Here is a 72,089-nt window from a genome sequence, read left to right as displayed (position 1 = left end):
TGAATGCTGTTTTCTCGATGTCCTCCTTAGTCATTTTAATCTGATGAAAACCATTTGTTAAATCAAGTGTTGTAAAATATTTCGACATTCCTAATTGGTCTAAAATCTCGTTGATATTTGGTATTGGATATGTATCCGCCACCGTCATTTCATTTAATTTCCTAAAGTCGACTACCATTCGCCACTTAGCTTTTCCAGAAGCATCTTTCTTTTTCGGAACCATCCACACAGGAGAATTCCACGACGATTTAGAATTCCGTATAACATCGTTTTCTAACAATTTCTTCACTTGATTCTTCACTTCCTCTTCATGTACCTTTGGATATCTATATGTTTTCGTATAAATAGGTTTTACTCCTTCTTGTGTTCTTATATCACAAGTTAATGTTTCCGTGAAACTCAATTTTTCTCCTTCTAAAATGAACAAATCACTATATTCTGAAATCAATTTCCTAATTGATTCATTCTCCTCATCATTCATATGATCTACTCTTAAACTCTTTTGTATACATTCACACCTATTTCTTATTTGAAAGACTCTCTCTTTCATTAATTTTTCTTTTTTAGGATCCTTCCTACAATTATCATCAATATTATAATCCCTAAGGTCTTCTACCTTCAACAGAAAATCAATTACAACTTTTTCCTCACATTTATTTATAATACTTACTAAGCATTTTCCATTTCTCATTGTACTAATACAATGAGGAATGACAATTTTTTCTTCTTCATAATGCGGAACATACACATCTAATCCATTCTTTTTATCTTTCTTAACCTTAATAGAACGAAAGACTTCCATTCTTGGAGGAACAAATTCTTCAAATTTATTACATTGGAGACTATGTACATTTTTATCAACATAAAATAAATCCTGGTCATAATCTAGCTTGCACTTAAAGTGGCCTAAAAAATCAGCTCCGATTATGCCATCATATCCATAAACCAGATCATTTGGTATCACGTGAAAATTCCATCTGTAATTATGCGTTTTACCTTTTAAATTCTTAATTCCTATTCTAATAGATGCATTTCCTATTGTTTTTTCAGATTTTTTGCCTATACCAACTAATTCTATCTTATTAATATTATTCATTTCTTCTATATATATGCATTTAGATTTAATTAAACTAATACTAGCCCCAGTATCTATAAGGAATTTATAAAAGCATTTCTTATGATCTATTATTATGTAAGGACTTTCTTTACTCACATTTAAGGAAAACGTTGCCTTACTTACGTTTTCTACTTTCGAAAATTTTTGTTTCCTTCCGGAGAAACATTCTTTTGTACTGCCTTTGAGTAACATTTATTTGCAAAATGTCCTATTTTGCCACATTTATAGCACTTCATAATTTTTTCTCCAGTGCTATTAGTTTGTTCCTTTTTCATGGTACATTTTGAAGCAATGTGCCCTAATTTTCCGCAATTGTAGCACTTTATTTGTGTTACTTTAACACTAAAATTTCGTCTCACACTTTGTCTATAATTTATTCTAGATTCTTCATCCTGGGCAAATCTTCCAGCCTCTGACAACGATTGTGGACGACAATTGTTCACATATTGGCCAATTTCTCCATCTAAGCCATTTATAAATGCATTTAAAACGATCTTAGTTTCAATATAATTATAAACAGCTTCTCTAACACTATCGTCCTGAGTTTCTATTTTTGCATCAGCTCCCAATTTCCTAGACATGGTTTCCATAAATAATTGGAACTGCCTAACTGTTCGTCCCCCTTGTCTAGTAGATATCAGTTCTCTATATAAAGCTAGTGTACTATCACTGTCTTTATAGTTCTGTTTGAGTTGAGTCTTAAGTTCATTCCAATTGCTTATAACTTTATTTTCTAATATTAATCTTGCGTTTCCTGATATCTGTGACTTTATGTATTTAAATAGGAAATCTTTTTGATGCGGCTTTGCTACGCCTATAGCATCATCGCAAGCGGAGACAAATGTGTAAAGCTCAGTTTTATCGCTTTTAAACTCGGGTATTAATTTTATTAATGTATTAATGTCTACCATCTCTCCTAATCCACTCGAATTGCTAGAATTACCAGAATTACCTGAACTTCCTACATTAACATTAGGCCTTTTCGGTGGCTCGCAAGTACGGCAAAAAATGCAAATGTCAAATGTTTTGTTTTGACAAACAGCAAATCTTGTATATGTGCATATAAATCAAATATATTTTTATAAAAATATTATAAAATTAAAATGAACACGGAATTAAAAGGAATGGTAAGAATATTGGAAATTTAAAAATAAAACACTAAGATAAGTAAATTTTTGTAGGTACTGTCGATGTTGGGAGAAGAAAGCAACGTTTTGCAGCGGCCGAGGGATGCAAGTTGTTTCACGGATTTTTTAAATGTTATGAATGCACTCTAGAAAACACTTCGTTTCCTTTGTGGTCCATAGTTTGCGTGTATTTCTATAAAAAATTTTTTTAGAAAAACTTCAAAAATTATGTTTGTTTTATTAATTTTACGTATGTAAACTACAAATTAAATAAAATAAAATAAATGTTACTTGGTAATAAGTAACATATTCGTTGGAATTTTCAATGAAGGTTCACAATAGTTCGCTTATTGCGTTGGTAACATTTTTTTTTTTACTGGCCGATGTGATTGGCCAGCATAACTATGCTGGCCGAGGTAGAGAAAATAGTGTTGTTGTTTTGCATACATTGCGGCCAGTATAGGCCTGCATAGGCCAACAACTTGCTGTTTTTTGCCGTACTTGCGAGCCACCGAAAAGGCCTATTGTCATTTGTTGCCATTATGAATTTTATACAACGTAAAATATTACACGAAATTATTGACAAAAACTGTTATTAAATTCTATAAACTCCAATATATATATGTATATATATATTTTCTTTTAACAATATTAATTTATATTGATTTCTATAAACAGCAAAATTTAATTTAGTTTCACTTATATGTGTTTTTTTTTTTTATAATTCATAAATCAAATACTGTTACTTATAAAAATAGTAATAATTATCATTAGATAATTTTAGATAATTAAATTTGACATTTAGTACAATAATAACAAAATTTAATATTAAAATTTTGGTACATTACCAGCTAAGTGAAACCCATAACATCAGAATCATCTTCATTTTCGAATTTGCTCACCAGATTTGCTTCTTAATTGCAGAACATCAGATTTCTTCCCGATTTTTTGTATTTCACCACCTTCTCCTTTTTACGTTGAATGTATTTTTGAACTGCTTTTCTGTTATATATATTTTCACTATTGTCTTGTCTTTTACACGATAATTAATTTTGTATATTCTACTTTTTCAGTATATCATAACACATTCAACTCAGCTATTTTTGTTCCGCACCTGAACTTTCTGATCTCACTTTATTTCTTGATTGGCAAATAAATATTTCAAAAGTTAATTTTCTGTTAAATTTTTTAATAGTGCACAGTTTTATTAAAACTTATTGTTTGTTTTTTATTTTTACTGTCAATAATAATTATCCTTGTTGATAATATAATTTCACAACATATATTTTTTTTTTATTCGTTTCAGTTACTCGAAACACTCCTTTTAACATTTACTCATACCGTATACTAATTTTAGTAAATTAAAACACTTTTTAATTAATTTTTTATTTTCAACCGAAAATTCTATCTTTACCGCTGCCACCAATTTATTTTTGTTATGAACTTAAACAACGACCAAGGTCGTCAGCCGTCAGATACACAGGGGGATAAACACGTACTTTGTGTATGTGCCGTAACTGCTGTATACTGTCGGTAGTGTGATTACATCCTCTACGCGGGGGCGGCTAGAAACAGGCTCATAGTATGGTCATGTCTCTACTATGAGTGCTGGCTAATTGTAATCGGGCGGACGCATGTAAAAGCGTCTTAAATCAAAGCTCAAATCCAAGGTGGAACAGCATATGCCGAGGGATGAATGGCCATGGATAGTTGGTCTTTAATATGCGAACTCTGGATACCTGTCGACCTCCAGTTTTAATTTAGACTTCTCACGATAAACGGGCTATGTCGTGTGTGACCTTCCCATCCCGAATTTAAACAATTTTTGTATGGACAAATTAAACATTTCAAATGAGCTTGATGTCACTCTAACGGCATCATCTTCAAATAATTCCTCTCCGGAATTATCTGTAGCTAAGTGTGTGCCGGCCATTGGGCTGGAAGCCTCCACCCATTTCGACAGCGCTACTGTGTGCGTCAAAATGGATCCGGACGGGCCACCGTCTACTTCTCCGCTTGCGGAAACGGTGTACGCACCAGCAGTTACTTCGTCGCGATCTCAGGTAAGGCGGCAGGAAATTATTGAGGTCTTGTCCTCAAATTCCGAAACCGTTGAATCTGATGATTCCGACACCGGCAGTGTGGTATCACAAAAATCCGGTCTAACTGTCGTTGGATCCAAAGTTGGCAACCTCACTTTGGAATCTCCAAAATTTACTCACCTTAAAAGAAGTGAGAGAAGAAGGTTTAAGGCGGCAATGTCTTCAGGCCATAGCAGGGCAGTGGCTCTTAAAATTGCTATGCAACATCCACCTGCAAATAAGCGGGTCAGATCAGAGGAGCAATCCCCCGGTTTGTTTCCCGCCAAAAAACATAAAGTGGCTCACGTGGGGCTCACCAAGCCATCGTACAGCCTAGCTGTTAAAGGCGTACGCTTAGGCTTCACGTCGGCCGATCCGGCTGGCAATTCGCTCTCTACAGAGCAAATCACGCTTCTCCAAGAAGCCATTATTGATGTTGCTATTGAGCAACACAACGACGAAATACAGCCGGAGTTCGAAGGGTGTTTACCTAGAACGGGGTGGCTGCTTATCGTCTGCAGTGATGCAAAAACTGCGGAGTGGGTCAAGAAATTTTCAGGCCACATAGGGGCCAAAAGCGGACTCGCTTTAAACGTGGTAGAGGAAAAAGATTTCCCACGAACTCATGTAGTTCCTGGCTATTTTCCTCAGAGTTTGACACTGTCAAACGAAAAAGTTCTGGCTACCATTGGTACCCAGAACAAATTCTCCACCACGCGGTGGAAGGTGATACGCAGGCTGACGCAGGATCAGATGCTTCACCTAGTCTTCGTCATTGATGACGAATCTATGAGGAAGTTATCCGAACTTAAAGGTAGGATTGCATACCGGTTCGGACACTTGAGATTGATGCTAAAGGGAACCACCCCCGCTCATTCTCACCTCATAGATAATACTCCAAAGGTGGTTCAGGATGATAATATAATCCAATCATCCTCGGCTCCGGCAGCATCCATTACGGATGATTGCCCAACAGTGACTGTTCCTGAGGAAGAGGAACTAGACACACGTCCCTCCACAAGCAAGGCTGTGTGCTCTGCCAGTGGGCGTGCTGTTCAGATTCCCACCTCGGTAACAAAGTCCACAATGCCCTCCACGGGCACGGCAACTGTAGCAGGTAAACCACGGACCGCTACCAATAAAACACCCTTAATCGGTAAAATTTTACCGAAGCAATCAAAGGGTGATAGAAATAAAGGTTCTCGACGAGACAAGCGTGAAAGTCTCGTCCGTAAGTCTCTTCACGAGACATAATGAGCGCTCTTGAAGTGCTCCAGGCAAATCTGCACCATGCTAAGGGAGCATCGGCCACCTTGTGCAGAATTGCCCAAATCAATAACATCGCTCTAGGACTTATCCAAGAGCCGTGGGTGTTTGATGGCCAAATACGGGGTCTCAACACAAAATCAGGTAAGCTGGTTTATGACCGTTCGATAGCAGTGCCACGTGCAGCTATCCTAATCGGTGGAGATGTAAAATATCTTCCGTTAACAAACTTTATTTCTAGAGACCTAGCAGCGGTTCTAGTCGAAGTCCCAACACTAGGAGGGGCCACAGATATAGTCATGGCCTCTGCCTACTTCCCAGGTGATGAAGTAACCATTCCACCATCGGAAGTCCAGCAGCTGATCAACTTCTGCAAGTCCACTGGGCGACAGCTAATCTTGGGCTGTGACGCTAATGCCCACCACACAGTGTGGGGGAGCAGCAATGATAATAAAAGGGGTGAGTACCTATTAGATTATATTATGTCGGTAGGATTAAGTATAGCTAACAAAGGTAGTAAACCCACTTTTATTAATGCAATTAGAGAAGAGGTATTAGATCTCACTCTTTGCACTAGGGGTATTGAGGAATCTATATGGAATTGGCGAGTGTCGGACGAAGTGTCCCTCTCAGACCATCAACATATTAGGTTTGAAATTCCCAGTATATCCGAGCAGCAAGATAAAGTGTACCGGCCGAGGAAAACCAATTGGCTTAGGTACAGGGACTTGGTGGGTTCCGAAAATTTTTCTCTAGCTAGGCCACTAAGAACTCGTGAAGAGATAGAGTTGGCTGCAAACCATTTAGGTGAGGTTTTACTGACCTCCTTTCACAACAGCACGGTTGCAGGTAATGCTTCAATTAGAGGTAAGGTTCCTTGGTGGAACTCGCAACTAGCTAATAAGCGTAAACTAGTAAGAAGCTTATTCAATAGAGCAAAACGCTCTGGTAGTTGGGAACAGTATAGAACTGCACTCACCGACTACAACAATTCAATCAGACAGTCCAAACGGGCCAGCTGGCGTAGCCATTGTGATAGTATTGATAGGTTGCCTGAGGCTGCTAGACTACACAAGGCTTTAAATAAGGTCAAAACAAATGAAGTAGGACTTTTAAAAAAACCCGACGGATCATTCACTACTGGTCGTGAAGATACCCTCGAGTTTCTCTTGCAAACACACTTCCCTGGTTCCGTATCCGGACCACCCACATCACATTCATATAGGGAAGTTACTGCTCCTACAGGTCAGGAATACGCTCTATCTGGTGTTATTTTTGACAGGGACAAGGTGAAATGGGCGATCAACTCATTTCAACCATTTAAGGCGCCTGGAGGCGATGGTATCTACCCTGCTCTATTGCAGAATTGCATAGATATCATCATAGACCCATTACTAAAACTCTTTAGGGCTTGTTTTACTATGGGTTATATCCCTCATTCCTGGAGAGGAGTGAACGTGATCTTCATTCCCAAACTTGGGAACAAACCTATGGACCAACCTAAGTCCTACAGACCCATTAGTCTTACGTCTTTCTTATTGAAAACCGTCGAAAGGCTGATTGATCTGTACATACGGAATAAATTGGAACAAACTGTCCCACTCCACTCCACCCAATATGCCTACTCAAAAGGCAAATCTACAGAGGTCGCGCTGTATCATTTAGTCAGCAAAATCGAAAGCACGTTTCAATCTAAAGAAATCGCCTTATGTGCATTTCTGGACGTAGAGGGAGCTTTCGATAACACATCTTACGAATCCATATCTGGAGCACTGGCCCGTAAAGATATAGACTCATGTACAATAACGTGGATAGATAGAATGTTGCGTGATAGGAACATATCCTCCAAGTTAGGTAGCACTATCGTCAGCATTAATGCTGTACGGGGCTGCCCCCAGGGTGGGGTTCTCTCACCATTGTTATGGACGCTGGTAGTCGATGACTTACTAGTTAAACTGGAGCAATCTGGATATCATGCCATAGGTTATGCAGATGACCTGGCAATCATTGTTACAGGTAAATTTGACACCACAATTACAGACGTAATGCAAGCGGCATTACACAAAGTCTCGAACTGGTGTATCAAAGAAGGCCTAAGTATTAACCCAAAAAAAGCGGTAATTGTGCCTTTTTCCAGAAGGTACAAAGTAAATATTGGGTCCCTATCTATTAAGGATACGGCTATCGAATGCTCCGATGAAGTCAAATATTTGGGGGTCACCCTAGATAAGCGTCTTAACTGGAACACCCACCTGAATAATATAATTGGCAAAGCCACCCGGGTCATGTGGACATGTAGGACCTCATATGGTAGAACCTGGGGCATAAGTCCTAGAATTATATCATGGTTATACCGCACAATGGTCAGACCCATTGTAACCTACGCAGCTCTTGTTTGGTGGAATAAAGCGCAACAAAATGCTGCAATAGTCAAATGCAATAAACTGCAAAGACTCGTATGTATCGCTATGACGGGAACTATTCGAACATGTCCCACATCAGCACTGGAGTCCATAGTAGGTCTCACCCCTCTGCATCTCTTTATTAAAAAGACAGCAGCTATGAGTGCAGCTAGGCTACACCCTGTCATCGACATGCACGGAAGTCTCGTCAGTCAAAACTCTATCTGCAGACTAGTTCCTGGCATAGAGATCTGCGATAGGACAGATCGCATGAACATGGAACTTCGCTTCGGTAGGAAGTTCGAAGTCCTCATACCCGATCGACTGGACTGGGTAAATGGCACTCCTGGATTTGAACCAAAAGTGATATCATGGTATACTGATGGCTCAAAAACCAAAGAAGGAGTTGGTGCTGGAATATTTGGTCCTAACACCAGAATCTCGCTCGCGCTGGGTATATGGCCCACTGTCTTCCAAGCAGAGGTTCACACCATCGAGGTCTGCGCTCGTATCAACATTAATAAGGGGTTGAAAGGCCCCCGAATCTGTATTTATTCAGATAGTCAAGCAGCAATTAAAGCGTTATGCTCCTGGAAGTTTTTCTCAAAGCTTCTAGCAGACTGCTATGACACACTGCAGCAGCTGGCAAGCAATAACAAAGTGACACTGTGCTGGGTGCCTGGTCACACAGGAATCCATGGCAATGAGTCTGCCGATAGTCTTGCACGGGCAGGATCCGCCACTCTAATATGTGGCCCAGAACCTTTCTGTGGATTAAGTTGGTCTACAACTAGGTCTCTAATCAATGATTGGATTTCAACCGAGAGAAGTCGCTACTGGCGCGACAGTCGAGGTAACCGTCAGGCTAAAGAGCTGGTTCTCCCTTATAGCTACAATAAGATATCCACTTTCAGCAGAACAGAGTTGAGGATGCTAGTGGGATATCTAACGGGTCACCATAGGCTACGTTACCATCTCAACAAAATGGGCCTATCTGAAGAGATAGATTGTAGACTCTGCTTAGAGGCAGAGGAGACAACCAGCCACATCTTATGTGACTGCCCAGCTCTGATCTGGGTCAGGAGGAGATCACTGGGTCGGGAATTGCTTTCACCTTCCGACATTAGGAAGTCCTCAACAACCGACATTTTGACCTTCATTCGAAAGGCGGAATGTCTATTGTTCAGTTAGGGTCTGTTGTAGCACAAAAGATCAATCATGGTCGCAGTGCTCTGCTCAAATGGGAGCTAGTACCCTGTTATTTCTATTCTATTCTATTCTAAACAACGACCAAGATGTTAGTTGGCTTGACTCGAACTGAACTAATAGAATCAAACAAAAGCTAACCAAACCAAATCAATTATGCTGAGATTTGCATTCTTAAGAAAAGTGCGGTGGTGTTTGTCGTATGTAAGTTGATTCCTATAGGAGGAACCATAAGCGCAACATTGTTCATAAGAAAAACAAAGTATACTGTGTGCAGCTTGACTACAGTGATCATGGCTGAATCAGCATAAACAGTAAGTAAGCTTCAATGCACTTGAAATAAAGTAAACAGGAAGCGTTACTTTGTGTGTAGGATAAATTCCTAAAAAAAACTGTGATATTGCGCTTTGTCTTTTATTTGTCTTGATACAAAATAAGACAAAACTTAATTTGATAAATATGTGGAATAAATCCACATAACAAGCCGGATGCCTCAAACAATAACCGAGTTTTGTGTAAATCACAATTACGGTTCTTTTCTTTTGGGAGATTCTGCATACCTGCGGTTCTGCATGTAATGCATTCGTAGGCAAGGATTGTCATAGAAGACACTTTTGATCGTATGATAACAAGGTTTCGTCGACTGTTTTATTTTATGGAATAACAAAGAACACCTTAAATAACAAATTTAAATTGTGCGCATTCATATTGCATAATAAATGCTGCACACAGAATGATTTTTAAAATATATAAACTTCTGTAATAGTTGTTTGTAGCTCTTTTTTTCAAATTTGCTTCTTTTAAAGAAAATAAATGCCTACAACTCTTTCAATTATTTTACAATTTTTTCCGTGATCTTTGCTCGTCCGACGCTCACCAAAATTCTTAAATTATAAGAAGTCTGCAAATTCCTATATACATAAGGAGACATGTGTGTAGACTTAACAAATAATTGAAAACTTTTAATTAATTTTTGCATACATGTCTCAGACCGATATTTGGTATGCAAACTTGAATATAGACGGTGCGATTTAGAAGCACACATTCCTTGTCTGTAAACATGTAGCACCGTCTATATTCTGTTTTATGCTCTTAGTTTGTACTTTACTTGTGTTTTACTTTAGTTTTATTAAGAGTAGCTCGTGGAACGGACCTATAATGTTGCTTGAATGTAAAGAATTTAAATATTTATTATATAATTAATATAATTATATTATTAATTATTGAATTTTTTGTCAAAATATATGAGGTTTATTAAAGGTCATGTTTTTCACAACTTCACAGTGACTTAGGAGACATCAAAAATATATAAAACACAGCGTTTGAGACTTGCACTTTATTTTGTAGTTTGTGTGTATGTGTGAACTAATGTTCTTTGAGCCAGTTTCAAGTAAACAAAATATGACTGCAGAATGGTCAGAAGATAAATCGCTGCATGTATATGATGAGATAAAATTTCTGCTCAAGACTTTGGTCATAGCGAAGTTTATTAGGTCTAGTATTTTATTGTTATCTGCAGGCCAATATCTACCAATTAAATTAAAGGAAAACTTCACTTTTCTTGGACACTATTTTATTAGATTAGAGTCACTGTCTTAATTGTTTTTATTAATTTTATGATCACTTAACTCGTTTTATCAATAAAAAAACATTAATAGTTAAGAGTGATTTATTTTACGCGCACTTTTATTTTGCTCGCGAACTATTGACTTAGCTTTGAAAGCGTAAAATCTTTAATCGTGTCTTCTAATTAAACCTATTAACATATTAACTTCCCCACCCCTTCTTAGGAAATCCTCCTGGATTTGAATATAAAAAAAAAATTCATTAGTACAATTAATATGATATACAGTCAAACCTTTCTATAGCGAACCTCCCTATAACGAATTCCTCTCTATAACGAAATTTTGTTGAAGACACAGCGATTTTCATATATTTGAACCTCTCTACAGCGAATTCCTCTCTATAACGAAGTTTTTTTCAGGTTCGCAAACAAATTTTTGCATACGTAAAAACCTCTCTATAACGAATTTTTTTAAATACAAGTTAAACACTTAACTAATACGTTCTAACTTATGAGAAACTTCTTTGTATGCAAGCTATTAACTTGTTAGAAAATTTGGAAAAGTTCCTTAATAAGGAAAAAGAAAAAATGTCTAAACAAACTAAAATTATAGGCTTAGCCATATGCAATTAATATTTTTATTGTTATGTATATATATATGAATAAACATAAAATTAAAACGTAAATATTTCTCAATCAAATGCAAAAAAAAATTAAAAAAAAAAAATTTGTTCAACCTCTCTATAACCTCTCAATGTCCAATCCAAGGAAGAAGTACTGAAGTCAAATGCGTATTATGCGAAGGAAACCATCCTGCAAATTATAAGGGTTGTTCGATTTATAAGCAGCTACAAACCGCGAAATTTCCAACTCTAAAACCTAAACCAACAACAAATACAAACAAAGAAACTGACGAAGAAAAAGACAAAGTTTCTATCCCAAGGGATCCCAAAAGAAGTTATGCCAGCGTGCTAGTGGAACAATCACCTAAATCTCTTACTATTCCTAAATCTCCAGATACCATGAGCGAAGTTCTAATAGTAGTTATGAATGTTCTTGTCACGCTGACGACTAAATTATGTCCGACAGTGAATTAAATATAGTACTCTGGAATGCGAATGGACTATCAAAACACTGTTTAGAGCTACAAGAATTTTTAAAAGATCAAAAAGTAGACATCATGTTAATATCTGAAACACGTTTTACTTCAAAACATTATTTTAAAGTACCAGGCTATGACTTTTACCACACTATGCATCCCGATGGCACAGCTCATGGGAGAAGTGGCATTTTAGTTAAAACAAATATATTACACTTTGAAATGCAACAATACCGCACTGAAGAGATTCAAGCAACCAGCATATCAACAAAAGATTGGTGTGGCTCAATCACAATAACATCAGTATACTGTCCACCAAAACACGCAACTAAGACGGCAACATATAAAAAATTCTTTAGAACCTTAGGTAACAGATTTATTGCGGGGGGAGATTTTAATGCTAAACACGTTGAATGGGGCTCTCGGCTTTCAACACCCAAAGGACGGCAGATGCTTGCGGCTATAAGAAGCGAAAACCTTTCAACTATCTCGTCTGGAGAACCAACTTATTGGCCCACGGATCCCAAAAAAATGCCAGACTTGTTAGACTTTTGTGTTACTAAAGGAGTGCGACAAAACGACACGTTCTGTAAATCTAGCTTTGATCTTTCATCAGATCACTCGCCAGTATTATTACGGATAAAATCGAATATACAACTTAAAGTTCAAAAATGTTATCTGCACAACAAATTAACCAACTGGGATGCCTTTAGGCATACACTTAAGGCATTACTTGATGAAAAAATGGCGCTTAAAACAGACGAAGACATTGCGCTTGCAACCGAACATCTTATAAGTAGTATTCAGCAATCAGCCTGGAGATCCACGCCTTCAAACATGCAACAATTCGCCACACCATTATGTAGTACGACTCAAGAACTTATAAGAGCCAAAAGAGCAGCGAGAAGGCGCTGGCAACAAACCAAATCTCCGAAAGATAAAAAACTTTTTAATATGCTGATCAAAAATCTAAAAGAACATCTGAAAACAACCAGAAATTTGGAAATACAAAGAATCTCCAAAGACTAGACGCAACTACTTCCACCAACTACTCTCTCTGGCGACCAATCAAGAAACAGACATCAACGCACAATGCACCAGTAAAAAACGAACTTGAGCAATGGGCCCGAACAGATACAGAAAAATGCAAAGTATTTACGGACCACCTGTCTTCAGTTTTTATTCCAAACATTAATGAAGCCCCAAATAGTATAACTGAAGAGATTAGAGAGGTATTACAGTAAACGCACCAACTGGACCTTCCAATACAAAAATTCTCCATTTTCGACATAAAATTCGAAATCAAAAAACTAAAAATAAATAAAGCACCCGGCTATGACCTAATTACTTCAAAAATATTAAAGGAGTTACCGGATGAAGCAATAGTACTGCTGCGAAACATTTTTAACTCTATTGTCACAAAAGGCTTTATCCCTCCCCAATTCAAGGTGACTCAAATTACCATGATACTCAAACCTGGGAAAACGGCAAAAGATGTTAAGTCATATAGACCAATTAGTCTTCTACCGGTTATGTCAAAGTTGTTGGAAAATTTATTTCTTACCAGATTAATGCCCATTGTCAATAGAAGGAGACTAATTTCGGAATATCAATTTGGTTTTAGAAAAAAGCACAGTACAATAGAGCAAGTACACAGAGTGGTTAATGTTACACATACAGCATTTGATAAAAGGAAGTACTGCACAGCAGCATTTCTGGACATATCCTAGGCATTTGATAAAGTTTGGCATAACGGCCTATTGTTTAAGCTTAAAAAGATGCTCCCAACTAATTACTATATTTTCTTAAAATCTTACATCGAATCACGATATTTCTTTGTAAAACATGGGGATGAAATATCAACTTTGCAGCCAATTCAGGCTGGAGTGCCACAAGGCGGTGTCTTGGGACCTGTGTTATACTTACTCTTCACTAACGACTTGCCTACCACCGTTGGTACTGAGATTGGAACTTTTGCCGATGATACTGTGGTAATTGTTACAGACGAAAATCACCAGTTAGCATCCAACAAACTCCAGCGAGCGCTAGATAACATTTCCCAGTGGCTTAAAACCTGGAGAATAAAAGCAAATGAGACTAAGTCTTCACAAATAACCTTTACAATGAGAAGGAAAAATTGCCCACCGGTACGCCTTAACGATATTTTAATCCCTCAATCTACCCAAGTGAAATATTTAGGAATACACTTTGACACAAAACTAACTTGGAAGCACCATATTTTTACCAAAAGAAAAGCACTTGGCATCAGACTGCGGGAGCTCTACTGGATACTGAACAAAAGTTCAAAGCTTTCCGTGGAAAATAAACTTCTTATCTACAAAGCGATACTCAAACCAATCTGGACATATGGCATTGAACTCTGGGGAACTGCTGCATCTTCAAATATTGAGATTATCCAACGTTTTCAATCAAAAACCCTTAGATTAATCTTAGATGCTCCTAGATATATAACAAATGAATGTATAAATCGCGATCTCAACGTTCCGGTAGTTAAGGATGTCATAAAAAGCCAAGCCAGTAAACACAAAAAACGTATATTACATCATCCCAACCACTTTATGAGCAGAATTATAGCAGAAGGAAGAACGTTCACACGCCTCCGCAAACAAACGCCATTGGAACTTTAATGTGTCCGACTTCAACAGACGGATGTGCTACTGAGCTCAGTCCATTCAAGTTCAAACTGGACTTTTAAGTATTTAGTCACTTAGTCACTTTTAAATATTGTTTATTGTCTACTCTGAATTGGCAGATCGCAATATAAGAAAATAAAATTAAACAAAAAAAAAAAAAACCTCTCTATAACGAAGACCTTTCTATAACGAAGTTTTTTGTAGGCACCAACGACTTCATTATAGAGAGGTTTGACTTTAATTAATTTTAAATAATATAATATAATACATTTTCAACATATATAATACAATTTCAATTAATATAAAATAATACAACTTCAATTAATGTAATATTATACAGTTTTAACTTATATTATATTGTATTATAATATACAATATTTTAATATTAATATAATATTGGTTAATTGTGTTATATTAATACAATTTCAACTAATAATATATAATAAAATTTCAATTTATATATTGCTGCGTACGTTTCAAAATTCGACGTAATGGTTCGCGATTGTTGATTATAATAACACTTTTGTTATGCCTAATACTAAATTACTATTATAAAAATTAATGGCTTCTATTTTCCAATATAAAATTTGTATATGTATGAATAAAAAAGTTATGTTTATTCATGTCGTATAAGTTCAAATTTTGTAATATAATTTACCCAATTTACAAATATGTTTACTTTAACAACCTATTTAACCCATGGAATACATTATCAACATGAAATTAAGCAGCATTTCAAAACATTTGTTTTCAATTTCAAGCTAAAATAAATCTTTATTGCATTTAACATATTATACGAAAACCTCCTAAACTATTTTCCGCACAAAAAAAAATTCAAACAGCTAAGAAATAAATAAGAAAATAAATAGCATAAATAATTGCGTAACACACACAATTATAAACAAAACAACATTTCCCATAATTATACGTTAATATTAATTAAACCCATTTAACTTAATAATAATTATATTATATGTAATGTATACTTAAATTTATTTATGAGTATTTATATATATTTGCCTTAATTAAAACTTGTACAATAAGTAGTTGAAAAAATGTTATACAATAGCCCTGAAAGAGCATAAAATAGAATAAAAGTAGCACAAGTGTGGTGTAATCACACTTATTTAATACGTGTGACAAAAATGTTATAAAAAATGAGTTTTCTTAAGCAATTTCTATTAGTTTTGATCGAGGTAGGCAGAGTTTCCATTCTTTAAAAGATATTCTCTGACTTCGAGTGACCATGGAAATAAAACATATTTAATATCATAGAAACATATTCATATATATTTTATTTAAAATTATTTATTTCATTAAAGAATTCACAACTGCATTTACATTAATAGCTTTAAGATCTGTATAAGTTTGTCCAGTTCCTACAAAAACGATAGGTTGGCCCGTAATATATGTCATAGATATAGCGGCGCCAACCTTATCATCAATTGTATCGAATTTTGTTAAGACTATACCATCAATAATATGTGGATTATCATTAGAAGAATAATCAGCGAGTGATTGATTGAATTTTACTAGTTGGTCTACAGCTTCATTTCCTACTAAAGCTTCACCAACAAACAAGACTAAATCAGGATCATTAACTGTGATAAGCTTTGAAAGAGAACGCATAAGCGGTTCATTGTCCTGCATACGTCCAGCAGTATCTACAAGGACTATATCCACATTAGTGTCAGAAGCATATTTAATTGCTTCCATTGCAATACCAGCTGCATCTTTTCCGTAACCTTTTTCGTAAAGCTGAACCATAGTACGATTGTTATGATTTTGAGGTGGATGTAATGCATTCAAATGACGTGTATGAGTCCTCAATTGTTCAACTGCTCCAGCACGAAATGTGTCGCAAGCAGCTATCAAAACACTAAAATCATTTTCGACAAGCCAAAAACATATTTTTGCTAAATTTGTAGATTTACCCACACCATTAACACCACAAAATATTATTGTGTACGGTTTATTATTTTTTTTAGCTTCTAAAGCATCGCGTATAACATCGATTCTACGCTTCGGTGATAAAATTCGTAGAAGAGATACGGTTAAAGCACTTTTTATCACTGTAGCAATTGAATCAAATGTACCTATGCTTTTTCCTTCTAAACTTTCTGCAACAGAATCGCATAACTTAAAAGCAATATCCGTAGCAACATTCTTCGCAATTAAATGGTCACGCATTTTATCTAAAATTTCTTGCAAATCAAGTTTGGTCAATGTTTTTGCACCAACAACTCCTTTAAAATAAGATAAAATTCCAGAGATTTTTCGATTTTCTTTGTTTATGTTATGATTATCTACTTCATTATCATTTTCCTTGTCATCAGCAACAACTTCAATATCAGGAATGCTGCCTTGCATTGTGCCAACAATCTAAAGGGAACAAATTTTTTATTCATTGTAATATATTAATATTGGAAATTTACGTACGTAAGATTCTATTTTTTGTAAATTCACATTTTCTTCTTGGTTTTTAGAACGATCCAAAGTAACAGCATCTTTTGTGCTGCCTTCTAATTCCCATATTCTTGGTTTTTTGCCCGCCTTATCAGAAATGACACTCCGTTTTTGCTCTGTTGTACACTTCTTTCCAAGTAATTTTTCCTTCATTTTTTTACGGTTTTCCATCATTATTTTTTCATTTGATAATTCTCCTGTTCGTTCAACATTATGTTCAAGTATACTTTGTATGTTAACTTGTTTTGGCTTACTACTCCTTTCGCTTTCCTCAAACATAGATGCAACAGTTTTCTTTGATTTTAATGATTCGTTAAAACTACGCATTTGTTTAGGTGCAGATTTAGATTTATTTTTTTCAGCGCTTAATAACATGGAAAGAAATTCTTTATCGAAGTCAAAATCCAGTCGAAAACGCAGCACAGGTGACAACAATTTCTCTTCAAATTTGCATTTAAACGCAGTTTGCATATCACATAATATTTTATCTGCATAAGGTAAATTTACAACTTTCTGATATATTATTAAAGATATTAATTCCAATTCATTGTCCAATTTATATTGTACAGCTAAATCGCTGCGTTCAAAATATTTAGAATCACTACTTCTTCCCTATAAATCATAAACGTTATTTTTATATGTATGTACTCATATTAAGTATATAATTCTTACTTCCAAAATAACGATACGTATTAAGTCGTTAACACATTCTGAATAATTTTGACCAGAAAAGTTTTTGCACCACAAAACAATTCCTCCCTTCGTAAATATGACAACAAAATCCAACATTTTAACCTTAGATTAAATTCTTGACAATGTACACGTAGCCAACAAATAAGTTATGAATATAGCAAAACGTCAATGCATACAGTAGAGCATTTACATCAAATATGTTTACAACCGCCTTATATTAAAAATGTTCCTAATATAATATAACTAAATATGGCATATAATTTAATTGTTGGAGCTTGTGGCATATCAGTTCTATTTTTTTAGTAAGTTTGTTATTAATTAGTTAATTTCATTATTTAATTTCTGTCTGAGGGGATATATAAATCATATAATTTGTCATTTTAGTCAATTTCATTATTCAGTTTTTGGCTGAGGGGATATACAAATCATAAAAACAATTTTAAGAGCATTTACGTGTAAAAATTAAAATTAATCTGAAGATGTATTCAATTAGTCAGCTGTTTAACAGTAAGCAAATATTTTAAATCTATACAATAAATAACAAAATATTACAAATGGGTTTGTTTACACAACAAAGTTATAGCACGTTGACACTCTCTCATTTAGGCGATTTGCTCATTGTAGCCATTAATGGGGATGATTTACCATACTAAAAGCTTTCATATAAATTACCTTATTATTAATAAATCAGCTTATTTAGGCCGTATGCGAATTCGAGTAAATTGATGGTAAATAGATCGGTATGGCAGCGAATGTTGGTATTTACCAGAATTTCGAGCAGAGTAAAGTATATAAAAATTATATAAATTAGGCGCTGCCATTGTGAAAATTTTATGAGATATTTAATAAATAAATAAATAAATTTGAAAGCTTTAGCCAAAAATAATAAATAAATGCAATAAATAAGTAAATAAATATTTACCTACGAAGTTTTAATTTATAACATTGACAGTTGTTGTCAATGCTGTATCATATGTTTTTTGATATTAAAAAAGCGAGCGAATTTTAAATTCAACATAGATAAGCAAGAAAAATTAAAGAAACTCACTTTAAATTGGTTAAAAAGACGCCATTTGTTCATTTTAAAACTAAAATTGTTATTATTGTGTGTGTAATAAAAAATCATGAAGCTATAAATATACGTCTTACTATGAAAACTAAATTCATAACTAAAAGAATATTGCATAAAGAGGTTTTCGAACAGAAGTGAAACAACAACAAAAATTTATTTTTTAAATTATTTTAATTAATGGAATTTTGGCTGACCATACAGCTGTTTCGAGTATTGCCAAATACCCTTCATCAGTGGTCTTGGAAATAATTCTTATATTTAATTATTCGCAAATAATTATTTTTGAGACTGCAAGTACCAGGAATCGAACTCGGGTCCTGCCAAATATGAAGCTCAGAATCAGCGCACCTTAACCAACTGATCCAAAGCCGTACTTGACTTTTTATGTTCGCATATTTTTGCTGGAGTTTTGTTACTTTTGCTATGAAAGTTTTATTAACAATTTTACTTGCTGTATTTATATATTAGAACGAAATCATAAACCAGCTGTAGAATAATTGAATTAATTAATTAATTATATTTTTTATTTTTAATTGTTAAATTTCAAAACTATTCTATTCGTAGAGGCATTATTTGTTGCATGATTTGTTCTTCCTTATGTATAGAACCTAATCTAGGAACGTAATGCTGAGAAAAGAATATTGTTCACAAATCGGTAGGTGTATTCACTCTCTCTTGTAAACTCATTGCAAGGAGCACGAATTGCAAGAATGCTATACAAAAACTGCAAGACCGCGAGAACACCTCTCTTGCAGAATTGTATCATCAAAATGAATCAGCTGTTTTTGCAGCCGTATCACATTGAGCAAAGAAAAATAAAAGTATAACAATGCCGCGAACTGAAATACAAAAATGTATAGATTTTTTATTGAAAATAGTGCTTTTAATATTCTGATTGAAGTTATTAACATGTTGTTAATGTAGTTTAATTAAATGAAGACCTTTTGTTTTCTTTAGTAAACCATCACGAAAATCACCAACCAGTACCAAAATCTATTCAATGGAGATCTACCATTCTTCAAGAATTTGATGAAGGCCGTTTTCGTCAAATGCTTAGAGTAAATTGGAACGAATTTTCCTTAATACTCTCACTAATAAACACTAGCAAGAAGTTCACTAATTCACATTCAATTCAATACTTCCCGCTCGATTTTAAACTTGCTATTGTTTTATATCGTTTGGGTTCATCAAGCGAAAATGCGGCTATTCGTAAAGTCACTACATTATTTGGTGTTAGAGATGGGGAAACAATTTATAAGATAATCCGAAGAGTCTTTCGCTCCATATTGGAACTGCAAACCAAATTTATAACGTGCCCAGATGTAGCTGAACGACAAGATAAAGTGGAGAAAACCTATCATGAGCTTCCACATTGCATTGGATATATTGACGGTACTGAAATAAAACTTGCCGAAGCACCAGTGGTTAACCATACATCCTATTTTTCAAAAAATAGAGTGTATTCAATAAAAGCACAAGTCGTATGTGACTATCAGCTGAAGATTCGACATGTCGCAGTTGGTCACTATGGAAGTGCACATGATGCTCACATGTTTCGTACAAGCGCTCTCTGCATCCAAGAAAATTCTTTATTTTCTTCAGAACAATGGTTAGCAGGCGATTCTGCTTATCCATTACTTAAAACTCTTATAGCTCCGTTTCGGTCAAACTCCCAACAGCTTGACTACTCCAAACGTAAAACTTTTAACTTACGCCATAGCAGATTTCGTGTAAGGATTGAACATTGTTTTGAACTTCTGAAGGAACGCTTCGGTAGTCTTAAGGAGTTAAGAATTCGTATTCAGAATGACACGAGTCATAATTTTTGTTCAAATTAGTTCCTTGTTTATTGCATATTGCACAACATTTTGCGACCTTCATGTGATGATACGGAACACGTGGATTACGTACATGACAACGACGAAGAATCTGATGAGCTTATGCAGAATGAAGCTAGTCAGAGAACCAATGAAGGAGCTTCGAAGTGCTCCAATAATTACGAATAATCAATAATTTACGAATACAAATACTAATCAACATATTAATACATAGTATTGTATTAATGTATTAATATGTTGATTAGTATTTGAATATAAAGTTTAGTTTCCTGAAGAAGTCTAAAGACGAAATATCGAAAAAAAAAATAAAAATTATTGCAAAAATGAATTGTGATTTCTTTTTTCTTAATTTTTATTTATATTTTTAACAACAATATAAAAAACAAAAGATTTGACCAATTAGCCTGCAAAAAACACTTTATTAAAATGTTTGGTCACAAATAAATTACATTTAAAAATTCGGAACGCGCGCCGGTGAACACTCAAATATGGTGTCTTATAAAGAACTTAAAGCAAAATACAACAAAAATACTAACTAAATGCTGAGGAAATACATAAAACTGAGTAGAAAAATACAATACTAAGATGTGATATTACATTTCTAACTAATTGTCGATATTTTGGTATAATTTCAAATTTTATTAAAGATTCTAATAAACATATTTCTCAGATTTATACAAATAAAATGTTTATAGCTAAAATAACCACGACGTTAAGGAAACATATTGACATATTTCATAATAAATTATTTAATTTGATCATTTCACAAAAACACATACTGTTAAATAATATTAAAAGAGATTTAGATGATATTAAAAGTATAATTGAAACTGATTTGACTAAAATGGATGCTGATTTCTTTTACCAGTGAAGAAATTTTAAACACAAAACTGAGAGAAAATAAAATTAAAGTTTTAGATAATAAACTCCAAACATTAAAACAAAATTTATTAAAATCATTTAACATGAATCAAAAAGACGACTGGTTTATAAACAAACATTGAGTTCCCACAAGAAATACAATGGCTCATTTCTTTTGGTCCCAAATTCGATTTACCATTCTCCAAAAAAAGTTTTTCTCTTTTTCAATAAATACATAACAGAAGTAGAGAACTGCATCAAAACTTTGCAAAACAAAGATAAGAAAGATATTGCCAGAACAAAATTTATTAACATGGTAAAAAATAACAAACGTTAATTAAAGCATAATGCAAAACAGAAATTTTTTTTCAGCACAGTAGAACAAACTCAAAAATTAAATAATAAGATAATAATTAATAAGATATTAATAGTAAAACCAGAGTTATAATAAAAGATCCTATGTTACAGTGTCATTACAAACTAAAAAAAAACATAAGTAACTAAATTATATGATGACCACATTATGGATAAAAAGGAGAAAGAAAATTTAACAGCCAATATTGCTAATCCTCCTAGAATATATGGCTTACCGAAGATCCATAAGAAGAATATGCCTCTTAGCCCCATTTGTTCTTGCATTAATTCACCAGCGTATAAATTATTTCAATATATAGCGTCCATTCTCAGGAATTCAACAAAAAACTTTAACTATAATGTAAAAGATGCAATAGAATTTAAAAATAAAATTATAAATTCCTACACATATGATGATGAAAAAATGATCTCTTTTGACGTTTCTTCTTTATTTTCTAGTATACCTCTTGACTTGGCTTTAAAAATTATAGAGAAAAAATGAAACAAAATAAAGACCTTTACATAAATTAAAAATCCTTATATTTTGTCTTAAAGATAATAATTATTTTGTCTTAAAGATAATAATAAATAAACTATGGTATACACACAAGGAAAAGGGATGCCGATGGGTTCATCAGTTTCACCCATCATAGCAGATATTATTATTACTTTTATTTATTTTTATTTTTATTTTATGAAGTGTTATGAAAGACACCCTTTCAATGCTCTATCTTACATGCTAACTTACAAACTAACAAATAAAATTGAATATATTATTTAATTTATTGCTTCGAAATTAACATATTTAATAAATTAAAATAAAGTCTTTAGTGTATAAAACTAGTTACATTTTAAATTATATTATAAATTCCGTTTTTTAAATATTTTATTTGTAAAGAATATTCCTAATATAATATAACTAAATATGGCATATAATTTAATTGTTGGACCTTGTGGCATATCAGTTATATTTTTTTAGTAAGTTTGTTATTAATTAGTTAATTTCATTATTTAATAACAATGAAAATTATAAAAGATAAATAGAAAGCAATTATAAATGAAATCAAAATGAAAGACAAAAAGAACAGTCACAAAAAAATAAAATAATAAAAAGCCAAAAATAATATTTATGATAAGTAGAAAATTAATCAAACAATATTAAAACAATATTAATTAATATAAGATTGTAATAATAAGCTAAGACAGTTCCTGAGAAATTAACTTCTTGAAGCACACTAAGTTGTTTGCGTTTCTGGTATCGCTAGATAACGAGTTCCAGAGTCTTACCGCATTTATGAAAAAGAAACTAGTCGCAGAAAAGTGGTTGAACCTTAGGATTAAATATTGAATAGATCTGTTTGTACACTAAGTTGTTTGCGTTTCTGGTATTGCTAGATAACGAGTTCCAGAATCTTACCGCATTTATGAAAAAGAAACTAGTCGCAGAAAAGTGGTTGAACCTTAGGAATAAATATTGAATAGATCTGTTTGAATGCAATTTACATAGATTATTAAAAAGGTACTCAGGGATTTGTTAGAATCCCTAGAATGTTATTCCTGTACCCAGTTAAATGATCAAAACGCCTGAGTCCATAGACATACCTTGTCAGGCAGTTCATTAAAGCTCTTACTTTGTATAGGGATTCTGAGTTAAGTTTGCTGTAGACCAGACTAGAATACATAACTATAGGCATTATTAACTGCTTTACTAATGTGCAACGAAGATTCATTGAAGTATATTTAGCTGGAGTATATTGTATACATCTAAGTGATACAATTGATTTCCAAAAGACTAGATTTATGTGGTCACGAGCATTCAAGCTAGACTTTAAGTAAAAACCTAAGCATTTTAGTGATAATTTATAATCAATTGTAGTACTGCCGATTAAAATTAAAGGCAATGTCTCCACTATATTTTTATTCTCACAATAGCCAGAATAATTGTTTTTTCTGTATTAAGCAGCATGTTATTTACTATTGCCCATGCATGAATTCTATTTAAGTCATCAGTAAGCCTACAAGCATTGTCACCTTAAAAACCAACTGTACTAGAAATATACATTTGAATATCATCTGCATATGCATGTAATTTGGAATATTTCTTCTTCTTCTTTATTTGCCAATTCGATTTCGAATATTGGTGATCATGTAACATAACATAATACTATATTAATTATAACATAATAATAATAATATCATAATAACATAACATAACATAATACTATATTGTTTGATTAGTTTTTAATAAACACAATTACAAATTTTTAACTATTTCTGCGTATTGCTCTCTGCATCTCGTTATATTTATAAGGCTGCCAACCTCTCGTATTTGAGTCCATTGACGAATGTTTCGCAGCCAAGAAAATTGTTTTCTACCAATACCGCGTTTGCCTTCGATTTTTCCTTAAATAATCATTTGGAGTAACTCATATTTTGAATTTCGCATAATATGTCCCAAGTAAACTGTTTTTCTTCTTTTTATAATTGTTAACAGTTCGCGATCACACCTCATTCTTCGTAACACTTCATTATTTGTAACATGATCTGTTCATGGAATTTTGAGAATTCTCCGATAAATCCATAACTCAAATGCTTCGAGTTTGTTAATATCAACAATTTTCAAAGTCCAGGTTTCCATGGCGTATAGAAGTATAGACCAGACATAGCATTTTACAAAACGGATTTTAGTTTTAATATTGAGATCATGACTATTAAGTACTTTTTTGTATCTAAGAAAAGTATTTCGTGCTATTTCTATTCGGCATTTGATCTCTTTGGAACAATTCCAATTTTCATTTACATAGCATCCAAGATATTTAAAATGCTGTACTTTTTCTATACCAATATTATTAACCATTAAATTTGTGTTGCTATACATATTCTTTCGGCTTACAATCATATATTTTGTTTTATTTTTATTTATTTTTAGTCCATATTGTTCGCTAGTGGTGTTAACCCTGTTTACTAGCTCTTGTTGGCCACTTAAACTGTCGGCAATAAGAATGGTGTCATCCGCGTATCTGATGTTATTAATGAAAACGCCGTTTACCTTCACACCTTGTTGAATATCGCTAATAGATTCTTCAAATATTTTTTCTGAATACAAATTGAATAACAGTGGCGACAATATGCAAGCCTGTCTAACGCCTCTTGAAATGGATATCCCTTCTGTTATATCACCATCGATGTTTACATGCGCAGTTTGTTGCCAGTACAAATGTTTAATGCATCGGATTTCCTTGTCATCAATATCAATGTTTTGAAGAATTTCTATAAGTTTATCATGTTTCACGTTGTCGAACGCTTTCTCGTAATCGATAAAACAGAGAAAAACGTCATTGTGAACGTCTTTACAATTTTGAACTAAAACTTGAATACATAATGGTGCTTCCCGATTCCAAGTCCTTCCTTAAAACCAAATTGTGATTCTCCCATTACTTCTTCGCATTTTTTGTGTATTCTGCCGTGTATAACTTTTAGAAAAATTTTTAAAGCATGTGACATAAGGCTGATAAGTCTGTATTCACTACATTTTTTTGCATTTTTCTTCTTAGGCAGTGTTATGAAGGTAGATTTTACCCAGTCCTCGGGATATTGTCCAGTATTGTATACATGATTAAACAATTTTACTAATAGATTAGTATTTTCTTCATCAATTAGTTTCAAAATTTCAGATGGAATCTCGTCTGGGCCATTTGCCTTATTGTTTTTCATCGATTTTATGGCTTTTCTGACTTCGTCTTTAATTATGTACATTCCAGTTGGCATACTTGTAATTTATTAGCATACTTGGCATACTTAGAATATTTACATATGGTGAAAACATCATTTATATATATTGAGAAAAGCAGTGGGCCGAGGATTGACCCCTGAGGAACACCAGTGGGCAATGATTTAAAATCCGAATTTTTATCAGCAGAGAAAACAGTCTGCAATCTTCCTGTTAGATAACTATATATAAATTTAGAGGCAGAGAACGATAATTAAAAATAATCAATTAATTTCTTACATAGTATGGAGTGATCAACACGATCAAATGCTTTAGAGAAGTCTAAAAGACATAAAAATGTAATCATGTCATTATCATACCTAGGTCGAATATCTTTTAAAACTTTGAGCATGGCAGTAGAGCAACTATAATACTTTCTAAAGCCTGACTGTGATGGAGAGAGAAGTTTGAAACGCTCAAGGTGAATATTAATTTGATTAGCCATTATAAGCTCACAAACTTTGGACAGTGATGAAAGAATACTAATAGATCTGTAATCACAAGTGGACGAAACGTTAGACTTCTTCGGAGTTGTGTTATTACTATTTACATTTATACTCGAAATGAAGTAATCATTTAGTTCATTTGAATTTAGTTCACAATATGTTGTAATATCTTGCTTTAATCCCAAATGTTTAATATTCCTCCCGATATTCTTGGTTGGCTGTGTAGTGTCAAGCTTAAAATTATAAAACGCCAATTTTGCAATGCTTACTGCTTTCGCGGCTAAATTTCTAGCTAATTTAAACCGTATCCAGTTATAAGACGATTGAAACTTTTTCCACACTGCATGCTTTTTGTTTCTGTAATTAGTCTTTCTTCTAATCTGAAGGGTTAGCCAAGGACAGGAAGAACTTTTAATAGTAATCGTCCGCAAATCAATAAAAAAATTTACAAAATACATTACTAAATTTATCTAACTTACACTGTAACGCACACTGTTACAGTATTTAGTTGGATCAGTTTCGTTGATGATACTTAGGCCTATCATGGCTAATAAATCTTTTAGTTTTAGTAATTTACTACAATTCACTAAAAAGTCATAATTAAAATCATATATATGTACAACTGAGAGAAGCGAGTCAAATAATGGATCGCATGAGAATTGGTTATGTGGATTGTAGACACAGGAAACTAAAATTTTATTACTGCGACTTATGATAGATACACAAATAAATTCAATATCAGATTCATCCGAAGTACATATTAACTGACTATTTAAATAAGATTTGCAATATATTGCAACTCCACCACCTTTTCTGTTTTTCCTATCGTGGCGATATTAAACATAACCTTTTATACAAAAATATGAACTACTGATATCATTATCTAACCATGTTTCAGAAACGCAAATAATGTCAACATTGGAGTCTTCAAACACTGATTTTACATGATCAAGTTTAAGACCATTTAGGCTTCTAGCCTAAATTGTTCTAGCATTAAAATGAACAATATTGAAATTACTATTTTGGGCACACAGAACGTTTATTAAGGTTTTATGATCATTCATGATTGATAATTAATTTTATCTGCCTCAAATTCAAGTCTTCGCTGTAACGTTTTACAGTTCATATTCCTGCAATCATGATCCGTAGAGATATCCTAGAGATTAAGAGTTTTTATCATCTTCACGCAGTTTATACATTTTATAATGCTGTTAACACATTCTTTATGACAGTGCCCAATTCACTGCATTTTGCACAGGGCACTCCGTTTTCTTTACAGACATTTGCTTTATAGTCCCAACACTTAAAACACCTCATTACGTTAAAATTCTCATAAGCAATGCATCTATCCTAACCAACATTAATTCTACGCTCATTCATTATTTGAGCAAATGCAAATGTTTGTTAAATGTTAGTTATATTGGCAATGCATACAATTAATATAATAATAAGTGGTTCTATATTTAAATGCCCAGTGTATATAAAAATACGCTAATTGTTTCCAAACGCATTGCATTGTTTACAAACAAATTCATAATTCCACACAAGGAATTTGACACCACACATATCGGCGGCACTTTGCCTTCGAGTTAACCATATGACCGCATATACAACAACATCAACAGTAAGCGTACCCGATACAAGTGGAATCGAAGACGCTTACTTAGCAATATATTATTAAATAGTAAAGTAATTACGCTGCGCCGTTTTGTACTTAAATAAAAATGCATATAAAATATTAAAATAAATAATACCAAAATATAAATATAAATATAAAATATTTAGTAAATAAGAAAGTACATACGCTGCGTCGTTATGTACCTAGGTTAAGTCGAAAGCAAAGATTCAAATAAAAATCAGAACAAGAAATGCACTCATAAGAAGCGCACCAAGTTCTCAACTAAAAACCTTCTTTTTATTTTTGAAGTAAAAATATATATTAAAAGAAGGAACGCCAAATCATATCGGTGATTTAATATCCTTCAAAATTTAACGTTTTTACAGTACTAACTAATTCACATTAATTCAAATCGAAAGCAATAATAAGCAAAACAAAAAAATCTGTGAAGAGCTAAAGGAAATCCAAAGTAACGCTTTACAGCCGCACAGTTCAAAGCAAGCTTCATATACCGAAGCACTAAAAGCAAATAAACCCAAAAGAGTAGAAAAAGTGCCAGAATTCAGAAAAGAAGTGCCTCTCGTGATCAAACCTAAATCCAAACAAAATATTGCAAAAACAAAGCAAGACCTAAACAATAAGATAAACCCGGAAAATTTGAAAATCGCTAATATCTACGAAAGAAACAACGGCACCATTGTTATAGAGGCAGAAAGTGATTCCGAGCGTGAAAAAATAAAATGTGCTGTAGAAGGCGCTATGAGCGAGAATTATGAAGTAAAAGTCCCAAACTCTATTAAGCCACGATTTACTATCTCTAGAATCAGTTTTAAATATAACGAACAGGAAGTTATCGAAAAATTGCGAAAACAAAATCAGTGGCTCTCTGATTGTGAACTAAAACTAGCAAAAATGTACGAAATAAAACGAGATAATAAAGTATTTTACAACGCAATATTTCAAACGGACTCGAATACTTTTACAAAAGCTATGGAAGCAGAAAAGCTAAACATTGGCTGGGAAAAGTGTAAAATTTACGATGGAACGGATTTAATGATATGTTACACGAATGTTGACGAATGTTGCCGTAAATGCCATCAAAGACATCGGACTCGCGATTGCAATGAGGAGCCGGTTAATAAATACTTAAATTGTATACATGCAAATGAGAAGCTAGGCTTTGGCCTTGACGAAAAACATGCAGTGCTTGACAAAAACTGTCCCGTGTATCTCAAAATACTTGAATAGAAGAAAAAGAAAATCGGATACTAGCAGAGAACAAACAAATCGTGCAGTCCTCTCCCTGGGCCAAAAGGGTTGAGCGCTGGGTTCACAACCCGCCTCGTCAAAAATATTGTGATTCATCATCAACCAAACAAAAAACATAAAACAAGTCAAAAAAAAACGAAAGCGTGATATAATTCTGGGAACATGGAACGTACGTACGCTGCTGAGAGCAGGAGCACTACAAGAAACAATTAAACAAATGGAAAAGTACAACGTTGATGTGCTAGCGGTTCAAGAAGTACTGTAACGACACGGATTCGTCGTTTTAATTCTGCTGAGGTATTACTCAGTCGCGGTCCGGGTCGTTGCAATAAATTTGTTTTATTGACAAGTTCGAAGCTGGTAAACCAATGAGTGGAAAGTAAAAGACCGTTTGTTTTTATTATTTCAAATTTATTTAAAGTTTTCTTAAATAACTTATTCTAGTCTTGATTCTACTCAGTAAGTTTTATCCAAAGACGTCAGAACATCAAAGGGTTTTTTCCAAATCTACGTAATTAGTTTCTAGCCAAAGACGTCAAAACATCAAAGGCGTTTATAAAATCTATTCAATAATTTTTACCCAAAGACGTCAGAACATCAAAGGGTTTTTTCCCAAATCTACGCAATTAGTTTCTAGCCAAAGACGTCAAAACATCAAAGGCGTTATACAATCTACTTAATACCTTCTACTGATTTATTAAGCCTTAGCGTCGAAACACCATGGGCTTCTAAAAAAAGACTTAGCGCTGGAGTAGAGTACTACTCACTTCGGTGTGCCGGTGCTAAGTGATCTTTCATATAAAATCTCCGCTATTTATATACGACACTTTGCTTTGCTTAATTGCACGCACAACCGCACAAGTATAATTCGCTGTCAGCTTTGTTATGCTTGTCGTGTGTGCGTATGTTCGCGGTTGGCTTTGTTTTGCTTGTCGTGTGTGCGTGTGTTCGCGGTTGGCTTTGTTTTGCGTGTCGTTTGTGCGTATGTTCGCGGTTGGCTTTGTTTATTTGTTTAAATATATAAATCGAGTTTTATCCAGACGATTTTTAGTAAAAAATAATAAGTTTTATGTAGGGCGGAATTTGTACAAAATTCCGTCCTTACAGTACGATGGCAAGGATGTGGTGAAATTGAATGCAACGGTACAAAATTCCGTTTTAGTGGTAACGTTGAAAGGTCTGGTAGGTCTGGGACTGGATTTCTGCTTAACAAACGAGTGGAAAAATCGTTTTTGGGCTTCAGACCAATAAATGACAGAATATGTGTAATCTCCCTTAAAGGAATGTTTAGCAAATTTACGCTGATAAATACCTATGCTCCAACAGAAGACGCAGATGATATCGCTAAAGAGACCTTTTATACAGACTTAGACGAGACATTGAGCGAAACTCCATCACATGATACAAAAATATTACTTGGAGACTTCAATGCAAAAATTGGAAGAGAATAATATAATCCTAATGTAGCTGGCTTACACTCACTACACACCGTGTCATCAGACAATGGTAAACGGTTATGTCAGCTCGCAACTGGCTCCGGTATGTACATTAGCAGCACGCATTTTCCACACAAAAATATACACAAAGGCACATGGCAGCTACCAGGTTCAACAACAGCCAACCAAATAGATCATGTTCTTATTGATCATATTAAGAAATCGTTTATCCTTGATGTTCGTAGCTGCAGAAGTGCAAATGTCAATAGCGACCATTTTCTGGTAAAAGCCACAGTAAGACAAAGTCTAAAGGGCGTGCGTAAAAATTACGGATCTAGAAGGAAAAAATGGGACGTTGACAAGTTACATGACAGCGAAACGGTCCAACAATATGAGCAGAGAGAAAACGAATCACTTAGACATATCACGAACTATACCAATATAAACGAGCACTGGAAAGTTTTTGTAAATTCAATCACAAAAGCAGCAGAAGAAACCGTTGGTGTGAAAAGAAATCGTAGACGCAACAATTGGTTTGATAACGACTGCAGTCGCAGTGGAAGCTAAGATTGTAGCCAGAGAACAAATGTTAAATGACAACAGCATTACTAACCAAAGCAACTACAAAAACAAACGAAAAATAGCAAATATAATATGCAAAAGAAAAAAAAAAGAAGCCGAAGAAGAAAAGAAGAAGAAGAGAAATCCTAGACATCAATAGAGATTTTGCAGATCGAAACGCTAAAGGTTTCTTCCACAACATCAAGCATCAAACAAAGGGTTTTCAAGCGCGAATCAACATGTGTAAGGACAAAGATGGGGAACTACTAGTAGAAAAAGAGGGCATTATCAAAAGATGGCAGGAACATTTTCAAGAACTTTTCAACATTGGTTCGGAAAGTAATAACCTATCCTTAACAGACTTAGCTACAAGTCAGAACAAGAACCTGAACCCACTCTTGAGAAATTTACAGAAGCCATAAAGCAAATGAAAAACGGAAAACCACCCGGTGAAGATAGTATATCAGCAGAGCTCATTAAACATTGCGGAGAAAGCGCAAAAATAGAGCTGTTTACATTAATCAAGCGTGTCTGGGCTGAAGAAAGGCTGCCGGAAGCGTGGCTCACTGGCGTAGTAGTACCACTGCACAAGAAAGGTGACAAACTAGATTGTAATAACTACCGAGGCATAACGTTGTTAAGCACATGTTACAAAATTTTTACATGCATTTTAAACAAGCGACTAAAGAATGCAGCGGAGGAAATCTTAGGTGAATACCAAGGGGGCTTTAGACCGAATCGTTCAACGACCGATCAAATATTCCTGCTTAAACAGAACCTGGAAATGAGTTATGAGTTCAATGCATTAGTGCATATCCTTTTCATCGACTTCAAACAAGCATTTGACAGCATCGATAGAAAAATGATACAGGAAGCTCTACAGTCACTCGGGATCAATCAGAAGCTCATAAAACTAATAATGATTACACTGTGCAATACGACTGGAAAAGTGATAGTGCAAGACAGTCTAACAGATGCCTTTGAAATTAAAAGTGGAGTGAAGCAAGGTGACTCGCTTTCAACTACCATTTTCAACCTAGTCCTTCACGATGCTATTAAGTCACTGGTGGCAACAGGGAACATATTCAACAAAACATCACTGACCATTGCCCACGCAGATGACATAGCCATCTTAAGCAGATCACTTCACTATATGAAAGAAAAGTTCGTCGACTTACAACTCAGAGCTAAGATAGTTGGGCTAAACATTAATGAGAACAAAACAAAATATATGAGGGTTGGAAGAAACATGCACAGCCGAATGTTAGAGCCCTTTCAAGTTAGTGAGTTTACGTTTGAAGAAGTTGAAAGCGCCAAATACTTGGGTGTCCTTATTAATAAAAACAATGAAATCAGTGTTAGTATACAAGACAGAATTGTAGCAGCAAACAGAAGTTATTACGGACACGCAAAAATCTTCAAATCTAATTCGTGACCAGAAGTGCCAAAATACACGCTTACAAGGCAATCGTCCGCCCGGTATTATGCTATGGGGCCGAAACGTGGACTCTAACGACAGCAGATGAAAACCAAATTAGAAGATTCGAAAGAAAGGTGCCTAGAAAGATTTATGGTCCCATCCGCCTGAATCAAGAAGAATTTCGTCGGCGTACGAATGCTGAACTACTACAACTTTGCGATGGTGAAGATGTGGTGAAGTTCGCAAAGTCGCAACGCTTGAGATGGTTAGGACACATTATGCCGGACGATAGACCACAAAAGCGAATACTCCATTTCACACCGTATAATGACTGCAGCAGAGGTAGACCACGTATATGGAGATCTAAAACATCATGCAAAGCAGAATGGAGAAAGCTGCTTGATGCAGCTAAAGCTCACCCCGCGCTGTAACGCTGATGATGATGATGATGATTTATGTATTTATTTAGGTAATAATGAAATATGAATAATCAAACTTGTTGATATAAAAATGAGTTGAATCTTGTAAACACCTTATTATGTTATTATGAATAAAATTATGAATTAAAAAGACAGTATAAAGGAATTTATATATCTGTATATACTCAATTATATTATAAATTTTTTTTATTATTATCTCTATGCCATATTGTAAAATTCAAGAATTTTGTATTTACTTTTAATATATAGCAAATATAAAAAAAAAATATATATATATCTACTTTTTTTTATTTATGTATTTTTTTTTTGGGTTAATTTTTTAGGAAACTCCTAAGTTCAACATGAGATCTTACTGTTCTTAATTAAAGGGGTGGTACTAAGTTTGTGACCATACTCATCTCCTACGGCAGAGCTTCGCTGTAACTAAATTGTATTCACTTCTTTTCTCGTAATTTTATTCTTTTTTACTCTTTAATATTTTACCCTAACAAAGAAAAAAAAATGAAACGCTTCACTGATGGTAACCAAGCATTACCGGAAGTGTTACCAGCGTTTCCCACATTCGTGGAAACCATGGCCGTCCAGGCTGGTGCTGCTACGAACATCGACTGGGGAATGGAAGAGTCGATACTAAATGAAATGAAGGCAGAAGGGTTGCCCCGAGGTCAAACTTGTAACTTAGGTTTGAGCGAGGTATACACAGAACTTCCTAAAGCTGCCGCAGTGATCGTAAGCATCAGGGAGAAGACTCTTCCCATACTATACGATGAAGATTTCTTTAAGTTTAGAAAACCCAAATGAACAATAGTGGTTTTATTTAATAATTTTTTTTTTTTTGAAATATTGAAGAAGTTTAGATGTAATGAATTGGATAGATAATAGTTTGTTCGTGTGTAAGCATTGAATTAACAATGAAGTTAAATAGTTAAGTGAATATAAATGAAGTAGTAATGAATAGTTGATAGTTTTGTTTAGTTAGGATAAGAACTAAGAACATGGCACGATTTTTTTTTTCTTTGTTGTTGTCTACACCGTAGCCTCAGTTGCTAAGAACCCCACCCCAACACTGGCGAGCATACCGGGCTAGCCACCGTGCCATAAGTGACTTCTGAGGGCGTTAATTCTAACCACAGGTGGACACAACAAAATCAATAAGGTTCTTTGAAGAAAATAACTTCATTAGTGGGTTCCCACTCTTTATCTAACCAGAGATAGCTGGGAGCTTGGATCTGTGACCGGTAACTGTACAGTTACTATCTTCGCAGATGGTTCAAAGATAGAAGGCGGTACGGGAGCAGGTATCTTCTCGAAAGATATGCAGGTATGACAGTGCTACCGAATCCCTGCTACTTACAGCGTCTTTTACGGCGAGATATATGCTATCGAAAATGAGGTTAACATTAGACAACAAAGTACAATTCGTCCTTCGAATATCACGATTTTTGTAGATAGGCCGCACTGAAAGCAATTGAATCTAAATCATCAAATATCATATGGTCTCTCTTTGCTGGACATAGTACATTTCGACATAGCAATATTGAAGGGAATGAATTAGCAGATGAGATGGCCGGAAGAGGTGCTGAACTGCATACAGGAGAGGCCGACCTCTAAATACGGTGACTATCAATTTATAAACTAACCGCGAAGACTGTAAGGTCGCTAGAATCTTATGACCTAAGTTGCTCCAACAAGTGGATTATGCAGAAGTTACCAAGATGAAGAGGAGATAAAATCTATCAATCACTTCCTATGTCTCTGTTCAGGACTTCAAACAAGGCTACTTTAATGTCTTGGGGATCCTTATTTTACTGGCTTGCAAGAGATAACGAAAGCAACCTTATCGGATCTCCTCAACTTCATCTGGAAAACCAAATGGTTTAACAAGGTTAACAAAGGTTAGCAACTGGCATCGCCTGGTAAAATTTTTTGAGAGCATCCCAATGGGTAATATATGTCTCCGAGTATAAGTGCTGACAACTGTCAGCACGTGCCTTCCGAACATAACCTAACCTAGTGTGGGTTAAAATTTTCACACATATGCTCCATCGAGAATCTAAACTAGGAGTGATAAATTCAATCGTTCTGTCTGCGTTATCCCAATTTTGTTGATTAAAGATTCAGCTTCCATTTTGGGACAAATTTCTTCATCAAATTTATTCCAATTAAAATCAATGGAATTTTTAGCCGCTCTTGCTTCGTTTGCTAAATGGATATTAACTTCAGTCATACTCCCTGTACGATCATTTTCTCTTTGCTTACGAAAAAATTCTTGTTTTGACTACATTTTCAATTCTACTGAAATATCTATATAAATTATTAGGTAGAAATGTATTATTTTTATTTTTTATTTATGTTTCTTCCGTTTTTTGTAAACATTTGCGATTGCATTGTGCATGCCAGCTAAAAGGTATGAAATAAAAAACAGAACACAGTCGCTCAACTAATTATTGTGTTTTGCGCACAATTTTTAACCGGTTTTGCGCCATTAATATCTTATAAAAAATATATTTTAATTATCTATCTATAATGAGTATATATTAATAACTGAAAAAATAAGTAATAAAGATAAAAATGACCTTGAATTGAAAAATTTCTGTTTTTTGTACTGAAAACTCAACTTTGCTCGAGTGGCGCAACGTCATTTTTAATCCTTTTTCTCCAAAACTTTGGAAATATCATATTTTGGGTCTATGGCATATTTCTAGGGGGTGTACTCATTAAAAATCGCATTTTTCTGAGCCACCCTAATGTTACACTTTGTTATAGATGAGTGATGGGCTAAATAGTCAGGTTTTTTGTTTTGGCTTTTTTAGTTTTTTTTTTATTGTTATGTTTATTTCATCGATGTTTCGGTTATTTAAGACCACTAATTAGGCACACATCTAAGTTTCTAATGTGTTAATACATTTATGTATTTATGTATATTATGTATTTATGTATTAAAATGGCAAGACCATGTATTGCGTGATAGTTTGCGTTTCTTTTCTTTATATTCTTTGATATACACAGTGCGATTATATAGCACGGCTTAATTGGTTTGCATACAATTAACATCGTTTATAATATGCTTTAGGAAATTCGAACATACTGATTTCCCTTCCTTCGAATTTTAAATGAACTGCGCTTATATCGGAACATGTGAAAAATGTGTAACTTTTTAAACACATTTTTTATATATAAGTTGAGATATTAAAATGATTTTAATATTTAATTTTTTTTTAAACTTTTACTTTTCAAATTTTTCGATAAGCTTAAGATTTGACAAATTTAGAAGTTTAAGTTTGACTTCAAATTTCTCAAAATTGTACTACTCGAATTTTAGGGTTTCTTTTGCTATTGTTAGTTTGATTAATTCTCTATTAGACCTGTGTGGGTGCAATATTATCCCGTTTCTAGATTTTTCTAAGGGCCATGTTATGCAGAGTGTCTCGGACACGTCATATTACGCTCTTTCGGGCTATGCCGAAAATGAATGTTATGCAGAGTGTCACATCAGTATTGCCAATTTTGTATTTTTACTACTTCTTGGTTGTGCCTAAATTTAAAAGGAAATTTAAATATGCTCACTTTCAATTTGCCACCAAAAATAATTCGCATGAAAAAACTCATAGAGGCTGTAATAAAAAAAATGTTAATTTATTATTATATTATCTTATAACAATTGTTGATATTACCTTCATCTTTTACTGAAATCGGAAAGTGTAATAATTATATTATTAGCGATTTATAAAAAAATGCTATGTTGCTTACTGCCATTTTTTCTCCAAAACGTACTAGAATTGTAGTAATTTGCTCCTAAAAGGCGCAAATTTTGAAATTTATTACTAAACAACACTGTTTTGCCTTAGTGCCGGGGCACAAATACGCCGGCTCTCATGCCGGAGTTTGAACGGCCATATTGTTTTTTCTCTCATTCTCAAATTTAAAATTTTGATTGAAAACAACAACAATTGTACTCATGCCGTGCCCGAGACACTCTGCATAACATGGCCCTAAAAAAAATGTTTTTCAAAAAAAGTCGATTATGACCAATTTTTATTTTTCTTATACATACATAATTTAAAAAATACGCGTCAAATTTCAAATTGGTGTATAACAATCGAAAAGAACTTTTTAAATTCTATAAGAATAATGCCTTTTGTTTCAGTTTATTGCTTTATTTTAACAAAAATATCATTTTAAAATTTTGTTTTTGTAAATACAGCCCTGTATTTTCCTACAACGTTGTGAACTATGCGCTGGTGTTTTGTCGAAATTGAAACCGAAAATTCTTTCATTATTAATTTTTTACTACACAAGTTGACATTTCACGTGACCATGACTGTATAACATAGTCTTTCATTTATAACATGGTACTAAAATAATCTCTGAATATCATAGTTTTATTTATGAAAATCTTTCCGTTTCATTTAGCGTCGTAGCTAACTTATACACATTGCTGTTATGAAATAGTTGAGGTTAATCATATTAAGTTTATAAAAATTTAGTTTTAACTTTGGATATGAAATATTTAACCTTTTACCTTACGATCAATTATCACTATAGTTGTTTAAATAAAAGAAATTAAGATGGGGATCTCAAAAAATGTAAATGATATTGTAAGGGTATTTACAGGTAGTAGAAAATCCGCTTATTTATGGAGAAGTTCTTACATCTGCCGTAATTTCTCTAACAAACAGGTATGTATAAATAATGCTCGTTTAACAAGCCTATAACTCGTCATTACAGGGGAAGTTGCTCAGTGCAGAGTCGAAGGCATTTATCGGCGTTCTTTCAAGATCGTTTGGATTGCCCACCCAAACAATTCGACAATTGCATGCTAGTTTTTGCAATAATAATATAAGAAAGGATAACGACAGTGATAAACAAAATCCAAAAAAGACACCAAATGAAAATGATAAAAATAACGACAATGAAGAAAAACTTAAATCAATGGTCACTAAGGCAGTGCTTTGGTTATTTACAATTTATATGTTGATTGCATTTTTTACATTAGTGATGTCTCCTCGCACTGATCGACCTGAGGTATGCATTTATATGGAGACATAATATTGTTTTAAGAAAAAATTTTAGGGTTCAACACGGTACGTTTCGTGGAATGAGTTTATTCATCATATGCTCGCTGCAGGTGAAGTTAAAGAATTAATAATAAGACCTGATATGGAAATGGTTACGATTATTTTACATGACGGAGCTATTATTAAGGGAAGAAAAGTCTCGTCAACAATTTTTCATATGGCTATACCAGATCCAACAAAGTTTGAAGAAAAACTACGAGAAGTTGAAAGGCGGCTGGGTATTAGCGAAGGTAACATCATAAAATTTATTACTAATACGTGGCTAATTTAAAACTTTTTATAATATAATCTTATAATAATCTTATTTTTGTTGATAAATTGTTTATCTGTGGTTTTTTTTATTCCATTTTAAGGTGTTGCAATTACTTATGATCGTCAAAGTGATGTAACTGGTAGGATTCTCATATTGCTTCTATTCTTTGGTCTTCTCATGGCGATAGCGTCTCGTTTAAGAGGTGTTAAAAGCCCATTAAGTATGGATACTTTCGTAAGTATCCATAAATATTTTTTTGTTAAAATAATGTAAAAATTTGATCAATTTTTAGACTCAAATGGGGAGAGCCAAATTTACACTTGTTGATCCTTTCGATGGGGGCCGTGGAGTGTTATTTAGAGATGTTGCTGGCTTACAAGAAGCAAAACAGGAAGTAAAAGAATTTGTAGATTATTTAAAAGCACCAGAGAAGTATCAGCGTCTTGGAGCGAAAGTTCCCAAAGGAGCACTTCTTCTAGGACCTCCAGGATGTGGGAAAACTCTACTTGCAAAAGCAGTGGCAACCGAAGCACAAGTTCCTTTTTTAAGTATGAATGGCTCAGAATTTATTGAGATGATTGGTGGACTTGGAGCGGCAAGAGTTCGTGATTTATTTCAAGAAGGAAGAAAAAGATCACCTTGCATCATTTATATTGATGAGATTGACGCAATTGGAAGGCAAAGGTCTGGTAATGAAACTTTAACACAAGGAAGTTCAGGAGAATCAGAACAAACTCTTAATCAATTACTTGTGGAAATGGATGGCATGGCATCAAAGGAAGGCGTATTAATGCTTGCAAGCACAAATCGCGCAGATATATTGGATAAGGTAAGATTTCTTTTAATATCTAATTTAAAACATATTTAAATGGATGTATTGTGTGCTTTTAGTTTCTGATTAAAAAAAAGTTAAGACCTATAGGATTTTATGGAAACATTTTTTTTTATAAATGTTGATATATTTTTAGTCAGAATGACTGCAATGTTCTTTTTATTAGAAAATTGGCACCAAACTAATTCTGTCAAATCCGTGCAATATAACATGTAACTTAAAATTCAGTTACAACAAGAAATTTTCCAAATAGGAAACTGATTACCTTATTTTCTAAAACAAAACGTAATTATGCTATGTTTCCTAACCTAAGCGAAAAAGCGGATTTGTAGAATAACATAGCATAGCTTCTTTGTAAAAAGCACCAGAATGGTCGCTTTACATATTAAGATAAAAGTAAAACTAATATGCCATAGTACAATAATGTCTCTACAAAAAGAGTAGCTTTGAAAAGAAATAAAGATAATAGGCAAACCCCAAAAGTTAAACTTTCAATTCGTTGAACTTTGTGTTTCCAAAAATAAAGCTGTAGTTTATAAGCTCGTTCTAATTTAAAAAGCACGGCAACGCTGCGTATGGTTGTTTTCAGGCTATAGTTATAATAAAAATAAGTGACTAATAAAACTAACAAATAAGGAGACTATAAAGAGCATCCTGGAAAGAACTTTAGCATGCAGAAACGCTTGGCTGCAGTCTTCTTGTCTTTGTGATAAACACGATTAGTTCATCGTCTTTGTAGTATATATGATTCTTGAGCAGGCACAGTCTATATAAAGACTGGTACTTGCCTTTTAGTCCAAACAAATTATATACGACATATAGTATACTAATTAAATAAATATTGGATTATTCCCAAAGACCACTGATGAAGAGTACTTGGCAATACTCGAAACAGCGTTGTATGGTCAGCCAAATTTTCAATAAAATTAAAAAATAAATTTTTGTGTTTGTCCTTTATTTCTTTCTTTGTTATTCGAAAACCCTTCTTTTTTTCTAATACTAAAACAGGAAATGAATTTGTTAATGAACTTTCACAGTAAATTAACAAAACTCCAAGTTCGAACATACACTTCAAGTACGGCTTTGGGTGGCTAATGAACACTGACTCAGCTTCAAATTTGGCAGAGTGCGAGTTCAACCCTTGGTACTTACAGTTTAAAAAAATTAGTTACGAATATTTAAATATAAGAAATAATTTCAAGAACATCACTAATGATGGGTAAAAGCATCGCACGTAGTGGTGATTCCTGAAAGCGGCACCTGGCGGTACTTCCTGAAATGTTTGAATTAAAATTATATATATTAAAAATTAAATTTATGTATAAATTATTGTGGTATTGACACAATTTAGAGTTTGGTTTTTTAAGTAAATAAATTGATAGTTTTCTTAATTGTAATCCTAACTAAAAAGAGACCATTATATATATATATCTAATAATCAACAAATTTTAGGCACTTCTACGTCCAGGTCGATTTGACCGTCACATACTTATAGATTTACCAACATTACAAGAAAGGAAAGAAATATTTGAAAAGCATTTATCCTCTGTAAAATTAGAAACGCATCCATTTTCATACTCTAAAAGGCTTGCACGTTTAACTCCGGGATTTTCTGGAGCAGACATAGCAAATGTTTGCAATGAAGCTGCTTTACATGCAGCTCGAAATTCTCAAAAAATTGTTAAATCAAAAAATTTAGAATATGCTGTAGAGCGCTTAGTTGGTAAGTAAAAACGACTAGATAAAGTAAAATCAATGTATAACATTTATAAATAAAATTCTTAGGAGGTACTGAAAAAAGATCTAGTGCTATATCACCAGCTGAGCGGAGAGTTATCGCGTATCATGAATCTGGACATGCACTTGTTGGATGGCTATTACCGAACTCCGACATTTTATTAAAAGTAACAATAGTTCCTAGAACAAGTTTAACTTTAGGATTTGCACAATATACACCCAATGAACAACAACTTTATTCGAAAGAGGAGCTTTTTGACAAAATGTGTATGGCATTAGGTGGAAGAGCTGCAGAAAATTTGATCTTTAATCGAATAACAACTGGCGCTCAAAATGATTTGGAAAGAGTTACAAAAATAGCCTACTCTCAAGTAACTATATAAAAAAAGTTAATACACAATTAATTGTTAAAAACCATTTAAAGCTTAAAAAGTATGGAATGAATGATGAGTTGGGTCCAATTTATGTCTCAGATGCTGAAGAAGCTGGTACTTTCGGAAGGCCATTTTCTAAATCTTTGGAAAATGTTATCGATGTTGAGGTCAGAAATTTAATAGCCAATGCGTATAGCAAAACAGAATTAATTCTGCAAAATAATAGAGATAAATTAGAGAAGGTGTGTATTCATTGAAATATATTATCAACATGTTTAAATATATATTAACATTTATAGTTGGCCGAAGCGCTTCTAGAAAAAGAAACTTTAAACTATGATGAAGTTGTAGCTTTGATTGGTCCGCCTGCTTACGACGCCGGGAAACGAATTATTGAACCAGTTGAATTCGAAGAGTCTTTGAAAAATTTAAGCAGTGATGCAAAATAATTTGATTTTGTTTTATTTCTCTTCGTTATTACACTAGTCAATAAATTAGAATATTTTAAAATTTAGAATCAATGTTTAATACTTATACAAAAATTTAAATCATACTATTTTGGTCAATTGGATCTTTTGCACAAAATTTTAATTTATTTTTCTATATATCTTCTTCATTCCATTGCGTTCCCAGGGGAACATTGAGTCATATCACATCACAAGATGTCACAAAATTCTAAGGAATTTTTTTTTGTAAGTATTTATACTTTTATAAATTAATATGTCTTTAGCAATAGCAGTATTTGTTATCCTCATTGACTCATCTTGACCTTTAAAAGAGTTGCACTAATTAATAAAGAGTAATTAAACATATTTGAGAGTGAGTTAAAATTTGTTCATAAGAGACGAGGCTATCAGTGCTTCGTCATTTAGTCAAAGCAATATTATTCCGCAATAAATGTAAAAATTTACGTCTTTTAGGAACAAATTACTACAATTTCAATATATTTTGCAGAAAAAATGCCAGGAAATAACACAGCCAACAAACAAGCATGTGATTATTTCCTTTAAAATTTAGGCACAACTAAAAAGTACAAAAGTAATAAAAATAGAATTAACAATACAGGGGTCTATTCCGCAACTGTGAAAAAAATTTTGTGTACACTCAAACGAAAAACTCATTTCTCACCGCAGTTTACACTTTCTTGTAAAATGGTATCCCCCAAGTTCTAGTGAGTTTTTCGTGCTGAATGTAAAATTATGAGTCATAATTTATGACGTGCTGAAAGCATTTTTGAAAGTTGTCAGTGTAGAAATTTGTTTTTACACTGAATAAACTCAGTTATTGAAAATAAATAATTGTTTACTTTTTTGGCACACATTTTACTAATTATAATGCAATTTTATAATAATTATTATATTAAAAATTTTTATTTTATAATTTTTTAACAGATCTTATAACATAAGTTTCAAAATTTTATTATCGTTAAAAATCCGATATTGATATTAGAGTACAAACTTTTGCTCCTTTTGCTTAATTTTTACTATTTTCCATTTTTAAAACCCATAAAAAAATAATAATACAAGTTTATATTAAATTTTGCACAAAATTTTCTGTTTTTTTTTAAATTCATGGCCAAATATAACGGTGAATAAAATTTGAGAAAAGTGTACACTTTTTGGCATATAAACTCACTATTCACAGTTGAGGAATAGCAAAACCAAAATACAAGCAAATTTTTGTGTACACTTCAATTTGCACAGCTACGGAATAGACCCCCTGATGCGACACTGCATAAGGCCCATGCTATGTCACGGGTAAATCGAAATTATTGCTTTTAATGGAAATGTTCTTTGTGTTTTGCACAGAATGAAACAAAAATTCCTGATTTACTTGATTTTATAAGAGCAATAAATATCGAAGAAAATTCCAGTTTTATTCGAAAATCTATTATTAATACTTAGTGATGGACATAAGATATTTAGGGAGGGCAAGATAAAGGTAAATCCATATTAGAGTAAATTTATATATAAAAGATTTTTTATCATTTTCCCATCATAGGTTAAAAATGCAATGAAACTGGCATGATTACAACGATAATTTTTAGTCTACATTATAGATAATCCTGAAATCAATGTGCTATTTCAGAAATTTTTTATATTCCGTTACTTAAAATTAAATAAAATGTGTTTTTACCAGCATTTTATTGAATGTCCAAGCTATAAAAGTGTCAATATTAAATCGTGTATGGACGGTTCTCTTTCTCCATATTACATTATAGTTTTGTGCCAAATGAGGCTATATGACTATGGTTTGAATTAGTAATTAGTAAACAATAATTTTTTAGTCATAAACTTTAATTTTTTTAGTGCTCACAAAGATTAAATAATAAACATAGTTACTAGTTATCGTGATCCCCGAGAACATAAAATTGGTTTTTATTTTATTTAATGAAAAAAATTCTTTCAAAACTTCAATAAAAACAAAACAAAATTCACAAAAACATTAAAATAAAAATAGTGTTTTGTTTTGTTACTAATACGTACAAAACAGCTGATAGAAACAGCACTTGTTTTTTAACGAAAGTAAGAATTTATAAAAGTGGCGTTGCCACAGTTTATATATTTCAAATTGTTTTAAAAAAAATTTATATTCTATATATTATTACATCAGTGATCATAAAACTGTAATTATATTACAAAAAATAAATATTTTATGAACAATTGTAAAAGTATTATAAGACGACATTCACTAATTAGTGAAAATGGCCTAAATGGCTATATACCGCTAAATGCAGAAGACATTGAAACAAAAGATAAAATTTTAAGCAAATCATCAACTCAAATAAATATAAGAAAAACAGCTAGTGAAATTGCTATAGCAAATAAAATCCAATTAATTAATAATAAAAACGAAAATTTAAATAATATTCTTCCAAATAATCAAAAAGAAATAATTTCAAACGAATCTGACTTGATGGTGAAACCGGTATTAAACAACATAATTTCGGATGTTTCAAACGAAGAAGCACCTAAATCAGCTCAGGTTAAGTTTTTAGAACACAAAATTAAACAACTCCTACAACGAATTCTTCCAAGATAAGAAATCATATCAAACTATACCCAACAATAACTGGAAAAGAATTTCTAATCGTAAACAAGGTAAGACACTAGAATTTATTAACTCTGCTGCTGCTACAGTCACAAAAATTAATTCCACATCCAATAAATCAGACTGCTCAAATATATCAAATAATAAACTGATTGGAATTGATCGCTACTTTTCAACAGTAAACAAACATAAACCATTGTTCGCCTCCTGCAAACGAAAATTCACTTAAAATTATCAAAAGTCAAAACTTCGCAGAATAGGTTTGCTATATTCGCTGATAACAGAGGCAAATTACTCTTTATATTTCTATGTTTTTGCTAAAGTGTACAAACCGCCACCAATTTTCCTAAGAGAAAAAAAGTTTAAATGAACTAGTTAAGGTTTTAACTACCCTATTAGGAAAAGGCAGCTTTTACGTTACCCCTTTAAAGAAATGAAGTATTCATGAAACTAAACTGCAAGTATCTACTGAAGATTAATACAGAACACTAAAGTCTACCTTTTACTCATATTAGCTGAAAAGCAATGAAGGTTTGTCAGCGGTCATCAAAGGTATAGAGCCAAGTCTAGATATAGGGAAACTCCAATCAGCTTTAGACGAAAAAAATTTCGTGGTCAAAAACATTTACAATATCATGAATAGAGAACGAATCACACAACCCCTATATACAGTTGAGCTGAATTATGATGAAAGCAAGCTTAAAAAAGGTGAAGTTCATCCGATTTACTCTCTACAATATCTACTTCACAGGAAAATTAGTGTTTTAAAGGAATATTTTGAAGGAATTTCCAGATCAGAGAAACAAAAGCAATGACACACAAACAGCGCGCCAATGCAGCCTATATTTTCTGCTTTTATACAAAGGATGGATAAGTTTATGGAATGAATGCAAAGTGTGATGCAGTCTATGATGCAAAGTATGGTCCAGAATCAAGCGCTTATTTCCAGACTACTGGGAGCAGAGTGAACGCAATCAAAATCTGTCACTGGAACGCTAACTGCTTAAGCCACAATATTCTAGGAGTCATTCGTCTTCTATATTTAAACAATATCGATCTTACTATAATTTCTGAGACACACTTAACCCGTAAAATCTGCACTCGCATACAAGGCTATTCTTTTTATGACACCAAATATCCCGATGGCAAGGCACACGGTGGTACTGGTATTTTTATCAGAAGTACAATGCGACATTATGATTTAGAGCAACTTTCCGTAAAACATATTCAAGCCACTACTATTTGCATATTTATCACCCAAATGAAACAAGTGTTAATTACCTTAGGACCGAAATTCCTGGAGATTTTAAAGCTAAGCACATATTTTGGGGCTCCAGATTAATATCGTCACTAGGAAGACAACTCTATACAGCTCTACATAAGGGACTCGAAGTCATATTATCTGGAAATCCCAGTGATTGGAAGACCGAAACCAGTCAAAAACCTGATTTGATCGATTTTGGTGTCTTCAAGAGTTTAAATAAGGAATATATCTTTGCTGACCCATCGTATGATTTGTCTTCAGACCATTCTCCGGTTATCTTAACACTGACAAATTTTTCCGGAGGTCAAACCTTCAATATTAAATCATTTGTCAACTAGCGTAACGTCGGTAAAGAAGTTGAAAGAAGTCTTCCAGAAATTTCTGCATCTCGATACCCCTCAATGAAATTGAGCATGTTGATGTATTTAACAAAACTCTAATTAACGCGGCTGCTAAGTCCATTATTGTCCAAATGGGTAATGCGAAAAAACAATGTTTCCATCGACTTTGAATGGGCTTATTTCTGCTAAGCGTAATGCGAGACGAGATTGGCAAACATACCGTTCTCGCAGATCAAAACTTAACCTCTATGTAGCGACTAAAGCCCTGGAAAAAGCTTTAGACGAGGAAAGAAACAGTTCCATACAAAAATATCTAGAAAGTCTTAGCTCATAAAAAGAGCATAATTATTACTTATGGAAAGCTGCAAAGAAATGTAAAGCCCCAATTCAAAGGGAACCCCCTATACACAAACAAAATGGCTCCTAGGGTCCTAGCGATGAAGAAAAAGGAACTACTCTGGCACTACACCTGCAGAATGTTTTTCAGTCAAATCTGCAAATCAATGACTTCCAGCCTAACATATCAATCTTAGCTGACGTAGAAAATCCTCCAATTATATAGCTTTCGGAATTAAAAGAAGTTATAACTAACATTAACCCAAAAAAGCACCTGGGCAAGACCAAATAAATGGAAAAATGATTAAAAACCTCCCGAACACAACGATCGTCTTCATTCTCACCACTTTTAACAGAATATTGTCACTTGGGTACTCTCCGACGTATTGCAAAACATCATTGATTAAAATGATCCTAAAGCCTGGAAAAGATCCTTCAGTTGCTACATCATATCGACCAATAAGTCTATTACCACAAATCTCAAAAATTTTCGAAAAACTACTAATAAAAAAATTCTCATTTCGTCACCGATAGAAAACTTAACTTCGGATCATCAATTCAGATTTCGCAAAGGGCATGGAACAATTGAACAGGTCCTTAGAATAGCTAAAAAACGTTCGTAAACTTCTAAAATCCTACGTGACTCAGAAATCTTTTACTTCGCAAGAGTACGATATCAACGCTGGAGTTCCTCAGGGCCGGTTTGTCCTTGGGCCACTTCTATACTTAATTTATATAGCTGATTTGCAACAAAATAAAAATAAATCTAAATTTTTAAAAGTCTTACTTGGGATACTTAAAGATTTACAACAATTCTCATGAACAAATGTTTCAATGATAAAAGATTCAATAGTTTTATTAAAAGCATTTAATATAATTTGCAATGGAAAAAACAAAATTTTTATTTTAAATATACTTACGTACGTTCCAAAAACTAACGTGGTCGTTCGCGATCGCTGGATCCCAAGTAAATAAGTAATAATTGACTCTAATTTTGTATAACCGTGCTTTTATTGCTCTTAGTTTTCATGAAACACCAACCCACAATTTTCTCCAGTAATAATTATACATAAAACTTATTTTCCAACAAACTATGATATACTTAAAAAACTATTTACTTTGTTTCCAAATTCATGACAATATGTTTACTGTTTAGATCGATGATCAACATACTCATCGCATTCTTCTTTCAAAAAGCAATTTATTCTCTATATAACGAAGTGTTTTTCACGCATTGAAAATCCAAAACTTTGAATCCGCTAGTTCACTGTTTTACCTTTTCGCTGCTTAAATTTAAATTTTCTTAAAAAACTCAGGACCACTTTTTTGGCAATCTTGTTTCCAAAACTTCTTGCTTCTTCTCTAAAACACCAACTTATTTATATTTTACTGTTTATGTAATAATATTTACTGCACGTAGTTACCAAAGTCCAGCACTTCCTTTGGTTTCTAGTAATCATTGAAGAAAGCACTGTTATTTGTTGATTTAGAATAATTTGTAATTTTTTATAATATGTAATTGTAATTTGTAAATTTTTTTTCGTATATGCAACAACTATATTTACAAATAAAATCGTTACAAAATTCACTACGATCTTAAAGGAAACATTAACCGTAAAACTAAAAATATTACAAAAGATGTCAGATATACCATAGTACACTGCATACCAGAGTTCGTACAAAGAAGATAAAGAAAAGAAACTGAGAGGAAATTTTGAATAATGGTGCCTCTTTGTGTAATATCGCAAAGAAAATCTCTTTTACTTATTTACCATACCAGAATCGTCAAATATTAAAAACGGTGTGGCTTATAACTTAAATATTTACTACATTTGTGGTTGCATATTAGCATGTAGCCATTTCTTCTAATTAGAAGAAATAGTATAAATTATTGTTCTTGGAAAATCCATTGTATATATTAATACGATTATAATGAGTAAATATAGGCATGATTTTTTATATCAGTTTTACTTCAATTTACATAAAAGTTTTAAATGCGCTATATAAATCAAATATAAATGAAGAATTGGTAAACTAAAATCAATAGTAAATATAAAGTAGCTATTATTGATATATGTAAATATGTATATATAATTAGTCATGAAATTGTTTTAATAAAGTTAAAAAAATTGTATCGTATTTATTAAAATAAAAGTTCTTTTAATCATGTTGCACATATACGTACTATATTTATATATATGCTGAGCATCTAATAGAAAAGTTAGTATGTGTTCATACATTTCGAGTATTAGGTTGCATTGTTTTAATAGTTTGTTTTAAAAAGATTAATATTAATATAATTTTTTAAAATTCAAAAAAAGTTTGGTATATTGTAATACAATTTTTGCTTGTGCATCAAATATTTTCAATATAGAAAATCGTAAAAATGTATATACTGTTTACTACTACATATATTTTGTAGTTTTAAGCAATCCTTTCAGTAAGGTGAAATGTTTTTTGTATATGAAATTCAAGAAATTCTTAACTAGTTAATAACAACATTGTAAACAATAGGGATCAATTTCATCGCATAGTGTTAGAAGAAATATTAAATATATAAGCATTTTCCGCACCACCTAAGAGGTATGCCTGCTGGCGTGTTACCGAGTTTTAGGTGTTCGGTTCCCCAATAGGCCTATCCATCAAAATATTTTATTTAACAAATATACAATTTTATGTAAATACAATTTAGAATAACTTAATATATACAAAATAATATTACTATTTTAAAAATATTTAATATTAAACCAAAAATAATAAGGAACTATTAAATTAAAGATAAATTATAAATAAATTTAATAAATTATAAAATTAAAACTAAAATATTTTTTGTTTAAGCAAAAAATCACTTAAAGAGTATGAACACTTTTGTGCTGTTTATAAGTGTTGAAAGCATAATTGTTTATATTTAAAATTCGACACTTTATTATCTCGATTGAAATGTTTTAAAATGAAGTAAATTCTTACTTTAATGAAAAAAGATAAAAGAGTTTCAATTTTGCAATTAGAGCAACATATATAGGGATGAACGTTTTCTAATTTATTAAATAAATGTTGCGCTAAACCTAATTTATAGCAATTGTTATCGAACTGATCCGAAAATTGTGATTCTAATTTTTCAATATATGTATATATAATAACAACACTCAATCAAAGTATAATTAATAATATTAATTTCTCTTCAGGATTTTTCCTTTTTTATAATTATTAGTATATCATGGAAAAAATAAAAAATAAAAGCACAACTTAATTCGTGATTTATTATATACACTAATTAGGCACACATCTAAGTTTCTAATGTGTTAATACATTTATATATTTACTTTATTCTACAACAATAAATTGCGTTATTTTTAATTAATAATATACCTTCGATAATCGTTTGGAAAAATATAGAGATGTTTGAAATTTAAACATCCAAGTACGCACTTCCGTTTCAATTGTAAATAAATTTTAATTAACTAATAATTCATATATTTTTCTGGAATAATTACCTTTTTTTAATGCTTTTATAATTGAAAACAAATTCCGCCTTATTTTTCTTTTAGTAATGTGGTATTTGTGCAATTAATTGCAACTTTGGCGCATTTTCTCGTAACGGATTTTTAATGTCAAAAAACCAAAACAAACAACGAAATTTCTCAGAAACCTCTCTTACTTTAGCAAATATCGTGGTGAGTAGGGACCGGGTGGGCAAAGTATCAGGGTCCGGGTGGGGAAAATATTCACGCGCCATTATGTAGCATTAGGCTTTTTGTTATTGTACTGCGTAATATATTCACCTCATTACACAAAATTTTTGAATATTTTTTGAATAATCCAGAAAAATTTATACACAATTTTTCGAGTAACTCTCAGTTTCTTTTCTTTATCTTCTTTGGTTCGTATTTGCTTACTCATGAGGAGGAGCCAATTATTACATGAGTACAAAATATGCACATGAGTATGAGCGCAAAATTTGCTCATATTGAAAAGCTGCTCATCAGCGTGAGCCTTCAATTTGCTCATATTGAATAGCTGCTCATGAGATCTCACGAGCCAAAAACTCAACTAAAAACCCAGATCACTGGAAATAATTTTTTATAACATTTAAGGCATATAGAGGTTTTCGGAAATTAGTCAATTACAACAATAAAAATTCGTTTTTATATTAAATATAGTTTTTTATAAATATATAAATAGTTTTTTATAACATTTAAGGCATACGAGGTTTTCGAAAATTAGTCAACTACAACAATAAAAATTCGTTTTTGTATTATTTTAATTAATTGAATTTTTGGCTGACTATACAGCTGTTTCGAGTATTGTCAAATACAAATACCCATCATCAGTGGTCTTGGAAATAATTCTTGTATTTAATTATTCGTAATAATTTTTTGAGAGTGCAAGTTCCAGGAATTGAACTCATGCCCTGCTAAATTTAATGCTAGAATCAGCGCTCCTTAACCAACTGATCTAAAGCTGTACTTGACTTTTTTGTTCGCACATTTTACTGGAGTTTTGTTAATTTGCTGTGAAAGTTTTATTAACAAATTCATTTGCTTTGTTTATATTAGAACGAAATCATAAACCAGCTGTAGAATAATTGAATTAATTAATTATATTTTTAATTTTAATTGTTAGATTTTTAATTTTAATTGTTAAATTTTTAATTTTAATTATTTACCTCAATTTTTAAATATGTATATAATTTATTGTTTTCTTATAAACAGTAAAAAAATAAAAGATATTTTATTTAATAATTGGAATTATTAATGTTTTAACTGAAGTTTGAGTTCCTCTATTTCTATGGTCGATAATTATTTTTGTAATTAGGATAAAAATATCCTCTAATTAATAAACTGTAATAATAGTTTTTATTTGCGCAGATGTTACAATAGAAAAGAAACAATGTTTTAATAATTACAAAAGATTACAAAACAAAAGACTGTTTCAACTTATTTAAGGAATCCCATTCATTGTAAAGTGTGGGTACCTTTTATTATTTCATTGTTTTAAATAACAATAGTTAATACTTAAATTTGTGGAAAAAACCCGCCTGGATAAAATAAATAAATAAAATTACTTTTATTATAATAATTTTATTATAACAATTTTAATAAAATATGTTATTAAATTAAAATTTAGATATATAAAATTTATTATAATAGTTTTATTAAAACATATTCGAAAAATATTCAACCTGTATGGATAAAATAAAAACATAAAAATTCAAAAATATTACGTTTATTATAATAATAATTTTATTGTAATGATAATTTTATTAAAATATAGTCAAAAATCTGATTAAACTCTTTTTAACACTATTTTAACTTGTCTCCCAAACAATTTACACTGGCCGAAAATGGCTCCTTTTGGTCAAAAATCGAAAATGAGAAGCGAATGGTTCATTCTTGCATTTCAAGCTAGAATGCGATCCATTTCATCACATTCTGTATGAATGCGTCCCAACGACCGTTCGAATGCATTCCAAATATGTTCCAAATACAAAGGAATACATTGAATATATCCTAAATAAAAGCTCTTCATGGCATTTTGACAGTTTGAGAAAGCTGTTTTTGACATATTTACAAAAAAAGGTAAACAAATGTTTGGTGGTTGCATTTTCTTGAGTTGCCTCATAGTACGTTTCCACTACGTACTTAGTAAGCTTCATTTACTGAGTAAATTCCATTAACCATACAAAGAGCTTCCGTGCTTTTTTATTTACTATAGAATATAGTAAACAAAATTCGACTAAAATTATACCAAACATCATGAATGCAACATTGGAAATTATCGAAATTTGAAAAATTTGGCACATGAAACAAAATGTAAACATAAACAAGCAATCAAAATTTTAAACAAACCACAGGTAAGAATTTTTTTTTTACATTTGTTTCTTTATAAATAAAATATATAATTAATACATAAAAATATATAAATAAATTTAATTATATTATATATATATTTAATATAATTATAAAATTTTATATATTATTTAATAAAAATTATTTATTTCAGGTTAACATCAGGAAAGCAATAATTGAGATCTCACAAGTTTGATGTATAAATTTGAAATTGTGTTTAATGTAAAACAAAAAAATATTACCCGGAATGCGTGTGGAACCGAGAACAATGGGAGGAAAATCTTCTTCGATGAAAAATGTAAAACAGGTTTTATGGTAACCGCGTCCGAAGTGCAAACGATAATGCACTTCAGCCAACATTTTAGGTAAGTGTTCAATAAGTGAAATTTCTATCATATCATTACTTTTTTGTAATTAAAACCACATAATCTTTTACGATTAATATTAGATGTTTTATTTAATAGTTAATGTTATGTTAACAACTTTTCTCTTTTATTTTAAAATAGTAAGGATCAGCAATGTATTGTGGTTTTCAACGAAGGCCCGTCTTTGTGAAAGTTTGTCAATATCGTGTATAGAATTTTAGAAAACTTGCCTATTGACAACACCTTCGTATTAATTTCTGGTAGTCATCCTCACCGTTACTGCCAGCGTCGTCAACATTATCGTCAACATCTTTGAAGTCAAAAAAGAATTTCCCCTACAAAGAAAAGAAAAATCAATGATAACCGACTATTTTTTTTATTTTTATTTGTAATAAATTATAAATTATTAAAATTATAAATGTAATAATATAAATTTTATAATTATATAAAATCTGATTATATGAAAAATATATAAGTATATATATTTTGTTTTTTTTTTATTTTTAATTTTTAAGTTATTAGTGTTATTATTAGCTATTAGTTAAAATAAAACTTACTGAAAACTTTAACTAAACATCGCCTTATTTGTTTTCTATTTGATTTGTGGTTATTTAGTGTTCAAACTTGTTTTGAAGCCCTCTGTTGTCTTCTCAGAACCGACATACGGATTTCATTCTTATCTAAAATAGCAACTCAGTAAAATTTTATTATTTATTTAATAATATTTACTGTTCGTACTTACTAAAGTCCAGTACTTCCTTTGGTTTGTAGTAATCATTGAAGAAAGCACTGTCATTTGTTGATTTTGAATTATTTGTAATTTTTTTAAAAGTATTGTATGTTCTTTTGTATATGCAGCAACAGTCGCTTTTATATTATGAACAACATTACAAATATTATATATTAAATTATTCACATTTTTTGCGGTTTCTTCTAACAATCAACGTTTAATATCATCTGTTTACAATTAAAATGTAAACACAGAAAAGCTCTAAAGCTAAAAACTTTTTGACACATAAAAGCTCTTTCCTATTCCTTAAGTAACTCGTGATAATGTAAACGACCAAAAGCTCAATGTTACTATATGGCTTACTAAGTACGTAGTGGAAACGTAGTATTACAAGGAATCAAGGAAATCAATTAGATTTGCAGCGTCCTGCAAATTTCTTCTATTGATCCTCTGGTGCAGAATTTCTTGCTCCTGTTCTTGAACTCCGCTTAAATTCGAAATGCATTTGAATGCATTTTTTAAAATTAAAAAATTTTTTATTAAAATGAACATTAATAACAGCACAATTCTTTTCATATGTTTATTTTACTCATTTTTTTGTTATTTATTTATAAATTAACTTATATTTATTTGTTATATTTCGTGTTGCAGTTATATAATGCGATTTTTAAATTTAAATCAACATATGATACAAAATTTTTTTCTTTGTTTTGCTCAATATCGCACTTTTCGCCATTAAAAAGTGCCAAGACTGTCAAAATTCAACAAAACAAATTTGAAACTTTTGTTGCTCCCAAGCAATTCAGGATAAAGGAGTTCTACTCTTGGGAATAGCATGGGAATAGGGAGACTTATTCCCTGAGAGTATTCAGAATTGACCTGTTTGTGCAATTGGGAAAAACTCCCATTTCCATTTGATTCAGAATAAGGATATTGGGAATAAGGAACAAAACTCCCATTCCCATATGATTCAGAAAAGCAAAATTGGGAAAAGGGAAAAAACTCCCATTCCAATGTGATTCAGGATAACTATGTATATGAAGAAACTAGTAACTTATGCGGTGGACATCACAAAAAAAACTTAGAGATAAACGAGACGCAAGAAAATTATGGAATCGTACCAGATTTCCTGAAGACAAACGAAAACTAAACAAAATTACTAAAAATTCTTCTAAAATGACTGACGAAACAGAATATGCAGCAATTCTTACATAGTTCCTACACGTGTCACTTATCTTACTATTCTTTATGGAAAGCAATCAAAAAAGTAAATACAATGGACATCCACATAAAAAAACCAGACAATACTTGGGCGAAAAAACTGACTGAAAGAGCTTAAGTTTTCGCAAACCATTTAAAGAACGTTTTTACTCTACATGATTTGGATAGCGATCCTACTATAGATGTCAATATTTCCAACTTCTTGGAAGAAACTTACCAATTAAGAAAATTAAAAAACAAGAAACAATTTTTACCATTAAATCTCTTAAAATCAAAAGGCACCTGGTTATGACCTCATAACTTTTAAAATCTTTAAAAAACTTCCAGATGTTGCTTTAATATTTGTCATCCATCTTGTAAAGAGATCCCAGCTCAATGGAAAGTTGGTGAAATAATCATACTTAAACTAGAAAAACCAGCTGGAGAAGTTAAATCTTATCGTCCAGTAAGTCTCCTTCCAATTCTCTCAAAAGTGCTTGAGAGAATTATCGGCCATTCATATGCCAATAATTGATTCAAAACGAATTATTCGTATCACCACTTTGGATTTAGAAGAAAACATTCAACGATTGAGCAATTTCATAGAATTGTTGAAAAAATACAGACCACTTTCGAGCGAAAAGAATACTGCTCAGCAGCGTTTTTAGACATATCTCAAGCATTTGATCGTGTATGGCACTAAGGACTTCTTTTCAGATATGAAAAGCTTCTACCACCTGTAATGAACACCTTTTTGTTGGGCTGTCTATAGCTGGGATATACTCAGTCGTAACAAATGGTCCTTACAAGAAAATTTGTATTACGGCTTCGACTCCGATTCTTAGGGCTGATCGCGAGTTAGATTTCTAGTGTTTCCGTCCAGGTTAAAACAAAAACCCATTCATTACAACAAAAAAAACAACTTACGTCTAACTTAATGTAGGGGCTAGGTTGTATTCTAAATAAAATAAAGAATCGAATAAGGAGAAAAGACAACAAATGATTTAATATAGAAACTAGGTTATATTCATTTAGAATATAACAGCACAATACACAAGCGCAGGAGTATGTTGTAAACCCCGTAAGTTTGACAGGTGCAGGACTATGATTTAATCGCAGTAGATTCACAGGCGTAGAACTTTGTTAAGCATAATTAGTTTCATAGTGCAGGAATAAGATATACTTTAGGCATGATTTCCAGGCGCAGTTTATTTAAAAAACGGTAAACTCATAAGCACAATCATTTTGATGAAGCAGGTTAGGCGCAGGCGCAGTTTATTTAAAACACGGTAGACTCACAGGCACAGAATTTTTAATAAAACAGGTTAGTTTAACAGCACAGGAATATGATGTACTTTATTTAATCGCGGTAGACTCGCAGGCGCTGAATTGTTGTTTAATCAAGTTAGTTTTAGAGCGCAGGAATATGATGTACTTTGAGAATGATTCCCAGACGCAGTTTATTTAAAACAATATGGATTTACAGTCACAGAATTATTGAGTACATGTGGTTAATTTAATAGCGTAGGAATATGATACACATTAGGAATGATTCCCAGGCGCAGTTTATTTTAAAAGCGGTAGGGTCGCAGGTACAGAATTATCGTTTAATCAGATTAGTTTTCAGATTAGTTTTACAGACTCCTTCAGCTCTCCTCCTTTCTCGGACCGAAAATTATAATCCCGTGTTAGAGTTTACCTTCTGGAGAGTCGTTTCATAGATTATTAGATGCTTATTGTTTTGCAAATTTTTATTTGCAAAATTGTTTTGGGATGTTTACCTTTTGTGTACTCCAGCTTACTGTTGGGCTGCATTTTTTTTATGTGTCAGAGTTGTTTATATTTGTGGCGAACGACCATAACACTTGTGGCGAACGACCCTAATATTTGTGGCTATTATCTGTTTATAAAATCGTATCTATTTTTTTGATATTAAAGCTGGAGTATTACAATGCAGTGTATTTTGTCCAATCCATTATCCGCTCTTCACATACGATTTACCAAAGACGGCAGATTTTCTAACTGGTACACATACGGATGACACAGCCATCTTGACGAGTGTGGCCTCTTTTAAACTACAAGCTTGTCTTGATAATATATCAAAATGGTTGAAGCATTGGCGAATAAAAGCAAATGAAACAAAATCTACTCATGTCACGTTTACAATGAGAAGAGATACCTGCCCTGAAATTAAACTTATTAATATAATAATTCCGCAATCAAACAGTGAAAAATACCTGGGCTGGGGCTTGGATAGAAGTCTGACACGGAAAACACATATTTTTAACAAAACAAAATCGCTTGGGATTCAATATCGTAAAATGTTTCGGGTACTTGATAAAAAAATGGTTAGTATCTCTAAAAAAAAAAACTTATTTTACACAAGTGTGCTAAAACCAGTATGGACTACTGACATTCAACTATGGGGAATAGTCTCAACATCCAATTTCAAAATTCTTGAAAGATTTCAGTTGAAAATTCTACGAAAAAAGTTGAGCAATTAAAATAGTATGCAACTAACATCCAAATCTAACGAGACCTTAGGATAATGCCACGAACGAATACAAATTTAGCCCAATTCTCTTGCTTCGAGTTTGAGGTAGCTCTCAAAAATTTTTACAAGGCTGAAAAAGTTGTAATTAAATGCTTTATTTACAGAAATTTATCAAACATACGAAACAAAACATAACAAGAGAAACTTCAAAATTGATATCCAATGAAAATTTCAATGATAGTGAACTCATTATAGTGCTTCATGATTATATGGTTTGGAAATCATGGAAATTTGCGCTGTTTTTCACTGTGGCGGAATAAACCCCTTTATTAACATGACGTTAAGTAAATGAATGAGAACTACAAATCCTTTTGGTGGTAACTGCTGCAGGGCCATGCTTGTAATCAAATAGTATCCTGGATCTTTTTTACTTTTATCTTCGCTATTACGTCCATAACTTCCTTAATATAATATATTTTAATTAGAAGTTCTAATTGATAAGGCTTTTGTAGAAAATTTATCTTTTATTTCATAATATCTGGTATGTTTTGGTTAGATCTAACGCGAATGTTTCTCTGCTTTTTCGATGTCACTTTTGCCCATGATTAGTCGATCTTGTGGAAAAAGCACAAATGTAGTTGTTGTAGACTTTGTGCCTTATATGGAAGTCAACGGTTTAAAATTCATTGGGTTCATTCCTAACATTTGAATTGCAAAAATTGTATATGAACCACTAAATCTGTGTTTGAGAAATAAGCTAAAAATTATTTGATGTATTTCGGATATGAGCAAAACATTGTGATAGTGACTTACTTATTTTCATTCGCCGGAGACAATACATAAAATTTTTTGCTCCTGATTAAACTCTTTAAATTGTAAAAGGAGAAAATGTCTTTATTAATATATAATAGCTCGATTAATATAACTGGGACCTATTTACAATTTTTGTTACAATAGTTTCAAAAGCTTTGTCTATTAGATCTACATATTTCTGTGATTCTTTAAAACATTTAATATTTGATTTTGTTAACATTTGTACAGAACAAAGTCCTAAACTACTCTGCGAAGATAGATTCTTGCCTGTTATCATTAAAATGTTTATACAATCATCGATTAACAATGGAAACGCTTCTACAAAGCGTACTAAAGAGGGTAGTACACTGTTAAGGTAGACAAATTTTGCACTTGTTGATAATAATGAAATAGATGTCTGTACCACATTTAAGCAAAATTTAGAAACGCTTAAACATTTTGGTATGGAATATTTTAATACAAGATGTGAAGTTAATTCAATCATGAAAATTTGTTTGTTCATCTCTGGTATATTATGAAGGTCAAGCAAATAGTCAGTGCAAATATGCATAGAAGGAACTCCAATCACCATCATAGGTATTATTTCAGTAGGATATGTTTGAAAATGAACAAGTTTTGCTAAAGCAGGTTCCGTAATAAAAGTTTGATGAATATAGGTACATATTATTCCCTGAGATTCACGTAGTCTTAACTTGTATATGCACTGAGTTGCACATTTTTGCAATTTTGTTAATAGTTCAAGTAATATTTGTACCGTTGCACTTTCTTGAGAAGCTAACAATGCAGTTTTGAGTTCTTCACGATCTGAATCACTTTGTATTTGTCCGTTTTTATCAACAATTTGTTTTCCATATACTTGGTTATTTAGACAAGCTCTGTATGCAGCAACGCTTCCATTTAGTATACGAATTAGTATTACAAGCATGTATGGTGAATAAAATACTTTTCTTTTACATCTGCAAAAAATAACTCATATAAAATAATCTATATATACAATTTTTTAATTAAATTTAATTTTACTTGCCTTAACACTCGAAGCGGATCAATATTTTCATTAAATATATTTAACTTGGTGGTATCAGTACTCGACATTATCATATTTAAAGTCGTTTTCCAAAAACTTATTGGCAGAGTGGTATTAAGAATTGACCAAATAGTTTTATATAAGTCTTGAGTCAATCGCGGAACAACTTCATTAAACACTTTAGGTATATTCTCAACAATCAGTTCTGCATATTGCGCCATTTCATCTGTTGGTAACTTGAGCAAAGCTTTAAATACCATAAATGACAGCCCAGGATGAGACTGGACAGCCTTAAGAGATTTTACAATTAACGTCCTATTCATATGTCTAGTAGGCATACATTTTTGTGTTATATGCATAACGTCATATTCTTCAAGCCAATCCTCAACCATACTCAGATGGGGACAATTAGACACAATTAATCGCAATAGTGGATGAAATAATCCGACGTAATCATTATGATTTTTTTGGGCTACATGTAACAAATATTTTACTGGAAGTTTGGACAGAAAGTTTGTGGAATAATCTTTAAATTTACGACACGATGTAGGGCTGCTTAGTATATTCAGCTGCCTTGTTTCTTCATAAAGTACTAAATAATACAAAATAAGAAGTTGCGATGTAGTTGCACATTGAATTTGTATATTCGATGTTGCATTTGAAACGTTTGAAAATAATTGAGTATTAAGTAAAGCGGGATTTGATGCATTGAAAATATGCAGAATTTCGTATTTGGAAAACGGTTTATGTATATGTTCGATATTAAGTTTACCTGATGGGTTTGGTGTTATTAATGTATTTACGTATACTTCAATTAAAGCAGGCATAACAGGATGCAATGGGGTAATAGAATTGCATATTTGTTTGTAAATCCACGATTTAATTGGAACTTTATGTTTCATAAAGGAACGCGATTTTATTAACTGATGTATGCAATGAACTGGTAAATATCCGGGTATATGTGCATTCAAATTAATTGTAACCGGGACTCTAACAGCATGTGATGCAACAACTTGTTCTGTAAATAAATCTTGTGTAAAAAGTTGCTTTATGCGATTTGTGCTGTTTGGTCTTATAGGTATTTTCATTGCTAATGTAGAGCAAATTAAGTCACCAATAGCTGCAATTTGATTACTATGGAAATGAATTGCCAACAAAAGCAACATTTCACCTAAAGAAGTGGTATCAGACTGTTTACCAAAGAAAGTATCTTCTTTAGTAAGCCATTGTAGCCATTCAACTGATTTTATCTCTAATGTAGTGGAAAATACTAAAGAGGGGCAGGATATAAGCATACACAATGCTAAAGAAACAAACCGCAGACCTGATTGAGTTGGCAGAGGACGAGAAGTTATTAGTTGTGATATCAGGCTTATTTCTTCATCATTAAATCTGAAATACAAATTTGTGAAAACGAAATATATAATAAAATATGATCCTAATACATACTTTAATCCAGCAATACCGCGCAGAGCACAATAAAGTCTTATTACTACAGATCCTTGTGAAGTAAAATGATCATTTAAGCCATGTATTGCATGTAAGTGAACAATATTTTGAAGTTGCTGTAACAATTCCATTCTTACTTGAATTAAAGCCTCTCCCTTCCGCTTCTGACTGGATCGTACATACACAGCAAACCAAGAACGTATATTTTGATCGTTTCCCAGTAGTATTCCTGTTAAAAACGCGATCTAATTTAAAACAAGAAATTGCTTCATTTTTATAATTTAAAACATTAAATATTTAATACCAAATCATGAGGATACTTGAGTGATAGATTTAGCATAAAAGAAGAAACTTTCAAATTTTCCATACATATTGCACGCGTAAATAATGCTTGCGACGGATTCATTTCACTTAATGCCGTTAACAATGACAACTTAAGTTTTCCCTCAATACTCTCTTCATCACAACTATGAATTAAATGCGACACTACGTCACGATAATAGTCTGGAAAATTGGCTACCATAGCGCATATTATACGTCGGCCATTGTGCACATGTACTAATGTATCTGTTAAATCCAAAATATTTAATAATGATGGCAATTCCGCTAGTGCTATGCATAATATATCAACAATTTCTTCCAAATATATACTATCTTCAAAAAGTTCAGGGTGCATAAAACTTTTCGATTCAGCCACTTGAAACTGAATGTTGAAAATTTCTGAAAGAACAACTCGAACCTTGCATGTAACATCCGATCGTTCGAATCCTAATGCAATGCCAGTTTGTAATCCAAATTCGGTTGGCGGTACATCGTAATACACAGATTTTTGTCGCACTTGTAATTCTTTTTTAAGTTCGAGTTCAAGTTCATGATAATTTACTTGAAGGTAAGACACTATACTATTAACAACTTCAATTCCAATCAATACTCCAAGGATTTGTTTTCGTGAGGCCATGGATGAATTTGTATTATCAAGCGGTGATAGCAATGTCATACGTACCAATGACGGCAAAATAGGCCTAATTTCATTTTGAGGATATTTTTCTAATGCACATATATCTAAGTTTTGCATTGCTGCGAAAACTTGTGGCGTGACATTTAACATTTTAATGAATTAAACAAATTAATTAATATGTTTAAATCTCTTTACAACACATCACCACCAAACAACCGGTCGACCAAACACCTTAGCAGGTTAATAACATTGCTAGAATGTACAGGGTTGATAGGCGCCCTTATTACAAAATTCAAAGGTGTTAAGCGGGTATTACACATCATACTTGATTGCCAAATTGGCGAGGCAAATGTATAATTTCAAACAAGGCGTATGTAAAACAAACCAAAAAATTTAAATGTATGTCATGCAGACTGGTCATATGTATTCTTTTTTGATCGGATTTTTGCCGGTATTCATACAAAATTCACAACTATTTAAATGATTAAAGTATTACCAATAAAGAGCAACACGCTATATAAAATAGTTCACGCATTAAAAACCATATAATAATTTAAATAAACTATATTAAGAAAAAATTGATTATTTATAAATTAATACAAGCAAATTATTTTAGTATTATATGCAAAAAATTCTTCGAGTTATTCTGCTAAAAAATGCATTAATTAATATTAGCTGCGTTTTAGTAAACATGGACTGCTCAATTTTACATGCAATACCAAACTAATGGAGTGAACCAGTAATCAATCCGGTTCACATTCTGGTTGAATGTGGAGTGTATGTAAAAAATATAAGTGGAACGTATTTTAATGCAAATGCGGTTGGCAATGCGATGCAACGGTGCAGTAAAAATATAAAAAAAATCTACATTTATATTTATTTATTATTGATTTTATTTATTTATTATATATTTCATGTATTTAAATAATGTTTTAATTATAACTATAATTAAAATTATTACTTTAATTATTCACGTTTATTATTATTGAAAAAGTGTTGTTTGATAATTTATTAAAATCAATTCATTTGAAATGAATATATATAAATTAAGTTGAATGCATTTATTTAATTAAAACAGAACAATACATAAGGAACCAGACTCTGCAACATAAACGTTTATAAAAAAACCATTTTCATCGCAAACTGCCTGCAAATTAAGCTATAGTCATGCTTCTTTTTGAAATAAGCCTATTTGCTATAGTGTGGTGCATTTATTTTTACATGTGTGTTAATTACATGTGTGCCAATTACGAACGGGAATTTTTTCGAAGCTTCCACTTTTGCATTATTAGCAAGCGTGTATTTTATAAATTAGTGTTCAATTGATATAAGCTAAACACTAGTTCTTTTAATTATTCTCCATACAGAAGCTCTTAGTATGGCAAAACAAATACCAAATTCGCAAAAACTATTCATATTTGCCATATATCACAAAAATATATAAAATTCCTTCATTGCTATCGTCCGATTGTGATCATCACGGTTATTTTGCATTCGCTGATTGGAATTTATTAATAAATCTATTAAAAAATGAAACATAATTAATATATAGCAATTGTATTTTTTATGCGCAAATACCAGTCAAATAATCTTTAACGGCAAAATTATTGATCGTTTCCACAAAACTTCCACTATATACATGCTGATGAACTTTATCCGTTGAGTTTAATACACTTGAATTAGTATTTAAAAAGAAATGGAAGAGTCAGTTTCGCTCGATGATTCTAATAAAATCTGCAATTTTCATTTATTTACTATAAAATTAAATTTAAGTTTTAAGGTAAATAGTAAATTAAAACTTACATTTAATACTTCAGACATTTCAAACGATTTCAATTTTAGCTATTTTTTAGATTTAGTTAGTTATAGCTGTAATCTATTATAACCAATTTTCGAATCCAAAATAAAATGGTAAAATTTAACACATGTGATAGTAAAATGTGCTCATAATCGAAACTGCTAGGCAACTCTGATAACGATCTTTTAGCTTACTACACTCAAAAAGTGTGAAAGATCGTTTGGAAGATCTTTCGTATTCTGGCATTAGTTTTTTGGAAGACTGAAAGTTATTTTTGGTCTTTCTCAATACCAAATGAAAGATCTGCTATTGATCAGGTCTTTCAATTGTTAGCTAAGATTTTGTTTGTTTTTTTCGTGTACAAACTTTTTTTATTTAAAACAATACACATAGAAATGTAAATAAAACTTAAGGATTAATGACTTGATGACTTATTAAAATATGTAAAAATTGAACAATTATTTCTAACTATACGACGTTTTTAATACGACGCAAACGTGAATTTATTGATATACTATACTGTCTTTATAAAAATTTTAACATATATATTTTACAAGTATATACCTATGTAATATGTAAATAATTATTTATTTTTAAATGGTAATAATGGAACATAGTTCTTACGGCTTTCCATCACATTTTTATTAAAATTCAATTGTTTACTTGAATTCGAAAGCGATTAACAGCTGTTTTTGATTTCACAAAAAAAAAAAAATAGAACGAAACTGCTTTCCACCACGAATTACAAATGATGAAAGTTTTTTTTAATGACTTTTGTGCCAGAATAGCTAAAACCTTATAAACGGTCTTCAGGTCGATCTTACAAAGTTTTTACACAAGAGTTTTAACGATCTTTGCCAGAATTACTCGGTAAGAAGGACATATTTGTTAAAAAATTTGGATCAAAATGCTTGCTGGCTTATTTTCTACAGATCAAGCTATAGCGTAGGTGAATATCGCGTCAGTGTGTTGGCGCTTAGTGATTTGTTATATAGGTGATTTCCGCGTCTATTTACATGAAAAATCATGTTTACTTTATTTTCTGCACGCACATCAGTGCCATACTTCTTACGTTCAAATGTTAATGCAACTCTTGTCTAATTTTTGAATTGCATTGCAAATTAACGACTATGCTGCGAGCATTAACATTTCCTTCAAGCTTGTCTTGTCTTGTGTGCACGTGTGAGTGTCGGTGATACGTTTAAAAAACTGATTTTACCCTTTTTTGTTTTTTTTTCGACATAGAGTATATTTATCTCATAACAATATAAATATTAGTCCGTAAATACAGAATATATATAAATAGTAAAAAAATAATTTTTTTATTGTTTATTATAAAATAAAAATATTAATTCATTTAAATATATTTCTTAATTTATTATAAATTTATTTAATGGTTATTGTATAATAGGCCTTTTCGGTGGCTCGCAAGTATGGTAGAAATGCATGCTGGCCTATATTGGCTTCGCTGGCCTATATAACAAATTTGTCAAGTGTTATGTTTTGACAAATAGCAAAACTAGCATAATGCAAGCAAATTACATTGTGTATAAAAATAAATAACATAAATTGAAAATTAAATTGAATACAAAATTAAACGGAATGGTAAAAATGTTGAAAATTTCAAAATAAAAAACTGAAATTTTTCTTTTTTTCCAATTTTCAAATTTATGAAATTTTTGAATTTTGTTTGAATTTTTATTTGCATATAATATTTGTTGAAATTTCCAATGAAGATTCATAACAGTTGGCTTATTGACATAAATACCTATACTGGCCAAGGTAGAGAAAATAGTGTTATTGTTTTGCGTACATTTCGGCCCGTAAAGGTGAGTAACTTGCTGTTTTTTGCCATACCTACGAGGCACCGAACAGGCGTAATATAAGATTCTATAAAAATGGAATAAACTTTATATAAGAGTAAAATAAAAAAGAATAGTGTTGAATTGTAGTTAAGTTAGTTTATAAGTTGTAATTAACTACATATAAACCAGTCTTAATCTGAACTGAAATGCGTGTACACTGTAGGGCTTTTCTCTGTTTAAATTTTAATTGTAAACAGCACACATAAAGTTTGTATTGTTAAAAGAAAATAATTCAACATGGAAAGCGCAGAAAAATTTAAATTACTTAGTATATAATATTTCTAATATTGTTCACAATATGAATGCAGCAGTTGTTGCATATACAGTGGCTCTCAGCTTACCAACACCAATTTTAAAATTCTTTACGCTATTACTGAAAAACTATGTCATCGATTCAAAATATTTAAATGCCATTTTTAAGAAAAAATATTTATTATTTAATTTATAAACTTCAAAAATACAGAAAATATTGTTTTAATAAATAATTAACATAAACTATGAATATACTCCTATTTTAATGCCTCAGCTTATTTCATCCACAAAAAGAAATTTCATTTGGTTCCAAAGTCAATATTTGGTATGATACCCTTTCGCTTATTTCTGGAGCTATTTGGGTTATTTCTGGAGCAAGAGTGGATGACTGTTGTAAAATAAAATAGCCTTTTTAAATTTTCTTTGTTAGAAATAGTATATTGCCGAATGTTTTGTTCCAATATTGGACATAAATTGTCAATGACATTCATGTCTGGGCTTTGCGCCAATGGTGTCATCAGATGTGGGCAGTTCCAAATCAACCAAGACTGTACAAACGCGGCCTTATGTTTTGCGTCTTTGTCTTAGTAGAAGCGAAATGTTTCAGGAATTCCAAGTTTAATGGCACTCTGGAGTAAATTTTTTTTTGAAACATTGAGGTACATTGTTTTGTCCATGTTACCATCAATAAACTCCAGATTCCAATGCCGGCGGCTGATATACAGGCCCAAACCATAATACTTCCACCGCCATGCTTTACTGTAGCTTTTACATTTTCTGTTTTGAGCTCAGTGTTCGGTTCTCGCCACACGTAAGTCGTGCTATTCGAGCTAGAAATACTAAATTTATACTCGTCTGAGAATATGACGTTGTTCCAGAAGTTTAATTTTTTGTGGGCATGCTCCTTAGTATAAGCAAGCGGACTGCTCTGATTTTTTTTGCTTATGAAAGATTTGTCTTTAGATTTGCTGTGGACAGTTTCCGCATTGCACGTCTTGCCTAGTTCTATCCGTACCTTCCTGACTATATCAGAAACCTTTAATTTTGGATTCCACTTGATTTTTCTAACAATATATCGCTCGTCAGCTGAGTTGAAAATTTTATTTGGTACACTTCTGCCCATATTTTGAGTCCTATTCTCACGAATAAAGCGATTAATGATGCTTTGTACAGTGGAGAGACTTAAATTAACGAATTCCGTAATTTTCCGCTGAGTTGAACGTCCATAAAATGGGTTAGAAAAATTTATCTGTGCTCAATTGTAGTGTATCATCCCATTTTTTAAAAAATTACTTATTTATTATTAATTATCCAAAATTACACAAAAATTTTCTTACATTTGATTGGAAATACTTTAAAAATATTATGGGAAAAAAATCCCCTTGCACAGCGCTACATACTGGCGACTAAGTCCAAATGATAATTGGATGAAATAAGCTGTGAGTTATAATTCTGTTACGCGATCGGGTTTTTCCTCTTTGAACGAAACAAAAAGTTGCTTGCGCGAAGTTTTGAATTTTGAATTAAAAGTTAAAAAGGTGATAGTAAAAACATTTGATTTATTTAAATAAAATATTTTAGAGAGTTTTCGAATAGCAAAGAAAGAAAGAAAGAAAGGACAAACACAAAAATTTTATTTTTAATTTTATTGAAATTTGGCTGACCATACAACGCTGTTTCGAGTATTGCCAAGTATTCTTCATCAGTGATCTTAGGAAAAAATCGAATTTTATTTAATTAGTAAACTTTCAATTCGTTGAACTTGTGTTTCCAAATAAAGCTGTAGTTTATATTCTCGTTCTAATTTAAAGCACGGCAAGTGCTTGGTTTGGTGTCACTAAAACCTGGAACTTGAGCATTGAAAGTTTGTGCAGCCTTGGCTACTTATGGATAAACACGATTAGTTATCGCTTCTAATTTGACAGGCACGAGTTCTAAGCCTGGCACTTGCAGTCTAAACAAATTACATACGGACTATAAACTAATTAAATAAAATTCGATTATTTCCTAAGACCACTGAGGATGAGTACTCGGCAATACTCGAAACAGCGTTGTATGGTCAGCCAAATTTCAATAAAATTAAAAATAAAATTTTTGTGTTTGAAAGAATTCTTCCATTGCTATTCGAAAATTCTCTAAAAAATTTAAATATCGATTCTTTATGACTATAAAGAAAGCGTAGCTTTACCAGCAACAATAATACATACTTTAAATAAAATATGTATTGAAAGTTATTTGATATACTCATAATGAGTGATGTAAGTACTTATATATTTACATATGTACATATAATATTAAATATATGAATAATTATTAGTCGGAAAAAACTTGCGTGTTATGACGTAATGTGGCGGCGCTCTGCTTTTTTCCTTTTTAAATCTGTATTAAAAGTTTATTATATCAACTGTTGTGCTCAAAATTTTTTACAATTCAAATACTTGCCGATAATGGTGGAAAGTTACACCAACGGGTGTGATTTCTTGTGTTTTTATACATTTTAAATTGATTAATTTGAATCAAATACACTAAATCTTTTGTTTTTTTTTTGCAAAATAATAATTGCAATTGTTTTGTTTTGATTTAAAATCAGCTGATAGAGACAGCAATAATTACTATAAGGCGCGAACTAAAAAGCGCGCGAACTAGTGTTGATAAACGTTTCCAAAATTTATAAATAACTATAATAATAAGTAATATTATATTTGATTAAGAATAATAAATACTTTTTGATTTATAATGAAAGAGTGCAATAAGTGCCGTTCTACTATACGTGGAGAGTCTGGTTTAGTTTGTGAAGGTGTATGTGGTAAAGCATATCACATTGCAACTAAATGTTCTGGTGTGGAGCAATCACATATTAATAGCCTTAATAATAAAATGATTCATTTTATTTGTGATGATTGCTTACAATATATACACAATGTTGACTTTTCTCTTAGAGAAATTAATGATAGTGTGACCAAAAACAATAATTGTCTTAATGAATATAAAAATGAATTTAAAAAAGCCTTAAACGTTAACGAAAATGAAATTAAATGTTTATTAAAAGCTATAGAGGCAAAATATGCTGATAGGATTAAATCACTTGTTGAGGTCCAAAAATCATATGTAAACAAATTTAATGGGCTTGAGCAAAAAATTACATTGTTATCTGATGTTATTAAAAAACAGAATGATGAACTAGCTATGAATACATCTAAGAATATAAACATGATTGAAAATGAAGATACTTTTGCTGCTAAGCTAAAAATGGGTATCAATGCTAATGTACCAATTACTGTGAAACCCATTAATAAACAACAGAGGGAAGAGACAAAAAAAGACTTAAAGAATAAAATTAACCCAACTCAGCTAAATGTTAAAGTGAACGGATTTCAGACTAGGCATGATGGCAGAGTAACTATTAAGTGTATTAACTCTAAAGAACGTGAAGTCCTTGCTAATGATATTAAGAAAAAACTAAGTGATCAATACGTCATTGAAACTCCTACATTGCGTAATCCCAAAGTGCTTATCTCAGGAATGACTGAACAGTTAGATGGCGACAGTTTACTTCTCGCAATAAAAAATCAAAATAGTATCTCGCTCCAACACCTAAAAGTTTTAAAAGTATACGAATCTTATAAAAAACAGAATACATTTAACGCCATAATTGAATTAGACGGTAAAGCTTTCAAACAAGTTATGAAAGATCGTAGAATTAATATCAGGTGGGATAGGTGCATCGTTTATGAGCATTTAAATGTTATGAGATGTTATAAATGCTGGGGCTTTAATCATAAAGCAAGTGTATGCAAAGAAATTGACAATGTATGTGCTAAATGTAGTGAGACTGGGCATACTCATAAGGAGTGCAAAAATGTTTTTATTAAATGTGTTAATTGTGTTAAGGCAAAAAAAAACTCTTAACCTTCGTGAGCTGAGTACGGATCATGATTGCAGAGATATTATGTGTAAGACGTTACAGCGGAGAGTTAAACTAGAAGCAGAAAATACTAATTATTAATCATGGAAGATAAAACTTTAATTAATATTTTTTGTAAACAACAACGTGGTATTAATATAGTTCATTTTAATGCTAGAAGTCTTTCTGGCTTAAAATTAGATCATGTAAGAGCTGTTTTCGAAGACAGCAAAGTAGATGTTATCTGCATTTCTGAGACTTGGTTTGACTTCCATCTTGATAGTTCATACCTATCTATAAACGACTTTGTTTTATTTAGACATGATAGGAAACATAAATTGGGTGGCGGCGTTGCTATTTATTGTAAATCATATTTAAGAAGTCAATTGATCTGTATATCGGAAGAAAGTGAAATTGAATTTATATGTGTATGTATTTATTTAGGTAGTCATAAAATTCTTGTTTCTTGTGCTTATAACCCCAGCAAAAGGTACTGTAGTGGTCCTCTTTTTGAAGCCCTCCTTCCTATTGCTGTCAATTTTGATTTTATTGCCATATTTGGCGATTTTAATATTGATATTCTTTTGAGCAATGCTAAAGTGTCTGCACTGAATGACCTTATAGCTTTGGTTGGTCTAAGCATTGTAAATAATACCGTGCCTACTAGATATAGTAATAATGTACGCCCAAGTCTCCTCGACTTAATGATCTTGTCTGATCTGACCAAAGTGTTGTTATTTGATCAGATTTCGTTTGTTTCCGATCATGATTTATTATTTACTACCTTAGATTACTGTGTAACGAGAAATGTCAATCCCTCTCAATTTTCTTTCTGGGATTTTAAATCAGCTGATACTCAGTTATTATGTAGTGATCTTAGCACTGTTGACTGAAGTAATTGCTGGTTTGGTGCTTCAGTTGATGACAAATTGACAGTCTTAAACAATATAATTATTAATTATTTGCATCAGTATATTCCGTATCGTACTATACATGTTAAGAATTCTTCATGTCCATGGTTCAGTACTGACATCAAACGTATGATAAACAAGAGAAATAGGAAGTATGCAGTGTGGAAAAGATATCCGAATGTTTTTAACTGGACGCGGTTTAAAGCAGCTCGAAATTTGACTCGAATGGCTATTTATCTTGCTAAATCTAGGTTCATTAAATCGAAACTAGATACCTCATAACCTACAAAATCACTTTGGAGCAACATCAAAGCTCTAGGGGTAGTTAATAGCTCAAGAAATGTATGTAGCATTGATCCTAACATTTTAAATGATTTCTTTGTTCCTATAGGAGATAGATTGAACGTTGCTCCGGTCTTCCCTGAACTTGAGAGTGTTCCCTCCGAACGCAGTTTTGACTTTATATGTGTTAGTGAAGAAACTGTCTTTAATAATGTCATGAAAATTAAGTCAAACGCTATTGGAATAGATGAAATTCTGCATAAATTTATTAAACTTATACTGTCGTTTATTATTACTCCTTTGACGCACATTATTAACCACTGTTTCACTACATCATGTTTTCCTACTGTTTGGAAAAAAGCCAAGATTATTCCAATTGAAAAAAAGGCTAATGCATCCTCATGTTCCGATTATCGCCCAATCAGTATTCTCCCTTCACTCTCTAAAGTGTGTGAGAACATTATGGCTGATCAAATACGTACTCATCTTAACTGCTTTAAACTTCTCTCTCCTCTCCAGTCTGGGTTTGAAAAAGGTCATAGTTGCACGACGGCAATGCTTAAGGTCCTCGAAGATATTCGATGTAGCTATGATCAAAACTTAGTAACATTTTTATGTCTCCTTGACTTTACTAAAGCTTTTGACTGTGTTGACCATTCTCTATTATGTAAAAAGCTTTTTCATTCCTTTTATTTTTCTAGGTCGGCCTCAGAATTTATTTATAGCTACTTAACTGGAAGGGAACAGGCTGTACTCGTAGAGAATGCTTTTTCTAATTTCAAACCTTTATTTACTGGGGTACCTCAAGGCTCTGTACTAGGACCTCTTTTATTTTCAATTTATATTGATGATATTTTTTCAATATGTAAGTATGCTAAATTTCATGCGTATGCAGATGATATTCTAATGTATCTATCTTGTCGGATTTCTGATATTAATGACCTCGTGCAAATGACTACTGTAGATTTATCATATATAGTGGTATGGGCTAAGCAAAATAATGTGTTCCTTAATATAAACAAGTCTTCAATTCTACCAATTGCTAGGCTAAATATTAATGTTGATTTCTTGCCTTCTGTAACACTTGGCAACTCAATTATTAAATATACTAATTCGGTAAAATGTCTGGGTTTTCATTTGAACACTAATCTGCATGCTGGCGAACATGTTAACCAAGTTATTAGACAATCTTTTGCATGTTTAAGAGGTCTGAACCTTTCTGTGAAGTATACACCGGTTGACATGCGTGTTTTGTTGGTAAAACAACTAATTATTCCTATTGTTATGTACTCCTCTTTAGTGTACTCAAAACTTGATGTTGAATCCCTCAATAAGTTACGATGCTTAGTAAACTGCTGCACGCGATATGCTTTTGGTCTTAGACGCTTTGATTATTTAGGTATTTATAGAAATGTGATTCTAGGGTGTGATATTGAACAATATATGCAGTTTCGAGTATGCTTATTTTTGTTCAGACTTTTATCCACTACTACGCCGAAGTATCTTTTTGATTGCTTGCAGCTAACTAGATCTAACAGATCTTGTCTTTTCATCATTCCCAGATTTAGTTTTGCCTCCACTACTAAGTTTTTTTTATTCAGTCTGTTAGAATATGGAATGCTCTTTCAAGCACAACCAGAAATGCAGTTAACCCGAGTGTTTTTAAGAAACTGTTAAAAAACGAACTGTGTTAACGTCACGTTTATTTGTCTTTATTTATTTTTTTTTTTTTTAAGTTTATTGTAATTTGTTTGTTATTAACTTAAATTCTGTTATTTAAATATTTCATGCTGTTTTCTTTTTTGTTTCGCTGTTAATCAGTAACTATAATTTTAATACTTTTTACATATGTTATTACTATATTCTCTGAAAACTTTAATTACTTTTTTTATTTTATTTTATTGTATTTTTTATTTTTATTTTAATTCTTTAAATTAGCTTTAAGATACTGCAATAAAAAGGGTTGTCCCTTAATGCATTTAAATAAATAAATAAATAAATAAATATATTATTAGTATTGATATGTAAATTTCATTTGTGATTTTTTTGAAAAAATTTTGTCTGCTTGCAGTAATTGTCAACCCATCTTTAATGCGTTTTTAAGAAGCATTCCTTGAATTTTGTGGTCGTTTTTCTGAAATGGAAAAGACCGCCACCGATGAAGTCCTAC

At 32.1% G+C, this 72,089-nt stretch overlaps 4 protein-coding genes and 3 long non-coding RNA genes across 10 annotated transcripts; 3 read left to right on the top strand and 4 right to left on the bottom strand.

Moving 5' to 3' along the window:
* Positions 1-15,804: 15,804 nt before the first annotated feature.
* LOC119668616 (signal recognition particle receptor subunit alpha homolog) lies at positions 15,805-17,907 on the bottom strand. The gene is made up of 3 exons (XM_038078183.1): positions 17,655-17,907; positions 16,956-17,594; positions 15,805-16,898 (listed from the first exon to the last, which is right to left on the bottom strand). Exons 1-3 carry the CDS (start codon positions 17,769-17,771, stop codon positions 15,825-15,827), a joined length of 1,830 nt encoding a protein of 609 aa, XP_037934111.1. The 5' UTR covers positions 17,772-17,907; the 3' UTR covers positions 15,805-15,824.
* A 1,889-nt stretch (positions 17,908-19,796) lies between these two features.
* LOC119666111 (putative nuclease HARBI1) lies at positions 19,797-20,585 on the top strand. Its single transcript, XM_038075390.1, has one exon. The coding sequence runs from the start codon at positions 19,797-19,799 to the stop codon at positions 20,583-20,585; it is 789 nt and encodes a 262-aa protein (XP_037931318.1).
* Positions 20,586-36,995: 16,410 nt separating this feature from the next.
* Positions 36,996-41,547, top strand: LOC119668612 (paraplegin). 2 transcript variants are annotated; one of them, XM_038078182.1, is made up of 10 exons: positions 37,002-37,111; positions 37,173-37,438; positions 37,488-37,784; positions 37,833-38,067; positions 38,191-38,324; positions 38,383-38,919; positions 40,375-40,645; positions 40,708-41,030; positions 41,084-41,275; positions 41,333-41,547. In XM_038078182.1, exons 2-10 carry the CDS (start codon positions 37,328-37,330, stop codon positions 41,480-41,482), a joined length of 2,250 nt encoding a protein of 749 aa, XP_037934110.1. In that variant the 5' UTR covers positions 37,002-37,111; positions 37,173-37,327; the 3' UTR covers positions 41,483-41,547. The 2 variants fall into 2 exon arrangements, with proteins under 2 accessions (XP_037934109.1, XP_037934110.1); XM_038078181.1 differs by having other exon boundaries at positions 36,996-37,438.
* LOC119668615 lies at positions 40,055-43,459 on the bottom strand. Its single transcript, XR_005251516.1, has 3 exons — positions 43,376-43,459; positions 43,170-43,279; positions 40,055-40,195 (listed from the first exon to the last, which is right to left on the bottom strand). It is a non-coding gene; the product is annotated as an uncharacterized LOC119668615 (long non-coding RNA).
* An 8,376-nt stretch (positions 43,460-51,835) lies between these two features.
* LOC119668613 lies at positions 51,836-52,470 on the top strand. Its single transcript, XR_005251513.1, has 3 exons — positions 51,836-51,879; positions 52,029-52,239; positions 52,381-52,470. It is a non-coding gene; the product is annotated as an uncharacterized LOC119668613 (long non-coding RNA).
* A 13-nt stretch (positions 52,471-52,483) lies between these two features.
* On the bottom strand, positions 52,484-53,172 carry LOC119668614. 2 transcript variants are annotated; one of them, XR_005251515.1, is made up of 3 exons: positions 52,978-53,172; positions 52,797-52,919; positions 52,484-52,574 (listed from the first exon to the last, which is right to left on the bottom strand). It is a non-coding gene; the product is annotated as an uncharacterized LOC119668614 (long non-coding RNA). The 2 variants fall into 2 exon arrangements; XR_005251514.1 differs by having other exon boundaries at positions 52,982-53,170.
* A 4,092-nt stretch (positions 53,173-57,264) lies between these two features.
* On the bottom strand, positions 57,265-61,330 carry LOC119668611 (integrator complex subunit 2-like). 2 transcript variants are annotated; one of them, XR_005251512.1, is made up of 5 exons: positions 60,254-61,330; positions 59,950-60,194; positions 58,501-59,892; positions 57,477-58,432; positions 57,265-57,420 (listed from the first exon to the last, which is right to left on the bottom strand). XR_005251512.1 is itself a non-coding variant. In XM_038078179.1 (4 exons), exons 1-4 carry the CDS (start codon positions 61,055-61,057, stop codon positions 57,580-57,582), a joined length of 3,294 nt encoding a protein of 1,097 aa, XP_037934107.1. In that variant the 5' UTR covers positions 61,058-61,330; the 3' UTR covers positions 57,265-57,579. The 2 variants fall into 2 exon arrangements, 1 of the variants encoding a protein (XP_037934107.1); XM_038078179.1 differs by having other exon boundaries at positions 57,265-58,432.
* Between the last annotated feature and the right edge of the window lie 10,759 nt (positions 61,331-72,089).

This window comes from Teleopsis dalmanni, chromosome 1 (genome assembly GCF_002237135.1).
Source record: "Teleopsis dalmanni isolate 2A chromosome 1, ASM223713v2, whole genome shotgun sequence".
NCBI classification, from domain to species: Eukaryota; Metazoa; Arthropoda; class Insecta; order Diptera; family Diopsidae; genus Teleopsis; species Teleopsis dalmanni.
The sequence above is the reverse complement of the archived record's forward strand: the minus strand, read 5'-3'. Positions and strand labels throughout refer to the sequence as shown.

Bases quoted from the DNA above. Each gene is read 5' to 3' on its own strand.
- LOC119668612 (XM_038078181.1), top strand. From the start codon at position 37,328: ATGGGGATCTCAAAAAATGTAAATGATATTGTAAGGGTATTTACAGGT. The intron at 41,031-41,083 runs GTAACTATATAA...AACCATTTAAAG, and splicing joins CAAAAATAGCCTACTCTCAA to CTTAAAAAGTATGGAATGAA. The intron at 41,276-41,332 runs GTGTGTATTCAT...TAACATTTATAG, and splicing joins ATAGAGATAAATTAGAGAAG to TTGGCCGAAGCGCTTCTAGA.
- LOC119668616 (XM_038078183.1), bottom strand. From the start codon at position 17,771: ATGTTGGATTTTGTTGTCATATTTACGAAGGGAGGAATTGTTTTGTGG. The intron at 17,595-17,654 runs GTAAGAATTATA...TATGATTTATAG, and splicing joins TACGTATCGTTATTTTGGAA to GGAAGAAGTAGTGATTCTAA. The intron at 16,899-16,955 runs GTACGTAAATTT...TGTTCCCTTTAG, and splicing joins TACAAAAAATAGAATCTTAC to ATTGTTGGCACAATGCAAGG.
- LOC119666111 (XM_038075390.1), top strand. From the start codon at position 19,797: ATGCTTAGAGTAAATTGGAACGAATTTTCCTTAATACTCTCACTAATA.
- LOC119668611 (XM_038078179.1), bottom strand. From the start codon at position 61,057: ATGTTAAATGTCACGCCACAAGTTTTCGCAGCAATGCAAAACTTAGAT. The intron at 60,195-60,253 runs GTATTAAATATT...GTTTTAAATTAG, and splicing joins TCAAGTATCCTCATGATTTG to ATCGCGTTTTTAACAGGAAT. The intron at 59,893-59,949 runs GTATGTATTAGG...TTTGTATTTCAG, and splicing joins CGCGGTATTGCTGGATTAAA to ATTTAATGATGAAGAAATAA.